Consider the following 69626-nt stretch of genomic DNA (forward strand, 5'->3'; position numbering starts at 1 on the left):
CGAGGGCAAAGGACTCTGCCTCTGAAAATGGGGTAACTGTGGCAGAGGGTAAAGCCTATGATGGGGGATGTCATTTCCAAGTTAAGGTTTCTGCTACCCAGGCTCCTTCTGATTCTCTACCTCCTGTGTGTCCTCCTGCACTCACATCGAACCATCCCATGGAAGCCCCCAGGTTGCTTGCCTGGCTCCACGCTCTGACAATCACATGCAGAATGGAGTTGTTCCCTCTAAGCCAGGCTATGCCTACACTGTCACACCTTGTACAAGAAGATTGTGTTGTGAAAATAAAGACACAGCCAGTTACTAGATGTGTAGATGCACTTTTACCACAGGCACACTTGTCTTTTGCTACGAGCTCCTCCACTTCCTATTAATCATACCCAAAATTTCTGTACCAATTATGTCCAATGCTTAGCTCCCATCAGCTTGAGTCCCACCATCTATGGAATCGTGGTCATCAGGGCACGTGGTTCCTTTGCAGAAGCTGGGAAAAAATTTTGTCTCAACAGTGCTGGGCATTACAGCCTGTGGGAACAATGCCACAAATCCATCTTATTCTCCAAAGCACAGGAGCCTGTCACAACAGCTGACTTGTCCTCAGAATGACTAGTCCAGAGAAAGTGTAGGGATACAGGCCAGAAATTAGGACAATAAAATTATTGCATTGTTTCCTAGGAGGCCTTGGGCAGTAAGGCAAACTGGACTAAAACCAGAATGAGAACTACTCTCTGTCGTTTTATTTTTCCTGCACAGGCCAACGACATTGGGGCCCCACAAAAGCTGTCCATTCCTTTATGTAAGAGCCCAAGTGTGTTTTCCAGCCACCTTACACAGTAAAGCAAACCCTAAGACTACACAGATTTAAAAATAAGGCCTTTATTACCACGCAAACCAGAGCAATGTGAGGCAGCCAGTTACGAGGTGGTGACTTGGAGGCTGGAAAAACTACCAAGTGTCGTGTGAGAACAAGAATTTCCATGAAGGGAAGCCTTCCACATCAGCTTCCAGCAGAACCCAGGCTGGGTCCTTCTGGCCAAAACTGGTCAGATGTATGCTGTAATCAGTCAGAAAAGGAAAGGAATTCCCCTTAAAGGCTCAGACTGCTCAAGGAATGTCCTCCAAGGAATGGGAGCACACAGGTGTATCTCCCTCGCCTTAGTACGCAAGGGTGACTAATGATTTAACTCCTGCAAAGGCCTCCAGCAGTTTCGAACGTGCAAAGGAGCTCCTGCAAGACACATGTGCCTGGAACTCATGAGTCTCACCCATCTGGAGGTCTACCAGTATGAGGTTTAACTTTAAGGAGCTCCTGCAAGACACATGTGCCTGGAACTCATGAGAGTCTCACCCATCTGGAGGTCTACCAGTATGAGGTTTAACTTTAGGCAGATGGCTCCTTCACAAAGACTCTCTATAGCCATAACACTGAAGAAAGAGATGGCACATTCCCTGCAGGTCTAAGCCTTTTCTCCAGTGTGGAGTTTCAGGAGTTAAACAATGTTAGCTCTTGGGCTGTAGGATTTTCCGCATTTGCTGCTGTCACGAGGCCTCTCCACAGTGTGAGATTTTCGGTGGAGAATGAGGCCAGAGTGTTGTGTAAAGGACTTCCCACATTTGCCACACTCGTATGGCCTTTCTCCCGTGTGAACCACCTGGTGCTGAATGAGGCTAGACTTTTGGATAAAGGATTTCCCGCACTGTCCACAGTCATAAGGCCTTAATCCAGTGTGAATTTTCTGGTGTTCAACAAGGGTATAGCTTTGTCTAAAAAATTTCCCACATTCACTGCACTCAAAAGGCCTTTCTCCAGTGTGAGTTCTCTGGTGCCGAACAAGTTTAGATTTGAACATAAAAGCTTTCCCACATTCCCCACATACATAAGGCCTTTCTGCAGTGTGAACTTTGTGGTGTTTATTGAGGGTGGTTCTTTGGCTAAAGGATTTTCCACACTCGTCACACTCAAAGGGCCTAGCTCCACTGTGAATTAACTGGTGCTGAATGAGGCCACACTTTAGGCTAAATGATTTCCCACACTGGCCACACTCATAAGGCCTTGCTGTAGTGTGAATTCTCTGGTGTACAACAAGGCTGAAGCTTTGTCTGAATAATTTCCCACATTCACCACACTCATATGGCTTTTCTCCTGTGTGAGTTCTCTGGTGCCGAACAAGAGTGGATTTCGATCCAAAGGCTTTTCCACATTCATCACACTCATAAGGCCTTTCTCCAGTGTGAATTCTGCAATGTTCAATAAGGTTGGAACTTTGGCTGAAAGATTTCCCACATTTCCCACACTCATAAGGCCTCTCTCCAGTGTGAACTCTGTGATGTTTAATGAGGGTGGCTCTTTGGCTAAATGATTTCCCACACTGATCACACACATAAGGCCTTTCTCCTGTGTGGATCCTCCGATGATCATTCAGATGAGAGGTTTGGCTAAAAGTCTTCCCACATTCACTGCACTCATAAGGCCTTTCTCCAGGGTGGACTCTTTGGAGCTGAACAAGGGAGTACTCACAGCGGCAGGCTTTCCCACATTTGCTAGATTCATAAAACCTTTTTCCAGTGCAGACTCTAGGGTGAAAAAAAGTTTGTTTGTGGCTGGACTCTTTCCTGCATTCACTCCACTTGTAATGACTTATTCCAACATGAAAGGCCTCCTCACATTTGCTGATTTTGTTGGGTTGTTCATAGACAGCAATAGCCTGAGGCTGAAGAACACCCAGTGGGGCTAGGAAGTCCTTCCCAACCTCAATGCTGGTGAAAGGCGTTCCTGACTCAGGGAATAGGCAGCACTGCACAAATGAGGCCTTGTCCATGTTACTTTCCAAGGGTTTCTCTGCACTATGATGCTTCTGTTCCTGGTGAAAGACTGCACATGCCCCAGTCAAGCATGGTTTCTGCCCAGGCAAATCAGTCAGGTGTAAAATGTCGGTCAGGAACGGGACACACATGTCACAGGATTGAGTCTTCTGGGTGGATGGACTGGCCTCTGGAGTCCTGACCTGAGGTACTCTTTCTACAGAAACACTTTGCTCAGGTGTCTCTTCATCCTCCATCCCATGGCAACAAACTGAAAGCAGAGAAACACTGATGAAATGCACGTTGACTATGATGGCAGTGTATTAACCATTTAAAAAAAAACTGTTTTCTGAATACTTAATGTTCTGATATCTTAAAAACTTTGCTGGCCTGAGCTCAGGAGTTTGAGACAAGCCTGGGCAATATGGCTAAACCCTGTCTCTACTAAAAATACAAAAAATTAGCCAGGTGTGGTGGCGGGTGCTACTCAAGAGGATGAGGCAGGAGAATTGCTTGAACCCGGGAGGCGGAGTGTGCAGTGAGCCCAGATCGCACCACTGCACTCCAGCCTGGGAGACAAGGTGAAACTGTCTCAAACGCAAAAGAAAACAAAATAAAACACTTTGCTGGCTGGGGAGAGAATGGTGCTTCCAGAGTGAGCCAACTCTTAAGAGATAGCAAAGGGCTCAGCAAGGAGCATAACAAATACAACATCAATTCAGAGCCCCATACTCCCAATCACATTTTCTATGTGACTTGGATGTTTCAGGAGCTAATATTCCTCTGCTCTAATCATCCCAAGGTCAGGCAGCAGACAACTAAGCCCAGTGAGCCCCTTTGCCCCAAAGCAAACCACTCAAATTACCCAATCCTAAACTGTTTATCATGTCTTGTGTTATCTGCAGAAACCCCAATAAAGGCTGTGGCTTAATATTTTCCCTTCTCTCTTGTGGCCCTGCATGGCACAGTGCTCACATGCTCTTGCTACTGCAGGTGATAAATTCCTATGTCATTGACATTAACCTCTCTGTATTGGCACTCTACCACCTCCATTAATTAAAACCCTGTGGGTACATAACAGGAAAGGGAAGCACCTTCACATAGACATCAAGGAATGAATTCACAGTATTGCTTTGAAGCAACATTGAGGAGCTGAAAGCAGGATAAGAAAGGGGCTGCCTAGCAGTAGGGGGCCTCTAAAGATCACAAAATGGGGAGGCCTCACCAAACACAGGATATCAAGGATGGGGTGCAGCACATAAGGACAGACAGGGTCTCCAATCTACTCCTTTGCCAAATCCTGTGGCAAGATCTTGTCAGCTGGTGGCATGTGTATGCTGTGCTGAAGGTTGGCATTATTCAGGCCCAAGATAATGCAATTGGAAGTGAGTGAGAGATTCCAACTGCGATCTTGTGTTCAAGAAATATTTAATGGCATATGCACAACTCACAACATATTGGGAGTGGGTCAGTGTTGGAAAACACGCTGGGAGGCAGTGCAGAGAAACTGGTGACACATGGAGGGCAGAAAGACGGGGCAGCGTGAGGCCAGATGTCCCAGATGAAGCAATAAGCCAGCAAAGTGTCAAAGAAGAGGAAGAAAAAACGTAGAAATGAGGTGTGTCCAGTAGCATTAGCACCAAACTCTGGATGACACAGGGCAAATTCCTGGTAAGATTAGAAAACAGGCTGGATGCCATGTCCTCACCCAGGTGCCACTGACTGAGGCCAGGCTTCCTCTGAAGCCATATTCCCATCTTCACCCTTTCCAACAACCAGGGTTTTCCCGGCACCTCTAGATGTGCCACTACTTGGGACTTGAATGAAGCAAGTCCTAAGGGACAGCTGGGACAGGTGAGTATCCTGCAGTGGCCCAGAGCAAGTCAGCTTCCTTGAGAACACAAGAAAGAAAATTAATATGACACAGATCCTGAAGGAGGTTCTGGCAACAACAGCTCATGGTCCATGTAAATACTGATGAGGAAAATTCTGCAAATTCCTAACACAGGTAGTCAAAGGAAATGTCCTCAAGGAGGCACAACCTGAGACACAAAGTACCATGAATATGAACACAGCCACCCAAAGAGGAAGTGAAGAAGTAAACTGAGATGCATTAGGCTGACTCAAGACACCTAACACCCAGACCCATCCCGGTGCGTTTTGGAACAGCAAATACCAGGGCTGATTAAGGAGTGCAATGATTTCATTCCTTACACCACAGCACATATGCCAAGACAGTGGGGAAGTCAGCAGAGCCCATGGTCCGACAGAGCTGCCTCTGGGGAGAAAAAGGATAGACAAAGACCAGGAGACAAGAGTGGTTGTGAGGGCCTTACCCAGCGCAGTTATAAGTGCAAAGTTCTCCAGCATCACATCACGGTACAGGAGCCTCTGAGCCTCATCAAGGAGCCCCCATTCTTCCTGGGAGAAGTAAATGGCCACGTCCTCAAAGGTCACAGAGCCCTGCCATGATGGGGACAGATCTTTCCATGATCAGATTCTCTCCTAGGATCCCAAGTTCATGCCCCCCATGCATCCTTCCCCTGCTTACCCCCAACCCTAAGCCCCACCTCAGAGGAGATACCAAGCCCTGGTGGCACTGATTCCTGCCCTCTCCTCATGGTCCTATCATCACTGTGTCTTCCCATAGCACCAACAGGCAGGTGGGCCAGGAAATGCCATTTAAACTCTGGGTCTAGCATATAGGGTTGGATTTTGTCTTGTCAGACAATTCTCCTGGAGTTTCCAAAAGTATGCCTCTCACATACAAGCAATGATGAGGTTAGCCATCATTCTTATATCCTCAATGCCATGGCCATGGGTTGTTCAGTTCACACTTCCTCTCCATATGCACATCACTCTTTGAAGCACACACCCTCAAACAATCTCACTTCCACGGCGATTTCCACCCTGTTGCTCCACACCGTAGGCAGTTCTCTGGCATCCCCACGATATTTGGAACGCAACATCCAGAAAGTGCTTGGCAAACTGAAATGAGGTCCGGTGCTACTCAGAGGCTGAATGTCCCCACTGCCAAAGGCAGCCCTTCAGAGCCCCATCCTGCTCTGAAGGCCTCCTTGCCTGACTCTGTCCCTTGCTACATCCTCAGTCACCCAGAAATACCTGGGGTTCTGACACCCATGGCCCTCTTCCACTAGTGCTGCACTTGATCTCCTCTGTTAAGTCACAGTCTTTCTCTCCTGTTAACCCTCATTCAAAGTCTGCCCCAGAGGACTCCCACACCTCAGGCCCAGTAACTCTCCCAGATGACCACCTGTGACTCTCAACTTATCCACCTCCCTGAAATTCCTGACACCTCAACGGTTACCACAAAACCCTGGTAGATAGATCCAGAGTGCTGAGAAAGCACTAGTTTTGGTCTCAGTGTCATCTTGTCTGGATTACTTCCAAGCATTGATCTCATGCCCACTCTTCTCCTAGATCCTTGGCCACTTGCCAGATCATCCTTGCTCTCACACCCCACCATGGCCACTTCTCTCTCATACCTGTCTTTGTGATTCCCACCATGATCAACCATGTCCCCCAGCAGAAGACCCAGTAGTGACCCCCAACCTCCCTTCCCTGGGCTGGTAACAGCGTTACTAGAGTGATCAGGATTCCACCTCCTAACTGTGTCCCAAGCTATACCCCTAGGCAAGTAGTGGCCACCTTTTAAATGTCTCCATCCTGAATCCCTCCCCACAGTTCTAGTCCTCTGGATAGACTATCCACTTGATGTCTAAACTAACTGTTCTTTGAACCATCTCAGACTCTAAAGATGTCCCACTGGGCCATGTTCAGATAATGATTTAAAAAAAAAAAAAATTTAAATAAAGATGTTCCAAATCAAAATTTCTGATTATCTCTAGAGACAACTGACTCTACTACCAATTTTACAATCCTCGCTAGTGGAGCTTCCATATTTCCAGCTGCTAAACCCAAACAACCTGCTTTTACCCCTGAATCCTACTTTTCTATCTCTTGCCTTCAATATCTCAAAATCCAGGCTTCCCTACTTAAAAAACGGTTCCAGAATCCAACTACCACCTCCACAGCCACCACACAAGTCCTGCCACCAGTAACACTCATCTGGACTACTACAGCAGCCTTCTTCACTCTCTTCCTATCTCATACCTCACATTCAGCCTGTTCTCTCAGCTTGGCCACACAGGGAACCTGATGAGACCTGGATCAGGTCACATACCTCCTCTGCTCCCAAACTATCATTGCTCGTCACACACTCCAGAAGAAACACCCAACAACTGAGAGCCATTTTTTGTCTGATTCCTGCATCCCAGCGTTCAGTTCCCATGAGAAAGAAAAAAGTTGTAGTTCCCTAAACCAGCTCAGCTTGACTCTCAAGCACTTGCTCATCTAGTATATAAGCCTGAGACAACGTCCCACACCTTACTTTGCTGGTTCCCAGCAACAGGAACCGTTCTATACCAGCTTCCAGCCTGGATGTATGACCCTGGGATTGATGTTTGTTCAGGGTTCCTAGAACCAAACACCGAAAGAGTGCCAAGAGAAGAGTCCCAGAACACAATCTCAGAGACAAACACTGGGGTCAGCACCAGTGAGGCCCCGAAACACTCTCCACTCACCTGTGTGAAGCCCATAACTTTAGCTTCTGCAGTCACGGGAACCTGCGGGAAGAGGAAGGCTGTGAGACGCAGGTAACTACGGTGGAAGGTCCATGGGCTCATGCCTCCTTGTTTCCCTGCGCAGCCCTGGAGACAGGTGACTTGGTGATGACTAAATTATCATTGCGCCTCAGTTCCGTGTGACTCTTACCTGCTCTGGGACCTTGCACAAGGACTCAACCTCCCTGTGCCTCGGTGTTATCCCCCTTCCAGGCTGTTCTAACTCTTAACTTCAGGAAAATTTTCAAAAGTCTAACTCAGACCATGTGCCTCATCTGTTCACAACCACCCATGGCTCTCAGCGTCTTGAAAAGAGCGAGCCTCACTTTGCCATTCCGGCGTGAACGCTCCTGGCTCAATCGCCCCAACAAGAGTCACAGAAACCGGCCCCTCCGCCTGCCACACCCTCCACAGCCCACGACACCAGGCTTGTAAACGGGAGCCCCACCCGCGAGGGCCTCACAGTCCCGGACTCAGGCTGGGCTGCAGGGACGAAAACAGGCGCCCCTCACGCAGGGTGTTGGATTTCCGGCGGGGAGAGCAGGTGAGGCCGGGGGGACGTAGCACTCACCGAAGTCGAATCTCTCAGCACGGCCGCCGCCATCGGATTGTGAGTGGAGCGGGGCCAGGGAACCCAGGCACAGCTGCCACCAGCGACAACGACCCACGGGCTGCAGCGTAGCGGGGCGACCCCCGCTCTGTGCCGGGGGCAGCGTTGCTAACTCAGGCTGCGTGGGCCGAGGTAGTAAACCCCCAAAAAGACCATCTCGGAGCGGTGCCGGAAGTTCCGCCTTACCGTTTGCAATAAACGGAGACAGGCCCGATCCTGAACGTTGATTGGCTCCGCGTCTTTGCAGCTTGGCGCTCAGCATTATGGGTAATGTAGTTCTCAGACGCCCAGGGTGCCAGTGCCGTCCCCGAGATTCACCCGGAACAAGGGCCAACCGGCCGCGCGGAAGGCGCTAGGAAAAGGCGCGACACCAAGAGCGAGACAGGGCCTTGCCGCTCCTTAAAGGGGCCGCTGGCCGATTTCCGCGGTCCCAAACCCAGCTAAGTGCCCACGTGGCTAGAGACGTTGATTCAGGTTCAGGAAGCAAAGGCTCCGGATCCACACGGACGCGTCACTCCACGGGGCCGCGTAGACACCGCGGCCGCAGCGCGGGAGGGTCCTTGCCTCATCCCCCTCACGTGCGGGGCCGAGGCGTTTGAGGCCGTTTCGGGGACCTCAGCGGTTACATAGGCGACAGAAGCGACCTACGGGGCAGGCTCAGGGTCGCCGGTCCGGGAGGCCACTTGGGGGCCACGCCCCCTGGCCGCTCCTACCCTGAGCCCCTTGATGGTCCCCAGGTGCAGGAGGCTGGGCCGAGAAGTTCCTGGGGCAGGGTTCCTGGGTGGCTTCACCCAGGGCACACCTCCTCCGGGGGGCCCTCCCTGGGCGAGCTGGGAAAAGGGCGTTTCCTTGACTAGCAGGCCACGTGAAACGCAGAGAATCGAGTGTCACCACGAATGAACACACAAAGGGACTGAACGCTGGGAAACATGAGGACAAAATCATAGAGGTGTCCACCAGCCACTGACCTGGAATAACAAATAGTCATCCAAACGTGCAAAAGAGAGGAGAGTGAGTAAAAGGAAAAAAAGGTGCTCACAACGATCAAAATGGTGCGTGTGGCTCTGGCCTCTTGAGAAGCTCTGAGGAGATTCTGTTGCTGTGAATGTGTTGGACTTGCTGCTTGTGTCTGTGCAGGAAAAGGACCATGGAGCCACTGACCCAGATCATGAGGCCCAAACTCATAAAGTCAGTTGCAGAGAATATGAATACGACTAGAAACTTTATACATCTAGCTGGTTTGAGCAAAGAACAGTATACACAATTTATTTTCACACTTACATTTTTGCTGTTTATTTGACTAGTCACATTCATAGAAACAAAGATACTTACCAACAGTTGCAGGATCTAGCAGAGAAAACAACAGAAGCCAGTGAACTTTGGGGATCCCATTCTGAGCTCCAACCACCTAGAGAAACGGACAACGTTTTGTGGACTGGAAGCCACTGAGGAGACAGGCGGTGCTGAGGGAAACCCCTCTGGCCACTCTGTGAAAATAGAAGAGAAGTTTGCATCCAGCCTTATCCAGGAAATAGTTCAATCCAAAAGCTGCTATTGTATGAGGGATCCCTCTAGAGAAAAGCACAAACAAATTGGCAAAGGCCAGCTGGTTGAGAATAAGATCCGTGGGTCTAATCTTGTGTCCAGTAAGCAATGTGAAGTTACAAAAACAAAGAAAGAAGGAGTTTCTAAGGATTCCCACTCCCATCTGAGTGAGAAAGGTAAGCCTCATTTGCAGATTGGCAGGAGCTATCACGTTAATATCTATAAGACTTGATTTTAATTGGTACCAGAACAATGAGGAGTTCAACAAGCAAAAAGAAATATGTTGGCCAGGCATGATGGCTCATGCCTGTAATCCTAGCACGTTGGAAGCCTGAGGCAGGAGGATTGCTTGACGCCAGGTATTCGAGACCAGCTTGGGCAATATAGCAAGACCTCATATCTAAAAAAACAAATAGCTGGGCATAGTGACATTGAGGCCAACGAGCTATGATCACATCACTGCACTCCAGCCTGGGTAACAAGGCAAGACCTTGTCTCTTTTTTTAAAAAAGAAAGAAAGAAAAAAGAAAGAAATTGTTATACCATGCCCAATAACCTCTAGTACTAAACCTAACATGTATTTTTCTAGTTTAAGTGGGCCTTAAATATGTGTGCTTATGGGTGCAGAAGTTGTCTCTCCTTTAGTTATAAAAATATCTCTATCAAGTGGTTGCTCCACAGCCTGCTTGATTTCCTTTCCCAAAAAAAAAGGCTTTTTCTTTCTGTGCCACATATCAAGGCTGCAGATTTTCTTTTTCTTTTCTTTTTTTTGAGATGGAGTCTTACTCTGTCGCCCAGGCTGGAGTGCAGTGGCCGGATCTCGGCTCACTGCAAGCTCCGCCTCCCAGGTTCACGCCATTCTCCTGCCTCAGCCTCCCGAGTAGCTGGGACTACAGGCGCCTGCCACCATGTCCAGCTAATTTTTTGTATTTTTAGTAGAGACAGTGTTTCACTGTGTTAGCCAGGATAGTCTCGATCACCTGACCTTGTGATCCGCCCGCCTCAGCCTTCCAAAGTGCTGGGATTACAGGCGTGAGCCACCGCGCCCGGCCATGGCTGCAAATTTTCTAATTTTTTTTCTCTGCTTCCCTGTTAAATATAAATTATATCTTTTGGTAATTTATTTGCTCTAGCATCTAGCACAGGCTTTTAGGAGTAGCCAGGCCACATCTTGAAAGCTTTGCTGCTGAGAAATTTCTTCCACCAGCTATCCTTGGTCATTACTCTAAAGTCCAAACTTCCATAGATCTTTAGGGCATAGGCACAATGCAGCCAAGTTCTTGGCTGAGCCATAACACATCTGACCTTTGCTCCAGTTCCCAATGCGTTTCTCATTTCCATCTGAGACATCATCGTTCTGAACTTCCCTGTCCACATCACTATCAGAATTTTGGTCACAACCATTTAACCAGTGTCTAAAAAGTTCCAAACTTTCCCTCAACTTCCTGTCTTCTTTTGAACCCTCCAAACTCATTCAACCTCTGCTCATTACCCAGTTCCAAAGTTGCTTCCACATTTTCAGGTATCTTTATAGCAATGCCCCACTCCTCTGTACCAATTTTCTATGTTAAGCCATTCTTGCATTGCTATGAAGAAGTACCTGAGACTGTACTTAGAAAAATTAGAAAATTTGCAGCCATGGAGGCTGGGAAGGGTAGCAGAAATGGAAGGGAAAGTGGGGATAGTTAATGGATGAAAAAATATAGTCAGATAGAAGGAATAAGATGTGGTATTTGATAGCACAACAGGGTGACTACAGTCAACAATAATCTATTGTAGAATTAAACATAATTAAGAGTATAACTAGAATGCTTATAACACAAAAAAATGATAAATGCTTGAGGTGATGGATACCATTTATCCCAATGTGATTATTACAGACTGTATGCCTGTATCAAACTATGCCATGTAACTCATAAATATATACACCTACTCTGTACCCCTAAGGACTAAAGATAAGAAATAAAAAAAAATAAAGACAGGATGGAGCTAAACCTGGGCCCTCTGGTATGTTCTACCTGCCGGTGGAGCTGGCCTCTGCTGTCTTCAGTCCCTTGCTAGATGTCATGGTCCTTGAGGTTAACACTCCCCCATACCATTTGGTACCTGTGGAGTCCCTTGGGATTAACTGGGTGAACAGCAATAGAAGTTAGTAGACTTTGTGAATGACACTGCCAAGCTGTACTTGAATAGCTGTGCCAAGGAGACACACACAGAAAGAAAACACAAAACAACCCATGCACATCCTAAGGGCTTCACACTTTCTTGCACTCTATCTTCAATGTTTTTTAGCTTTCTCTTTAGATACTTATTGACTGTTGGTCTCACCTAAGTTTAGCTATAGATGGAGTTTATTACTGCTTTGTGATCACTGGCAGCCTCCCTCATCTCTGGCTGGGCTTCTCCCTGAAGGACTGGGCCTCAGGAGCAGGTGGGTCATTTAGTCCCCTGGACATGCCACACAGAGTAGGATAACCTAGCTAGGCTATCCCTCCTCCCCAAGTTATCCAAGCAATCCCACTAGTTCTATGCCTAGATGGACACACATGCTTGAAGTTTGAGAAGCCATGTTTGATCTCATGTGGCAACTCTGAGAGGACAGTGAGGGTGAGGGCATGTGTTAGGTGGCCATTGTGGGGGCTGCTGGCCTCTGGGACCAGAGGGTAGTGAAGGGCAGAACGGTGGCACCGAGAGAGTGCCAGTGTTACTAAGGAGAAGGGTTGCTGTCTGATGCACACAGAAGCCAGTACCATGGCACCAGGTTTTTGAGAAAAGCAAACCTTTGGCTGGGTACGGTGGCTCACGCCTGTAATCCCAGCACTTTGGGAGGCCGAGGCGGGCGGATCACAAGGTCAGGAGATCGAGACCATCCTGGCTAACACAGTGAAACCCCGTCTCTACTAAAAATACAAAAAATTAGCCAGGCTCAGTGGCGGGCGCCTGTAGTCCCAGCTACTCAGGAGGCTGAGGCAGGAGAATGGCCCGTGAACCCGGGAGGCGGAGCTTGCAGTGAGCCGAGATCGCCCCACTGCACTCCAGCCAGGGGGACAGAGCGAGACTCTGTCTCAAAAAAAAAAAAAGAAAAGAAAAGAAAACCTTTATTGCAAATCCACAAACAAGAAGACAGGAGTCCAGGTCAAATGCGTCTCCCCAGTATGGGATTTGGGGCAACTTTTAAGGATTAGGAAGGACAGGTTGGTAAACACTGGAAGGGTGGATTTTGATTGGAAGGACTTCAAACAAATCTATTGATGGCAAGGCGGGGACAGGGGTGTTATCATCCAAGATTCAGAGACAACAGACCCCTTGCTTTCAGAAGTGTTTCAACACTTGGGTTCCGGCCATAGCCCGGGATTTTGGTTTCCTGGTGGTGGCAGGGTGGAGTCTGGTAGGTGAGACTTCAGTTCCAGGTGTTGGGTCAATGTTTTCTTTTTTATTTATTTATTTATTTATTTATTTATTTATTTATTTATTTATCGAGACAGGGTCTGGCTCCGTTGCCCAGGCTGGAGTGCAGTGGCATAATCATAACTCACTGTAACCACGATCTCCGGGGCTCAAGCGATCCCCCCACCTCAGCATTCTGAGTAGCTAGGATTACAGGTGCACCACCACACCCGGGTAATTTTTTATTTTTTGTAGAGACGGGGTCTGGCTATGTTGCCCAAGTGATCCTTCCACCTCAGCATCCCAGTGTGCTTGGATTACAGGCATGAGACAACCGCGCCGGGCCTGACATTTTTCTTTTCTGCACATTCTCTAGCTGTGTAACTTGCAACTCTTCAGCTCTGTGCCTGCAAAATAACTAGACATTCTGTTACCAACAGAAGATGGCCAGATGAGACTGGTCCAGCCGTTATACCTGCACCTTCGTGGAGGCCATTAAGAGTATCCCTATAGGCCGAGTCAGCTGCTGGAAGGCAGAGCATGGATTTCCCCCCCGGGGACTAAATCCCATTCTTGAGCTCCAGAGGCCTTGTTCCTACCACTGTACGCCACCGCGTGGGGTGCCCTGGGAACCCGCCTACCTCCCTACTGCCCTGAGGGCGGACAGAGATGGTCCTAGCAGGTGTGGGAGATGAGGTAGACGATGTCTTCAGTGGGGTCCAAGGCTCATCTGGACCCAGTTCTCAGCCAAGGGGCGGTGAAGGGGGCGTCAGAAAACGCAGGAGCGGCTCCCAGACCCTGGAGGGGACTCAGGGAAGCAGAGGCACTTTCCTCGGCCGCTCCGGGGCCTCCCCAGCTTGCCCTCCCCAAGAGAAGAAGTCCCCGGGGGAGAGCTGCCCAGGACCCCTTCCCATGGGACGTCTCGGCCCCGCCTCCCTCATCTAGGAACAGTCAAGGGGCTCAGAGCAGGAGTAGCGCGGGCGCGGCCCCCACGTGGCCTCCGGGAAGACCTGCCCACAGCGCCACACCTAGATCGCTCCTGTCTTTCACGGAACATCCTCGGCCCCGGCACAGCCTCGAACGCCTTGACCCCGCCAGGGAGGGGCACGAAGCTCCTTCGCTCCCGCAGGAGCGTCGAACACCTGTGGATCCGGCCTCAGCTTCCCGAGCCTGAATCAATGTCTCTAACCACGTGGGCGCTGAGCCGCGCCGGGACCACAGAAATGGACCAGCGGCCCGTTTAAGGAGCGACAAGGCCCAGCCCTCTCCTGGACTGTGGCGACGCCATCTCCCTGCGCCCCCAGCGCGGCCGCTTGGCTTTTGTTTGAGGTGACTCTGGGCCGCAGCATCCTTCCCTGCGCCCTGCGTACCGGCGGGACTACATTACCCAGAAGGTTTCGGCTCCAGCCGCAGAGACGCTGAGCCAATCCGCGCTGAGAAAAGGGTCGTTTCCGCTTTGGGACCAATAGGTCGGGGAGGTACTTCCTGTATCACTTCAGTGGCGGTCATTTTTGCAGCGCTTGGGTGAATCCAGACCGTCAAGAGCTTTGGGAGCGCTTTGTTTGGCGAGAGAGTCGGAAGGCGCGAGGGGAGGGGTCCTCCCGCTGAACAGTCGGGGGTCTAAGGGTCGGCGGCGGCGGGGTTGACGGCTTTGCCCAGGTCCCCGCGCCCGTCGCTGTCGGGTCCCGGCCCCGCTCTGCCCAGACTCCGATGGCTGCGGCTGCGCTGAGGGCCCCGACTCAGGTGAGCGCTGCGTCCACTGGACCTCACCCTCCTTCATCCTCACTCAAATTCTAAAGCCCAGTAAGGGGTGCCTTCTTGGGTCGCTAGGGTCGAGATCCTCATGTCCAGTACAGTGGGGGCTCGTGGGTGGAGTCCTTATTTCCAGAACTTGGGTGATGAGGCATGGAAGAAGGTGACAGGCAAAGGGACCGGCGTTTCTAAACTCTTGGAGATGGAGTGAAGAAGGTTCATACCTGGAGTGCCAAGGTGAGGAGTTTTCCCTCAATTCTTAGGATGCTAGGAGCTGTGGAGGGTCGTGTACAGACGCGGCGTATCGTCTGAGTTAGGTCTTTCTAAGTTTTCCAAAAACCTCATGGAGTTAGACTAGAACAGAATGGAATAACACAGAATCACAGGGAGATTGAGTTCTTGTGCAAGGTCCCACAGTTGCTAAGAGGTAGCACTGAGGACTGGAAAGCTGAGGCTCAGAAATAATGCAGACATCATCAGTCCATCTGGCTCTGTCCTGGTCAGGAATCCAGGGAAGCCTGAATCAGTAGAGCCCTGTATGGTCACCTGCCTTTCATGATCTTTGGCTTTCCACAGGTGACTGTGTCTCCAGAAACACATATGGACCTCACAAAGGTGAGTGGAGGGTGTCCCAGGCCCTCACTGGTCCTGGCCCCATCCTGGGGTTTCTTCATGTATCTTTTTTGCCACCGTCCAGTTCTTTGACCTAAGGACTCTTCACAAACCCCAAGCTTGACATCCTGATTCTAGACTGGTGGTTATTTGTAGAAGTTCTTATTGCTGGCAGACAATGGAATGAGGTGTGAAAGGTTGTCCCGCCTAGGTACAATAATATGTAAAGTTGGCAGTGAAGCTGAGCTGGTTCAGGGGAACCCAACTCTCCTTTCTTTCTCATGGGAACTCAGAGCAGCAGGGCAGGACTCAGGTCTGGAATGGCTCTGAGAAATTGGGTGTTTTTTTCTGGAGGTGATGGGAACAATGGGAGGTTTAGAGAAGAGGAGGGAGGTTATCTGACCCTGGTCTCATCAGGTTCACTGTTAATGCAGCATAGAGAATACTCTGTGGGTGTGATGGAGGCAACCAGGGAGGAGGCTACTGCAGTGGCCAAGGTGAGTTTTGATAGTGGCTTCACCAATGTGGTGGCTGTGAAGGTAGAAGTGGTGGCTGGATTCTGGGTCAGATTTTTAATTAGGCCTGCTTGCATTTTCAGATTTTGAGGGTAAGAGATAGTAGTCAAGCATTACTCCAGGCGTTTTGAGTTTAGCATCTGGGAGGATGGAAGCTCCATCAAATAGCATGTAATAGGATTGATTTTATTTTTATTTTATTTTATTTTATTTTATTTTTTTGTTTGTTTGTTTGTTTGTTTTTTGAGGCGGAGTCTTGCTCTGTCGCCCAGGCTGGGGTGCGGTGGCCGGATCTCAGCTCACTGCAAGCTCCGCCTCCCGGGTTTACGCCATTCTCCTGCTTCAGCCTCCCGAGTAGCTGGGACTACAGGCGCCCGCCACCTCGCCCGGCTAGTTTTTTGTATTTTTTTTAGTAGAGACGGGGTTTCACAGTGTTAGCCAGGATGGTCTCGATCTCCTGACCTCGTGATCCGCCCGTCTCGGCCTCCCAAAGTGCTGGGATTACAGGCTTGAGCCACCGCGCCCGGCCTATTTTTTTTTTAGACAGAGTCTCACTTTGTCACTCAGATCGAGCAGTGGCTCGATCTCAGCTCATTGCAACCTCCACCTCCCAGGTTCAAGCGATCCTCCTGCCTCAGCCTCCTGAGTGGTTGGGACTACAGACACATAGTACCATGACCTTTTTTTTCTTTTTTTTTTCAGTAGAGACAGGGTTTCACCATGTTGACCAGGCTGGTCTCGAACTCCTGACCTCAGGTGATCCACTCGTCTTGGCCTCCCAAAGTGCTGGGATTACAGGCGTGAGCCACCATGCCCAGCCAATTAATTTTCATTAAGGATAACAGGAGTTCTGTCGTTAGCTATTATCATAGTCTGAGATGTTCCAAAGAATGATATATGGAGACATCAAGTGAGTAGCTGTCCATGTACATCTGGAATTCTAGAAGCGGTTTAAGACAGAGAAATCCAAAAGGTGGTGGCCAGTGTTTGGCCCAGAGTAGCTGTGGGTCACAATTAGGAGTGGGTAATCCTGGTCATGAAGGTAATGCTATTAATAACCCAGGAAAGGGCTGGGCGTGGTGGCTCACACCTGTAATTTCAGCACTTTGGGAGGCCAAGGCAGGCAAATCACTTGAGGTCAGGAGTTCTAGACCAGCTTGGCCAACATGGTGAAACTCTGTCTCCACTAAAAATAAAAAAATTTGCCAGGCATGGTGGCGGGCACCTGTAATCCCAGCTACTACGGAGGCTGAGGCAGAATTGCTTGAGCCTGGGAGGTGGAGGTTGCAGTGAGCCAAGATCACACCACTGCACTCCAGCCTGGGTGACAGAGTGAGACTCCATCTCAAAAAAAAAAACCAAAAAACAAACAAACAAACAAAAACAGAAAAGGAAAGGTCAGGGCTATGACTGTGTCTCGTGCTTGGACACGTGGTAGAGGTGGTGAACATCACAAACAGTTGTGGAAGAAAAGTGGTCATGGGAAGATTGTAGGAAAGTGGATGATCTGGTATATTAGTCTGTTTTCACGCTGCTGATAAAGACAAGTCTCTAGGAAGTTCCAGACTTTCCCACATTTTCCTGTCTTCTTCTCAGCCCTCCAAACTGTTCCAACCTCTGCCTGTTACCCAGTTCCAAAATTGCTTCCACATTTTCAGTTATCTTTACAGCAGAGCCCCACTTTACTCATACTGATTTACTATATTAGTCCATTTTCATGCTGCTGATAAAGATGTGCTCGAGACTAGGTAATTTGTAAGGAAAAAGGTTTAATGGACTCATGATTCCACGTGGCTGGGAAGGCCTCGCAATCATGGTGGAGGGCGAAAGGCTCGTCTTGCATGGCAGCAGACGAGAGAATTTGTTCAGGGGAACTCCCCCCTTATAAAACCATCAAATCTTGTGATACTTATTTACTATCATGAGAGCAGTATGGGAAAGACCTGCCCCCATGATTTGATTACCTCCCACCAGGTCCCTCCCATGATGTGGGAATTGTGGGAGCTACAATTCAAGATGAGATTTGGGTGGGGACACAGCCAAATCATATCATCTGGTAAGTGGTCAAGGCTTCCAAGGCATTGAGAACATAAGACAGACATGGAGACAAAGAAATAATTGGTAGAAGATGACACTGAGGCCAGGTACAGTGGACTGTATCCCTGCAAAATTCATATGCTTAAACGCTATTTCCAGTGTGATGGTATTTGGAGGTTGGGCCTTTGGGAGATAATTAGGTCATGAGGGTGAAGCCCTAATGAATGGGATTAGTGAGTGCTCTTAAACAAAGAGGCCAGAGAGCTATTACCTAGTGCTCTTTCCACCAAGTGAGGATATACGAAGTCAGCAGTCTACAACCTGGAAAGAGCCCACACCAGAACCTGACCATGCTGGCACTCTGATCTCAGGCTTCCCGCCTGCAGATCTCTGAGAAATAAATTTCTGTTGTTGATAAGCCACCCAGTTTGTGGTATTATGCTAGCAGCCCAAACTGATGAAAACACTAGGACTAGTTCTTATTCACCATGGTAAAACCTCACCAGGAATTTGTTGTGACCCTTGATGTGTCTGGGGAGGGTGTCAGTCAAGCAGTTGAATAAGTTTAGTAGTACAAGTGTTCATCTGTATGAGTCATTAGGTTGGAGGTAGAGAGCCACTGAGAGTCTGTGCCACCGAGGGCACTGATTTTGAAAGAAGGTTAAGAGGCGAGAGGAAGGTTGTTGACTGAAGAGGGGACATCAAGTGCAGCACAAGTGGAGGACGGTCATCAGTGTCTGACATCAGTGATTCTTGGTGGCTGAGGTTGAAGCAAGGAACAGAGTCAGGAAGATAGCGCTTCAGAGCAGGATGGGGGCTGTCTATGACAGTAGGAACCATCAGAGGTCTGTGTAGCACTGAATGCTGTCTCAATTTGGTGGGCAGAAGGGTTGAGGTGGCTATGGGAGTGAGACTGAGCGAGAATGGTTCAAAGAATGATGTGCACATGGAGAGGGAGTGTGAACTGAAGGACCCAGGCTCCTGGCATTGAGGACTTAAGGGTGAAAGGTGAACCCACATTTGATTGTGTCTAGGAGGCACTATCTGAAAGATTCTTGGGGAACTGCCTGACAAGAAGGGATACACCCCTACATACTGGGCCCAAAGTTTCGATGTGGTGCATCCTGCCCACCTCCTGGTTGGTACTGTAGAAGGATACAGTGATCACTGGACCGTGAAGAGAGAGTGGGCATCTGTGTCACCAGGGTGTGTATTTTCTTAAGGTGGGGATGAATGAGTGGGTGGATGAACTTGATGTGGAGGCGTTGATTGTGGAGTGACCTGTCCCCATCATGACAGGGCTGTGTGACCTTTGAGGACATCGCCATTTACTTCTCACAGGAAGAGTGGGGACTTCTTGATGAGGCTCAGAGACGCCTGTACCTTGAAGTGATGCTGGAGAACTTTGCCCTTGTAGCCTCACTGGGTAAGGCCCTAACACCAACTCCAGTGTCTTGGTCTGTCTGTGCTCTTTTGCTGACTTCCCCACTCTCTTGGGATATGTGCTATGGGAGCCAGCACTGTGCACTGCCTGAGCAGCCCTAACACCTGCTGCCCAGTGGTCTGGGAAGTGGGTGTTCTTCAGTCAGCCAAATGGATCTCTCTTGCTTGCTTTCTTCTTGGCTGGGTGTCTGTGTTCAGATCCATGACACCTTGTGTCCCAAGTTCCCTGCACCCCCATCTGCTAGCTGACATTTTCTTGTGGCTGCCTGTGTCATGATTGTAGTCATTGTCATGGTCTATACTTATGGGGACAGTGGGCTCTTCTTACTCACTCCTTCTAGTTTGTTTGTTTAATCATAATAACTTTCTTTCCCATGGGCTGTTTTGTGCTGAGTCGTTCTGCATCAGTGCTGATGACTCACATGTTCTGTCTTTCTGATAGGACTTGGCTTCATGAAGGTCCCACACAGCTAGACAACTGAGGGTGTGCGGAGAAACCTGGTTGCTTTATAGGGTGAACATGGTCTCAGAGAAGGCCTGGGCTTGTTGACTGGCAGCTGGTTGGGGGCATGATATCCAGGCTGTTTTCAGGTCACATAAGGAGCCTGTCCTGTCTTCACCACTGTTTGGGTGCACATGCCACTGGCCAAACCTTATTTCTATATTTTCTTCCCTGTACTTGACACTTTTCTGTCTTATTATTTTTATCTATGACTTCTAGCACCTGGCTACCTCCACCTTTCTGATCTTCATGCATCATCTGCTCCTCTGCACTGCTCCCTCTGCAATGTTTTCCAACATTGACACAAACATAATGTCTCGTGAAGTATGTATATATGATTACATGAAAATATGTGATCATATGACTTGCTACTCAGTTTCAATTGTATTTTCCTGGGCTTGAGCACAGTCAACCTTCTGCACAGCATGCAGGTGTCACCAGCAGACAAAGTCCTCCTGAACACTATGTGGTGAGTTTTAGGAATTGGAAGGCTACTCAAGGATAACTTTTGAGGCTGTTGGTAGAGGAATGGTTTGAAGACAATGCCATTCCCTGTCCTCCATCCCATCCTTGTGTCCTTTATTTGGTGAGGCCTCCCTCATTCTGTGATCTTCAGAGATCCAGTATTGCAAAGCAACCCCTTCTTCAACCTGCCCTCAGCTCCATTATCCTCAAAACAAACCTGGTGAATCATTCCTTTGGTATGTGTATAATGGGGCTTCCTGCTCTCAGCATAGTCAATGTATATTTCATCAGCAGTTCTCTGCTTTCAGGTTGTGGCCATGGAACAGAGGATGAAGAGACACTTTCTGAGCAGAATGTTTCTGTAAGAGTATCACAGTCAAAGGCAGGTTCATCCACACAGAAGACTCAATCCTGTGAGATGTGTGTCCCAGTCCTGAAAGATATTTTGCGTTTGGCTGATCTCCCTGGGCAGAAACCATACTTGGTTGGAGAATGTACAAACCATCACCAGCACCAGGAGCATCACAGTGCAAAGAAATCCTTGAAGAGGGACATGGACAGAGCTTCATATGTGAAGCGCTGCCTATTCCATATGTCATTGAAGCCCTTTCGCAAATGGGAGGTTGGAAAGGACCTCCCAGCCATGTTGGGGCTTCTGAGGTCCCTGGTCTTTCCTGGAGGCAAGAAACCCAACACAATTACTGAATGTGGGGAGGACGTTTGCAGTCAAAAAAGTCATTACAAGTCAGGTGAATGTGGGAAGGCTTCCAGGCACAAACACACTCCTGTTCATCATCCAAGAGTCTACACTGGAAAAAAGCTTTATGAGTGTAGCAAATGTGGGAAAGCCTTCCGGGGCAAGTACTCACTTGTTCAGCACCAGAGAGTCCATACTGGAGAAAGGCCTTGGGAGTGCAGTGAATGTGGAAAATTCTTTAGCCAAACCTCCCACCTGAATGACCATCGGAGAATCCACACCGGAGAAAGGCCTTATGAGTGCAGCGAATGTGGAAAATTATTTAGACAAAACTCCAGCCTTGTTGACCACCAGAAAATACACACTGGAGCAAGGCCTTATGAGTGCAGCCAGTGTGGGAAATCCTTTAGCCAAAAAGCCACCCTTGTTAAACACCAAAGAGTTCACACTGGAGAAAGGCCTTATAAGTGTGGTGAATGTGGGAATTCCTTTAGTCAAAGTGCCATTCTTAATCAACACCGAAGAATTCACACTGGAGCAAAGCCTTATGAGTGTGGCCAGTGTGGGAAATCCTTTAGTCAAAAAGCTACCCTCATTAAACACCAGAGAGTTCACACTGGAGAAAGGCCTTATAAGTGTAGTGAATGTGGGAAATCCTTTAGTCAAAGCTCCATCCTTATTCAACACCGGAGAATTCATACTGGAGCAAGGCCTTATGAGTGTGGCCAGTGTGGAAAGTCCTTTAGCCAAAAGTCAGGCCTCATTCAACACCAAGTGGTTCACACTGGAGAAAGGCCTTATGAGTGTGACAAATGCGGGAATTCCTTTAGCCAATGCTCCAGCCTCATACATCACCAAAAATGCCATAACACATAGAGGCCTCATGAATGCAGCAAATGTGGAAGCGCCTTCAACTCAAGATCTATCACCATTTAGCTCCTGAAAGTCCACACTTAAGTAGAGCCTTAGACCTACAGGGAATGTGCTGTCTCTGTAGTACTGTAGCAGTAGAGGGCCTTTGTGAGGGAGCCATCTGCCTAAAGTTGAACCTCATTCTTCCTTGTTTCTCTGGTAGAAACCGTCTACCCTCTGCCACCTTGCACAGTGGGCATTGGTCACGCTGATGTGCTAGGGCAAGGCAGACATTTGTGTGTTCTCTTAGTCTTTGGAGGAAATCTTGAGCAATCTAAGCCTTTAGAGAAAATTCATTCTTTTTTCTGACTGATCACAGCATACATGGGACCCAGTTTTGGTCAGGAGGGCCCAGCCTTGGTTCTGCTGGACGCTTATGTGCAAGGATTCCCTTTATGTAAATTCTTCGTCTCACATGACACCTGGTCATTCTTCTAGCCTCCAAGTCACCACCTGGTGAATGGCTGCCTCACATTGCTGCAGTTTGTGCACTAATAAAAGCCTTATATTTGAATCTACTTGTAGTCTTGGGGTTTTGTTTACTGTGTGGGGTGGCTGGGAAACAGACTTCAACTCTATATGAAGGAATGGACAGCTTTTGTGGGCCTCTGCAGGAGAAGTAAGATGACGGAGTAATTCTCATTCTGGTTTTGGTCCTACTTGTTTTGCTACCTAAAATCTCCTAGGAAACAATGCAAGGTTTTGGTTATTCTTTGTGGCCTGGATCCCTATTCTTTCTGTGAGACTAGAGGTCATCCTGAGGAGAGGCCAGCTGTTATAACAAGCACCTGTGCTTCAGGGAATAGGACAATTTTATTCCATTGTTTCCAGAGGATGTCATATGATGCCCAGTGCTGTTGAGATTTTCATGGGGTTCTATAAGGAGACATGCCCTGATATCAAACATTCCATAGGCTGATGTCGCTCAGAAGACAGTCACGTGTGAACTGTAATAGTCTGTGTACTGTAGCAAACTAGTTGGAATGTGCCTCTTGTAAAAGTACATTTACAAATCTTTCCGTGACTGTGGCTTTGAGCAGTCATAGGACCTAGAAATCTCTGTATGTCCAATAACTTACGTTATTGTCAGCAAAAATAAAGGTTTTTTTTGTTTGTTTGTTTTGTTTTTAATTGTTGGCTTTCTAGGTTGTTCACCTCAAGTTCATTGCTGTAGAGGCAGAAAAAGGAGGATAAAGATAATAGAAGTCCTATTGGCCAGGGATAATATATCCTGGTCTTGTGATTTCCACCAGTGTTGCTGTTCTCTCAAATTGCCACAGCCTTCATTGCTTGCCAATATTTCCTGCACGGAGGGACGCATGGTTGCCCTTCCCCAGGCCTGAAGAGAGAGTGCAGTCAACATGAGATTGCAAGGCATTCTGGTTTTTGAAAGGTGGAAGATCAGATACTTTACTTTGAAACATGTTTTACAAACTTTCTTGATGTATAAGTGATGTGCCATAGTTTACATCCATTTATGGTGTATAATTTGAAGAGTTTGTCATATAAGCCTGTGAAACCATCATAATCATGATCATGAACATATTCATGATTCACCTTTTGTTGTTTTACAATCTCTGCGTGCACTTTCCAGGCCTTCAGGAGTCCCGTCATTTACTTTCCCTACAGGAGAATAGTTTGTGTTTTCTAGGATTTTATGTGAATTGAAATCATAAAATACTACATTTTTCCTGATGATGCACAATTTTTTTTTTTTTTTGAGATGGAGTCTCACTCCGTCACCAGGCTGGAATGCAGTGGCGCGATCTTGGCTCACTCCAACCTCTGCCTCCTGGGTTCCAGCGATTCTCCTGCCTCAGCCTCCTGAGAAGCTGGGACTACAGGCATGTGCCACCATGCCCAACTAATTTTTGTATTTTTAGTAGAAATGTGGTTTCACCATGTTGGCCAGGATGGTCTCGATCTTTTGACCTTGTGATCCGCCAACCTTGGCCTCCCAAAGTGCTGGGATTACAGGCATGAGCCACTGTGCTAGCCGATGCACAATTATTTTTAAGATTTACCAGTATTGCTTATGTGAATAGTTCATTTGTATTGCTGAGAAATATTCTGTGGCTATGTCACAATTTGGATAAACAGTTGGATGCTTTCCAGTTTTGGGCGGTTGCAAATAATGCTACTATGAACATAGGCATATAATTCTTAATATGCAGAAGTGCTTTATTTCTCCTGTGTCAGCAGTACAGTGTTTGTGAATGCTTCACTTTTAAAGACACGACCAGACTATAACCTGACTCTACCATCTGCATTCCCATCAATAGTATGTGAAGCTTCCCATTTCTCTACATTCTTGCCATACTTGGTATGGTTAGTCTTTTTAATTTTAGTTGTTTTAATAGCTGTATAATAGCATCTCTCTGTGATTTTATTGCATTTTTCTGGTATTTTATGGTATTGAACATTTGAACATCTTGTGTCAAGTTGCCACCTGTATATCCTCTTTGGAAGAATGTTTATTAATGTCTTTTGCTTATTTTTAAATGGATGTTGGTGATATTGTCTTTTTCATTAATAAATAGACATGTATAACAAAGACATGTTGGAACTTTACTCACTCTTCAGTAATGTGATGCACTTCTTTGCTAAATGATAAAATTGTTTTCAAATACTGGGAAAATACTTTCTCAATTTTTTGGTCTATTCTATTCACAGTGTAACAACCTCAGCCGGGCGCAGTGGCTCACACCTGTAATCCCAGCACTTTGGGAGGCTGAGGCAGGTGGGTCACCTGAGGTTGGGAGTTCGAGACCAGCCTGACCAACATGGATAAACCCCGTCTCTACTAAAATTACAAAATTAGCCGGGTGTGGTGGTGCATGCCTGTAATCCCAGCTACTAGGGAGCTGAGGCAGGAGAATCACTGGAACCTGCGAGGTAGAGGTTGCAGTGAGCTGAGATTGTGCCATTGCACTCCAGTCTGGGTGACAGAGCGAGACTCCATCTCAAAAAACAAAAACAAAAACAAAAAAACCTCAGACACTATATACCTGACACACTACCTTCATTTACAAATTCTCCTTCACTTTCTTAGGTCTAACCATACAATGAAACAAATAAGCCCTGGCTTTTAATATTTGCCAATTTCCCTGGTAAAATTCTCCCACCATGGCCAATTACAAGTTGTCAAAATAATGTCATTGAATATGAATTGAGAAGAAGTGGGTAGTGTCACATCATTGTATTCTATTTTCACCATGCTGATACAGTAGCTGCAGATAACCTCAAGAACATGTATGTAGGAACATACAGCCTGTGGTGTGGCAAGACTGATGCCATCTTGAAGTGAAGACGTCATGGTCACCTATGTTCTGAAGCAGTAGCATAGGTATCATCAAAATGCTTCTCTCCCCCAGTGGTCATGAGTCTTGGCAAGAAAGTCTGAAGATGTCAGCAGCTTCACGTTTTGCCCTAAAAACTCCAGGCCGGGCGTGTTGGCTCATGCCTGTAATCCCAACACTTTGGGAGGCCAAAGTGGGTGGATCACAAGATCAGGAGATGGAGACCATCCTGGCCTCCATCTCTACTAAATGGTGAAACCCCATCTCTACTAAAAGTACAAAAATTAGCCAGTTGTGGTGGCCCACGGGTGCCTGTGATCCCAGCCACTCGGGAGGCTGAGTCAGGAGAATCACTTGAACCCAGGAGGTGGAGGTTGCCGTGAGCCAAGATCGTGCTATTGCACTCCAGCCTGGCAACAGACAACAGAGGTGAGACTCCGTCCCAAAAACAAAACAAAACAAAAAACCTCCAGCCTTGTTGACCACTATAAAAAGAGTCCTAAAAAGGATATAAAGGATACTGCTTTCTGGAGGGCGGATACAGGGATCCATTGTCTCACAGCTGCACAAGACATCACTTCTGTTCATGATTCCCTATGAAATATTTCTGAAAACAATTTCTTAGCCTCTTTCTCCTTCTTTGGCCTTTCACCTTCGTTGGCCTTTGGGATAGGCCTGCTCACTATAGAACAATGTATATATAAGAGTAAAACAGTAAAATGATTAGCAAGTGACAATTTTTGAATATTTATTACTTGTGTTTTTAAAAGTGGCTTAAGTGAAATCTAGTTGTCTTAAATTCTGCATACTTAAAGTACACAATTCCTATGTTAATACATACTTAAACCCCTGAAACTATAAGTTTCCACCTGCCCTTTTTAGTCCATCCCTCTTAACAAGTAATGGGTACAAAAACATATTTTTCCTCTTCTAATGGATATTTTCAAGTATATACACAAATGGAAAAGACTATGTTCAGAAGCACTATGAAACCTTCCTAAATCGTCCATATTACTTATCATTTAGTAGCTGTTCTTGTTTCAACTCTTTTCACACATAATTATTTTACTTACAATTCCCACATCTTGTCATTCAATGCTGCATCTCTTCAGAATGCATTTCCAAGCATAAGAGCTCTTTCATAATTCCTATAACTTTATCAATCATTATTTAAGGCATCATAAAATATATCATCAGTGCTCAGTTGCCTCGAATTGTCTCCAAAATTGATTTTTAAGACAAATTCATTGCAATCAGATCCAAAACGAATCTATATGGCTATTAATAGTTTCATCTGGTGAGTCTATAATAATATATAGCTACCACTTTTTATTGTTATTCTTGAAGTTGATGAGACATTTGTCCAGAATTTTCCACATTCTGGAATGGTGTGTGTTTTTGTTTTGTTTTGTGTCTCTCTGATGTCATTTAATATGCTGACCCTTTCTCCATATTCCTGTGCACTAGATATTAAGGAAATGGGTAATTGAACTCTGGTCCTGCAGATAGGTGTGCAATAGTAACACACTTACGCAGTGTGTGACTGTGTTGTGTGTATATGTGTGTCTATTCACCGGGTGACATTCACAGACATCTGGAGGCTTAGAGATTATTGAAAAAGGAAAAAAGGAAGAAGCACTTTGTTTTTGCTTCCTCTAAGACATCTGAGAAAGTTTCTCAACTGATTTGAAATGTGAAACAATGCCAAAACAATTACCATAGATCCAGTAATAGTGCTTCTTGGTTTTACTCAAATGAGTTAAACACTTATGTCCACACAAAATCTTGTACATGAATATTTATAGCACCTTTGTTCATAATTGGCAAAACTTGGTAGCAACCAAAATGTCTTCAGTAAGTGAATAGATAAGTGTGGTACATCTAGAAAATGGTATATTTATCCACATTAAAATAAATAATAAAAGATGTGGAAGAACCTTAAATACATATTTCTAAGTGAAGTGATCTGATATGGTTTGGCTGTGTCCCCACTGAAATCTCATCTTGAATTGTAACTCCCACATGTCATGGGAGGAACCCAGTGGGAGGTGATTGAATTATAGGGGTGGGTTTTTCCCCCGCTGTTCTCATGACAGTAAATTAGTCTCACGAGATCTGATGGCTTTAAAAACAGGAGTTTACCTGCACAAGCTTATTCTCTTTGCCTGCTGCCATCCACCTAGGATATGACTTGCTCCTCTTTGCCTTCTTCATTAATTGTGAGGCTTCCCCAGCCATGTGGAACTGTGAGTTCTCCATTAAACCTCTTTCCTTTGTGAATTGCCCAGTCTTGGGTATGTCTTTTTCAGCAGCACAAAAATGGACTATTAAAGGATCCAAACTAAAAGGACTACATACTGTGATTTGAACTATATGACATTCCAGAAAAAGCAAAACTATGGAGACAGTAAAAAGTGAGTGGTTGCCAGGGGCTTGGGCTAAGGGAGGAAGGGATGAACAGGTGGAGCATGGAAGACTTTTAGGGCAGTGAAACTACTCTGTGATACTACCATGCTGTGTATAAGTCACTATACACTTGTTAAAACCCATATAACGTCCAGCTAGAGTAAATCCTAATGTAAACTATAGATTTGGGATGATAACTATATGCCAATGTACCATAAATTGTAACAAATATACTATTCTAGTGGGGAATGTTTATAGTGGAGAGGCTGTACATGCATGGGGCAAGGGATATGTGGAAGCTCTGTAATTTTTTGCTCAATTTTCCTATGAACCAAAACTGCTCTAAAAAATAATCTATTAAAACTTTACCAGCCTGAGCAACATGGTGAGACCCCGTCCCTACAAAAAATCAAAAAATTATCGGGGCATAGTGGTACAGGTGCACACCTGTGTTTCCAGCTACTCTGGAGGCTGACGTGGGAGAATTGCTTGAACCCAGGAATTCAAAGCTACAGTGAGCTCAGATTGTGCCACTGCACTCCAGCCTGGATGACAGAGTGAGACTCTGTCTCAAAAAAAATTAAAATTAACTAATTTGTAAATCAGTTTAAAATATTTATTTAGCAATGTTTGTGCTGTGTATGTATTTGTATAACCCAAGGGAGATTCATTTTAACAAATTGAATTTGGTAAGCCAGTTATTTCCATGAGCAGCCTAGTTAATTTATCTACTTAAACAACAAAAACAAGTAGATATACAGATTTTTCTGGCACTTTTCAAGCTTACTATTTCCCTATTTTGACTATTAGCCTAAGAAATTGCCATAAGAGCTGTGTGTACCTGTAGCCCCAGCTACTTGGGAGGCTGAGGCGGGAGGATCACTTGAGACCAGGAGTTTTAAACCAGCCTGGGCAACATATCAAGAACCCTATCTGTAAAAAAATATATATTATATTTTTAATTAGCTGGGCACAGTAGTGAGTGCCTGCAATCCCATACACTCAGGAAGCTGATACAGAAATGTCGCTGGAGCCCCAGAGTTTGAGGCTGCAGTAATATATGATCCTCCCACTGCACTCCAGCCTGGGCAACAGAGCAAGACTCTTCCTCATAAAAAAAAAAAAAAATTACCATTAGACACTCAAATATGCAGACAAAATGAGTCCTTTGTGGCGTCACTCAGAAGAGCTCCCCACCTACCTTTCTATATGAAATCACGCTGGAGCCAGACCTTCTCCCTTTCTTTTCAGACAGGACTTCAATTCAGCAACTGAAAAGCTATCTGCTCTACATGTCTTCAGGGTAAACTTTTCCAGAGTCAAGCCAAATGTACTCATAGACTTATATATGAGTGCACTAAAAAAAGCAAAGTAAGCCTATGTTCAGTTCAATTAATTATGTTCAATATTCTTTTTTTTTTTTTCCTGAGACAGAGACTCGCTCTGTCACCAGGCTGGAGTGCAGTGGCGTGATCTCGGCTCACTGCAATCTCCACCTCCTGGGTTCAAGCGATTCTCCTGCCTCAGTCTCCCAAGTAGCTGGGACTACAGGTGTGTGCCACCACACCCAGCTAATTTTTGTATTTTTAGTGGAGATGGGGCTTCACCATGTTGGCCAGGCTGGTCTTGATCTCTTGCCCTCATGATCAGCCTGCCTCGGCCTCCTAAAGTGATGGGATTACAGGCATGAGCCACCACACCCGGCCTAGCCACAAGATTATTAATAGTTGTGATGTTTAATGTTTTGTGCCAACTTGCCTGCATTAAGGGCTACCGAAATAGTTGGGAAAACCTTAATATAGGATGTGTCTGTGAGAATGTTTATGGAAGATACTAGCATTTGAGTCTGTAGACAACGTAAAGGAGATCTGGCCTCATCAGTGTTAGAGGGCAACATCCAATGCTTTGAGAACCAAAATAGAACAAAAAGGCAGAGAAAGAGCAAGTTACTCTCTGCTTGTCCTGGGTCATCCATCTTCTTCTGCTTTCCAACATTAAAGTTCTTGGATTTTGGGCCTTTGGACTCTGGAACATACAAGAATGACCCTCACCCAGTTCTCAGGCCTTCAGCCTCCAACTGGGAATTTCACCATAGACTCCCTTGGTTTTCAGGCCTTCAGATGCAGACTGAATACCACCCAACTTCGTTATTTACCAGGTTGCAAAAGGCATATCCTGGGACTTCTTAGTCTCCATAACTGGATGAGCCAATTCCCATAATAAATCCCCTCTTGTACATCTATGTACCCTATTGGGTCTGTGTTTCTCTGGAGAATCCTAACACAATGGCTTTCAGCAATTTTCATTTCACAACTGTTTTTCTGAGATAATCTCAACTCCCCTTGCAGGCACTGTCCCTGCAGTAACAGTATCAATGATCACAATTTCCCATCAAAGAGATGAAAGCTAGGTGTCCCTAACCTTTATTCTGGCATTCTGGTGTCCCCTTTGCGCAAGTGCTCGGACTGTGAACACTACAGACACTGTTCTACTTTAAAATGACATATGCTAAGTGGCTCTTCTGTTTAGAAAGTTGCTACAATCCTAAAAGAAGCATATCTAAGAATATGCAGGAAGAAATAGTATATGAATAAAACACTGTTCCTTACAGGGTTAGACACACTTACTGATTACACAGGCAGGAGAGGCATTTTCTGTGAGAACCAGAGACAGAATTCCACTTTCGTCCTCCTGCTTCGGTGCGAGCTAACAGATGTTTTATCATTCCTGTCGTGGCTCTATGTAAACTCTATTTCCCTCATTTCTTACTGAGCATAATGAAATTCACAAAGCTGACTCTAACGTTCTACTCTACATAAATGTGTGGAGAAAGAAGGTAATGTTTACTAGGTTCTCACCATGGATACAGGCATTTTGTATCTGAATGACTCTCACTACCTAGGTGACTAGTTGTACACAATACTCTCCAAAAATCTCTGTATGGTACCTTACAGCAGCGAAGCTCGTCCCTGGTCCAAGGAGGCTGGAGACGCCACCTCTCAGGCTTCCCCTCCATAGCACGGGGCCATTCCTCCCTGAGGTCCAGGAGAAGAGCAACCTCTGCCAGCCGAGGAAGCGGTGAGAACTACATTACCCAGAGGCCCGTGCGCCAGGCACTTGGCGTGGAGCCAATGCGTCCCGGGGGAGGGACTTTTCCGCTCTGCCCAACTTGTCTGGGCGGGACTTCCGGCGTCCTCCCAGTGGCGGGCACTTTGGCTTGTGTCAGTTCCATCCGCGGGTGCCGGATCTGGACCCAGGTGCTGACAGCGAGAAGGCGCGAGGAGAGTGGTTTTCCCAGCTGCACAGCCGGGGCCTGACGGTCGCCGGCGGTGGTGATTGCTTTGCTCGTGTCCCCGCCCGGATCGTCCACGGCTCCCGGCCCGCTGCGCCCAGAGTCCGATGGCGGCGGCAATGCGGGCCCCGACCCTGGTGAGCGCTGCGTCCTCCCGGCCTCCTCCGCCCTCCCCACCCGAAACTGAGGGGCGCGTGAAGGGTTTTCTGCAGCCGGACCGCGTTGTCCAGCACAGTGAGGCTCTGATGCTGGGTCTCGTTTCTGGTAGCGTAGCAGGGAGCGGGAGAGCGACGGCTTGGAGCTGCGCCTGAGCCAGGAGGCTGGGGAGACCCAGGCCGGCCTCACGCGTGCAGGGAGCAGAGGGTGGGGCAGCGCCACGCTGCATTCGCCCCGCTGAGTTTCACAAGCACACTGAGGGCCACAGCGCGTAGGACAGAAAAGGGGCACGGCCCCAGTCACGCTTCTAAAAGTGTCACAAAAGCTGTTCAGAGGAACTCACTGGAAGGGCAGTGATGATAGCAGGCGTGGAGGGACCTGGTCTTTTTACGAGGTCACAAAGCTGATAAAAGTCAGCACCAAGGACTGACGCCCAGATATAAAGCGGTCATCCCAGGACACCTGGCTCTGGTGTTACACATTGGAACCAGAAGCCCATGGAGCCGCAATGTGGTCACCTGCCTCTCAGAACATGTCTCGTCCCACAGATTGCCACTAATACTTATAGGTCTGTAAGAAGAACTTACAGACACTACAAGGGTAAGTGGAGGAAATCCAGAACCTCACTGATTCCAGCAACGGGATCTGTGGGACTGGGACTGTGGTGACCTGGGATTCTTTACTTACCGCTTTTCCAGGCTTTGAGCCTAGGGACTCTGAACAAAATATGCCCAGGGTGGGTATTCTATGAGGTGGTACCTGTTGCTGGCAAATAATAGAATGAATGTGGAAGTTCGTCCCAGAGATAAGTACAGGTGTTTGGAGCTGCTTGGAGTGAGGCTGAGCTGGTTAAGAGAACCTCAAGTCTCATTTCCTTCTCATGGGAACAGAGAGCAGAGGTACAGAAGCTAGAAATTAAATGACTGTATCGGATGTCTTTGTTCTGGAGATGATGGCAGCAGCGAAGATTTGGAGCAGAAGAGGGAAGTGATCTTCCCCAGGCCTCATGAGGCTCCTGTGGCTGAGCACAGACAACAGACTGTGGGTTTAAGCGAGTTGGTAGCAATACCAAAGAGGAAAGAGGAGACTAATGCAATAGTCCAGGCGAGTGTAGATGATGTGGGCCAGAGTAGTGGCCACAGTGTGGTAGAAATGGTTGAATTTTGGATTGTAAGTTGGCTCTGATTTTCTGGTATTGGGACTGAGAGAGAAGAAGGGATGATTCAAGGCTTTTTGGGTTTAGCAGCTGGAAGCATAGAAGCTCCATCTACTGGGAGAATCAAGTAGATAGTAGGATTACTTTTCACTCAGGATATCAGGATTGTGTTTTGTCCATGTTAAAAATATGAAATGTTTTAGAGAATAAGTAAGTAGCTGTATCAAGTGGCTAAGTGGACACACAGGTCTTGGACTCTGAGGAGGGGTGCAGGATAGAAACTTCTACAAAGAGTGGAGGATAGTATTGAACTAGGATGGAGCCCTATGTCTGTTAGGCCATTTGCATTACTATAAAAAAAATACCTAAGGCTGGGTAGTTTATAAAGAAACAAGGTTTATTATAGCTTATAGTTCTGCAGGCTGTACAGGAAGCTTAGTGCTAGTGTCCACTTCTGGTGAGAGCCTCAGGAAGCTTCCATTCATTGCAGAAGGCAAAAAGGGAGCCAGCAAGACAGAAGGGAGGCACCAGTCTCTTTTTAGTGACCAGGTCTCATGTGAACTTATTACTGTGGGGAAGATACTATGCCATTCATGAGGGATCCACCTCCATGACCCAGATAACCTCCCACTAGGCCCCACTTCCAACACTGGGGATCACATTTCCAGGTGAGATTTGAAGGGGATAAATATCCAGGCTATATCAGTGTCTTACCTTGGGTTGATAATGAAATAGCCTATATTGGTGGCTTAAACAGCAAAAATGTGTTTCTCACAGTTCTTCAGGCTAGGAAATTCTACATCAGGGTGCCTATAGATTCACTTATTTGTGATGGGCTGCTTCTTGGCTTGCAGTGGCTGCCTTCTTGCTTTGTCCTCACATGGCCTTTCCTGGGAGGGAGTATGTGAAGAAAGCAAGGAATCTCTTTCTATTCTTTTTTTTTTTTTTTTTTTTTTTACGGAGTCTCGCTCTGTCGCCCAGGCTGGAGTGCAGTGGCCGGATCTCAGCTCACTGCAAGCTCCGCCTCCCGGGTTCACGCCATTCTCCTGCCTCAGCCTCCCGAGTAGCTGGGACTACAGGCGCCCGCCACCTCGCCCGGCTAGTTTTTTGTATTTTAGTAGAGACGGGGTTTCACCGTGTTAGCCAGGATGGTCTCGATCTCCTGACCTCATGATCCGCCCACCTCGGCCTCCCAAAGTGCTGGGATTACAGGCTTGAGCCACCACGCCCGGCCTCTATTCTTACAAAAGCATTAATTCCATCATGAGGGCTCTTTTGACCTGATGTAAATCTAATTACCACCCAAAGATTCCATCTCCAAATACTATCACACTATATTACGCTTCATTGTGTTAGTGCTTCAACATAAGCATTTTGTGGGTGGGCATGGGACAGAAACTTGAGCCCGTAACATCATAGATCCCATTTAGTAGTGGGATTCCGGGTCATGATGATAATATTAATAGCAGGCCCAGGAAAGGGAGGCGTGGGAGGCACAAGAGGGTACCATACTTGGGTATCTGGATGGATGTTGTGGAAATCACAAACACAGGTTATAGAGGGAAGTGGGCCTAGGAATAATATAGAGAGAGGATACCAGGCAGGTGGCCAGGTTTATGAAGGATGAGTGAACCTAAGATGGATGTGGAGGCTGCAGTAGTCCGTTTTCATGCTACTGATAAAGACATACCTGATACTGGGAAGAAAAAGAGGTTTAATGGACTTACAGTTCCACATGGCTGGGGAGGCCTCACAATCAGTGGAAAGCAAGGAGGAGCAAGTCACATCTTACATGGATGGCAGCAGGCAAAAAGAGAGTTTGTGCAGGGGAACTCCTCTTTTTAAAACCATCAGTTCTTTTTTTTTTTGAGATGAAGTCTTGCTCTGTTCCCAGGCTGGAGGGCAGTGGTGAGATCTCAGTTCCCTACAGCCTCCACCTCCTAGACTCAAGGGATTCTCCTGTCTCAGCCTCCCAAGTAGCTGGGATTACAGGTGTGCGCCACCGCACCTAGCTAATTTTCATATTTTTAGTAGAGACGGGGTTTCGCCACATTGGCCAGGCTGGTCTCAAACTCCTGACCTCAAGTGATCCGCCTGCCTTGGCCTCCCAAAGTTCTGGGATTAGAGGCGTGAGCCACTGCGACCGGCCTTCAAACCATCAGTTCTCGTGAGACTTATTCACTATTGCGAGGACAGCACAAGAAAGACCCACCCCCATGATTCAGTTACCTCCTACTGGATCCCTCCCATGACACATAGGAATTGTGGGAGTTACAATTCAAGATGAGATTTGGGTGGAGACACAGCCAAACCATATTAGAGACCTAGTGGGATTTCAGACAAGATGAGGCTGAAGCCAGACCTCATGCTTTACTGCTCTATGGCCTCACCAGGATCTTATGACTGCTCCTATGCCTACGGAGTTTCATGCAGGCTGGTGGATAAGTTTAGGGGCAGAAGTAGTCATCTGGGAGCATCACTTAACCTTGGGTGGAGGGCCACTGGAATGAAGGGTAGCAAGAGAGGAAGGCAGTTACTGTTTAGTGCAATACAAGTTGGAAAAGGCCATGTGTATCTGACATATGTATGTGGTGCTGGGTAGCTGAGGTTGATGAAAGGAATAGACTCAGGTAGGGAGGGCTTCAGAGCAGGATATGGGGCTACCTGTGGCAGTAGGGACCATCAGAGGTCTGGGTAGTCCTGGAACTCGTTTGAATTTGCTAGCACTTTCTAGATGTCTTGTGCTGAGTAACACATAGGAAGTCAGGAGAGATGCCTGTGTTGTGGGATCGGGGTGGAAGTGGCTGAGGGAGTGAGTTGGGTGAGAGAGGTGTGGTGGAAAGAGTGATGCACATATGAAGAGGGAGTGTGAGCTTTTGTTTCATGAGTCTGGACATTGAGGACATGAGAGCGAAATGTGAACCCAGACCTTCAGTTGTGTTTGGGAGCCATGGTCTGAGGGATTCCAGGAGAATTTATAGACATGAGAATGTGGTTTCTATCTGTCCACCTGCCTGTTGTTGCTATGGGACAGTACAGTGACCAATGGGACCATGAGGAGACAGTGGGCATCAGTGGCATCAGGGCCTGTTGTATTTCCTGAGATGGGGAGGAGGATGAGCCAGGGATGGACGTGGGGGGAATCAACGTGTGGGGGATGGACATATTCTCTGAGGTGGGGAGATGGGGAGGAGGGTGAGCCAGGGATGGACGTGTGGGGGAATCAACTTGGGGTCCTAGGAAAGATGCTGATCATGGAATGAACTGTCCCCATCATAGCAGGGTTTTGTAGCCTTTGAGGATGTGGCCATTCACTTCTCCCAGGAGGAGTGGGAGCTCCTTGATGAGACGCAGAGGCTCCTGTACCATGATGTGATGCTGGAGAACTTTGCAGTTATGGCATCCCTAGGTAAGGCCCTCCTATTCCTCCCAGTGTCTTTTGTGGGTCTCTCCTTTTCCCCTGTCCCTGAGGCAGCTCTGTTCTTTCTTCAGTTAGACCCTGAGCTCTACAGACCTTCCCACTTTCTTGGCGTATGTATTCTGGGGGACATCACCAAGCAAGGCACTCTCCAGACTATCCTAACACCTATTGCCTCTAGGCATGCTGTGAAGGGTCTGGGAGACAGGATCTTTCTCTCAACCTAAAGGATTTGTCCTTGCCTTCTCCATGACAGGATGGCTTTGTCCACTTCTAGGATGCTGTTTGCTCCGTGTTCTGCCTTTTGCTTCTAACTAAAATCTCAAGCTGCCTGTTTCAATAATTGCAGGCATCATGATGGTAACTACTAATTGGTCCATAGGCTTTTCATAAAGATCCACCTAAAAGATTTTCTTGTAACATTATTTTTCACTGCTGTAGTTTGTCATGTGCTGAGTTGCTCTGTGCCAGTGCTGGCTGTGCACCTCTCTGGTCTACCCTTTAGGGCTTGCATCTTACAGGCCCGGTATAGTTGCACAACTGGGATTGGGGGATGGCTCTGGTTGCTTTATGGGGTGCAAATGGCAAGATACTCTCAGAGGAGTCCTGGCCCTGATGAGTGACAACTAAGGGAGGGCAAGATGCTAGGGCTGTTTCTAATCACACCATAAACCTGTCCTGAGTTCTCAGTGATTGGGTGCCAATTCCATAGGACATACATCATTTCTATCTTTTTTTCCTTTTCTTTTTTTTTTTTTTTTTTGAGACAGAGTCTCACTCTGTTGCCCAGGGTGGAGTGCAGTGGCGTGATCTCTGCTCACTGCAAGCTCCGCCTCCTGAGTTCACGCCATTCTCCTGCCTCAGCCCCCCGAGTAACTGGGACTACAGGCACCCGCCACCACGCCTGGCTATTTTTTTGTATTTTCAGTAAAGACAGGGTTTCACCATGTTAGCTGGGGTTTCACCATGTTAGCCAGGATGATCTAGATCTCCTGACCTCGTGATCCGCCCACCTCAGCCTCCCAAAGTGCTGGGATTACAGGCATAAGCCACAGCGCCTGGCCTTTTTTTTTCATTTCTACACATGTTCTGATTTTTATTTCATCCATGACTTCCAGCCCTTAGCTGCTCCCAATTTCTGGCCTCCATGTGTTACCTGTTCCTTCCCAGTGCAACTTCTGAGTGTTCTCTAACACTGACTCACATGTAATATGTTGTCAGATGTGCACATGTTTTTAAATAGTCCTTCCACACCTAGTATTCAGTTCCCGTGGGTTTCTCCTGGGCCTGGACACCAATAATCTGTGCAGGATACCGAAGTCCTCTCTTCTCATCAGGGGAGGAGGTCCTGATAAAAGCTTCTGGAAGAATAGTGAGTCAGAGACCCTACCTTTTCTCTCTGAGTTGTGCCCCAACTTTGTGTCTTTCATCTCATAAGGCCTCCCTTGTTTTCTGTGACTTGTAGAGCCCTTTTTCCCCAAATTGCCACCAGCTCTCGTATCCTAAGAACATTTTCTTAGACTCATTCTTTGTCTGACACACATTTTTGATGTAACTTCTCACACCGTACTGAACCTGCATTTTCTCAGCATTTCTCTTCTTTCAGGTTGTTGGTGTGGAGCAGAAGATGAGGGGGCACCTTCTGCAGAGAGCATTTCTGTGGCAGAACTGTCACAGGGCAGGACTCCCAAGGCAGATACATCCACTGATAAGAGTCACCCCTGTGAGATTTGTACCCCAGTCCTGAGAGACACTTTACAAATGATTGAGCTCAAAGCCTCACCCTGTGGACAGAAATTGTACTTGGGTGGGGCATCAGATTTCTGGATGAATTCAAACCTTCACCAGCTCCAGAAGCTTGATAATGGAGAGAAGCTCTTTGAAATGGATGGGGACCAGGCCTCATTTATGATGAACTACAGGTTCCATGTGTCAGGAAAACCCTTCATGTTTGGGGACGTTGGGAGGGACTTTTCAGCCACCTCAGGACTTCTCCAGCTTCAGGTGACTCCCAGCAGTGAGAGACCACACAGCAGGATTCGACACTTCAGAGTTCCCACTGGACAAAAGCCTCTCAAATACACTGAATCCAGGAAATCTTTTAGAGAAAACTCTGTATTCATTCAGCACCAAAGAGCTGACTCTGGAGAAAGGCCTTACGAGTGCAGTGAATGTGGGAAATCCTTCAGTCAAAGTTCTGGCTTTCTTCGACACAGGAAAGCACACAATAGAACAAGCACTCATGAATGTAGTGAATGTGGGAAGTCATTTAGTCGCAAAAGTCACCTAACTCAACACCAAAGAGTTCACACTGGAGAAAGGCCTTATGACTGCAGTGAATGTGGCAAATCCTTTCGCCAGATATCTGTCCTCATTCAACATCAACGAGTTCACACTGGAGAAAGGCCTTATGAGTGCAGTGAGTGTGGGAAATCTTTTAGCCACAGCACTAACCTCTATCGTCACAGGAGTGCCCACACTAGCACAAGGCCTTATGAGTGCAGTGAATGTGGAAAATCCTTTAGCCATAGCACTAACCTCTTTCGACACCGGAGAGTTCACACTGGAGCAAGGCCTTATGAGTGTAGTGAATGTGGGAAATCATTTAGTTGCAATATGTACCTCATTCACCACCAAAGATTTCACACTGGAGAAAGGCCTTATGTGTGCAGTGAATGTGGGAAATCATTTGGCCAGAAATCTGTCCTCATTCAACACCAAAGAGTTCACACTGGAGAAAGGCCTTATGAGTGCAGTGAATGTGGGAAAGATTTTAGCCAAAGCTCTGGCCTCTTTCGACACAGAAGAGCTCACACTAAAACAAAGCCTTATGAGTGCAGTGAATGTGAAAAATCATTTAGTTGCAAAACTGACCTCATTCGGCACCAGACAGTTCACACTGGAGAAAGGCCTTATGAGTGCAGTGTATGTGGGAAATCTTTTATCCGAAAAACCCACCTCATTCGACACCAGACCGTTCACACTAATGAAAGGCCTTATGAGTGCAATGAATGTGGGAAATCCTATAGCCAAAGCTCTGCCCTCCTTCAGCATAGGAGAGTTCACACTGGAGAAAGGCCTTATGAGTGCAGCGAATGTGGGAAATCTTTTACCCGCAAAAATCACCTCATTCAACACAAGAGAGTTCACACTGGAGAAAGGCCTTATGAATGCAGTGAATGTGGGAAATCCTTTAGCCAAAGCTCTGGCCTCTTAAGACACAGAAGAGTTCACGTGCAGTGAATGTGGGAAATTATTTTGTCACTTTTTTTTTTTGAGATGGAATTTCGCTCTTGTCACCCTGGCTGGAGTACAATGGTGCAATCTGGGCTCACTGCAACCCCCGCCTCCTGGAATCAGGTGATTCTCCTGCCACAGCCTCCTGAGTACCTGAGATTACAGGCACCTGCCGCCATGCCCAGCTAATTTTTGTATTTTTAGTAGAAACAAGGTTTCACCATGTTGGTCGGGCTGGTCTTGAACTCCTGACCTCAGGTGATCCACATGCTTCGGCCTCCCAAAGTGCTGGGATTACAGGCGTAAGCCACCATGCCCAGCTTGTGTTGTCACATTTAACACAAGATTTCCCAAAGAAGAAAGGCCTTATATATGCTGTGAATTTGTGTGTTTTTGTTTGTTTGTTTGTTTTAATTTGGTATGATGGCGCTGGAGGCTAGCCTTTGAGAAGAGCCTTCTTCTGATGTGACTCATGTATCCAAACATCTATGGATTTCCCATAAATTTGAGGTATGTGGGAAGCATGTGTAGCTATGTTGTACTCTCTAAACCTGCCCAGGGACCTTACCAGATTCATATCACTGCCAGTTTCTGTGGCTGAAGCCTTTTCATCTCTACCCCCTGGGAGACCCACAGAGTGTGCATCAGTCACCACCCTAGCATGCTCAGGGAGGCAGCCTTCTTCCATTAGTTGGAGGAAAGTATGAGTAGTCTAAGCTCTTAGGGGGATTTCTCATTTCCTCCTCTGGCTACATAGTGCATGTAACTACCCCATTGTTGGCCCCAGGACCTGACCTGAATTCTGCTGGCAGCTTCCAGAGGACTGCCTTTTTTGAGGACATTGTTGATCTCAGGCAATGCTTGTGATGAAGCATTTTTTAGCTTCCATCATGTACCAGGAACTGCCTGTTAACTGGCTTGTGCAATGATAAAGGCCTTTTGTTTAAGAACCTTTAATCTTGTAAGTTGTATTAACTGTGGAGTAGTTTGGAGACATAATAGGACTCTGTCAGCTTAAAAGGGTATATAACATTTGTGGGGATTCAAATTTTGTTTGCCTCAGACGGGACAGTATGCTGACAGAATATAGCTTTTGCTCCATTTTTGGCCTATTTTGCATTGCTACCAAGGCTTTCTAGGAGACACTGCAGGGCTTTCTGGTTCTGATTTTTGCCTGCATGTGGGCTCAGAGGTCATTCTGCAGAGGGGGCAGTTGTGACAACTTCCATTGTTTCTGGAGACAACACAAAGTTTTTCTTGTTGATTGAGGATATCACATAATGCCCTGCAATGTTTAGAATCCCTTAATGAGGTCCTGTGAAGGCGCTGTGTCCCTTGAAACACAAAATTCAGTGAGCTAGTGTCCCTAGGTATAAAACTATGGGGCTGGAGGGAAACATAATTGGTAAAGAAATGCTGTGTTGAATACTAGGGAATGGAGGAGACTGCAGCAAATTACATGGACTGTTCCTCATATAAAGCTTCATCCGGCCGGGTGCAGTGGTTCACACCTTTAATCCTAGCACTTTGGGAGGCCGAGGTGGGTGGATCACGAGGTCAGGAGTTCAAGACCAGCCTGGCCAAGATGGTGAAACCCCATCTCTGCTAAAAATACAAAAATTAGCTGGGCATGATGGTGGGCGCCTGTAACCCCAGCTACTCGGGAGGCTGAGGCAGAGAATTGCTTGAACTTGGGAGGCAGAGGTTGCAGTAAGCCGAGATTGCACCACTGCACTCCAGCCTAGGCAGCAGAGTGAGACTCTGTCTCAAAAAAAAAAAAAAAAGATCCATTCAGGCCAGTCACAGTGGCTCACGCCTGTAATCCCCACACTTTGGGAAGCCATAGTGTGCAGATCACTTGAGGTCAGGAGTCAGAGACCAGACTGGCCAACATGGTGAAACCCCATCTCTACTAAAAATACAAAAATTAGCCAGGTACAGTTGTGCATGTCTATAATCCCAGCTGCTCAGAAAGCTGACGCACCGAGAATAACTTGAACCCAGAGGTGGAGGTTGCAGTGAGCTGAGACCACACCACTGCACTCCAGCCTGGGTGATGGAGAGAGACTGTTTAAAAAAAAAAAAAAAAAGACCGGGCGCGATGGCTCACACCTGTAATCCCAGCACTTTAGGAGACCGAGGCGGGTGGATCACCTGAGGTCAGGAGTTTGAGACCAGCCTAGTCAACATGGCGAAACCCTGTCTCTACTAAAAGTAAAAAATTAGCTGGGTGTGGTGGTGGGCACCAGTAATCCCAGCTACTCAGGAGACTGAGGCAGGAGAATCTCTTGAACCTGGGAGGTGGAGGTTGCAGTGAGCCAAGATCACGCCATTGCACTTCAGCCTGGGCAACAATAGCGAAACTCCGTCTCAAAAAAAAAAAAAAAAAAAAATTATCCACAGATGTTCCAGTGACTATGACTGCAGGATCACTGTGTGCCTAAATCTCTAGAAATGTGTGTCTTGTAGCTCAAGTCATTACTAGAGACAACACGGGTTTTATGGATTCCTGTAGCCTCTCTGGCCTGTTTACTTCAAGGCCATTGCTACATAGACAATAAAAAAAAGATGAAGTCAAGAGAGATTCAGTTGTCCTTGGTCCGACTTTTGTCATCCAGTAGCAATCCTCTTAATGCTGGTGGAAATGGCCTTCATTGCTCACCTGTATTTCCTGCCACTGAAGCAGGGCTGCCTCTACGTGGCCTGGGAGCTAGACGGTAGAGTCAATAGAGACTTAGTAAACCAGACTTTTTGAAGTGTCAATGACTGAGATTGTTAATTGCATCCATTAAAAAAAATTATCAAGTTATAACTGATGTGGAATAAATTGTACATATTTAAAGTGTACAACTTAAGTTCTGACATAAGTGTAAACTCATGGAAGCATTGTTGTCATCATAAGAATGAGCATATCTCATCTGCATATTTTACTTTTGCTCTTTTATAATACATTCCAGAATATGCAGGCAACTTTTGACATTCCTTTACAACTGATTGACTTGAATTTTCTGGAACTTTATTTTAGACATCATAAAGCGTGTATTTTTTTGTGTGGTTTTATTTATAAAACTTCTCCTTAGGTAAGGGCCTGAGGTTAACTTTGGGGGTGACAGATATGTCCAACACCATTGATAGGGTGATGATTTCAAAAGGGTATATACGTGTATGTGTGTGTGTATGTGTGTATATATATATCTCAAGACTTACTGTTACACTTTAAATATGTGCAGTATATTGCATGTTGATTACACCTCAATGAACCTATAAGAAGTTATTCCATTTAAAAATCTGGGCCTCCCACTTCTGTTGGAAACTGGACAACTTGACAGCTTGCAGTGTTTTGAAACAGCGTGGATTGGGTGTCTTGTTTCCAGCATATGTCCCATGTTCCCCAACACTGTTCCTCAGGAAACAGGGAGGAACAGCTGTTCCTCAGGGAAAAGGTGTTCCTCAGCACCTGCTGAGTGGCCATATTCCCTGAATGTCAGAAAAATAACAAAGTGACTGTTTTGGACAAAATTCTGAGCTTAAAACCTTGCCTGAATCAGTAGCCACCAAATTCATTGTGCACATCTTATAATTTCCAAGAACATACATATTAAGTGAATATTTTTATAATTGTGAAATGGTCTGTTCAGGGCCCTCATTCCTCAACCTTCTTTTTCAACCACCCTCTCATTAAGGAAGCATATGTATTAATCATGGTTTTTGTTTTTTGTATTATATGTCTTGACATCTTAAAATTCTTGCTGGTTACAGAGAGACTTAGCTCACTGCAAGCTCCGCCTCCCGGGTTCACGCCATTCTCCTGCCTCAGCCTCCCGAGTAGCTGGGACTACAGGCGCACACCACCTCGCCCGGCTAGTTTTTTTTTTTTGTATTTTTTAGTAGAGACGGGGTTTCACCGTGTTAGCCAGGATGGTCTCGATCTCCTGACCTCGTGATCCGCCCGTCTCGGCCTCCCAAAGTGCTGGGATTACAGGCTTGAGCCACCGTGCCCGGCCACTAATTTCTAAAAATAGTAAACAACTATCTTGGGAGCAAGTCAAGCCAACCACCCTCTTTATCTAACGCTTACTCACCAAACCAATACTTTCCCTGCACTAAATCGTCCCAGCGTTACTGCCAGTGAGTTTGCAGCAGTCCGCAGCAATATTGGTCCTTGCCTCCTCAGAAGAAAATTCAACCGAGAGGGCAGAGGTTGGTTTAAGGCAGAGGAAGAGACCAAGGCAAGTTTTTTTTAGCAGGAGTGAGAATTTATTAAAATGTTTTAGAGTAGGAGTGAAAGGAATCAAAGTACACTTGAAAGAGGGCCAAGTGGATTACTTGAGAGGTCAAGGGCCCCACTTGATCCTTGGCTTGGAACTTTATACATTTGCTCATTTCCCAGGCTCCCTGTTCTCCTCCCTTGGGTAGGCTGTTGCTTGACTACTGCATGCACAGTGGTCTGCCAGCACTTGGGAGGGGCCGCATGCAGTAAATATGACTGTTTACTGAAGTCATACATATACTCGTTTGGGGTGATTTTCCCTTACGAGTCAAGCACCCCCAGAGGAAGGTCAAATACCAGTCAAATTTTGCCATCTTGCCCCATTTTGTGCATGCTTGAAACCTTATCAGAGATTGCGGTTCACTGGCTCTGGGTGTCTTCTATCTGTTGGAAAACTCTTTTCCTTCCTGGTACCAATCATGGCCGCTTACATCTCAGAGGGATAGTTTTATGCTCTCCTGTCCTTCACCCAATGAGAGCTGGACATCTCAGGGGTCCCTCTCTTGTTCTGTTTATTATCTCAGAGGAAAAGATTTATGGATTGCCCATCCTTAATGCCAAAATTGCCTGAAATTCCTGGGGTCCCTCTCTCCTGCCCTACTCATATCTACCTACTCTAACACCAGGGTCAGGGTATGAGGCCACTAGAGACCACCCCTGTAAATCAAAGCCAACCAGCATTATTCAGACTAGCCTGTACTCAGCTGTTTGCTCTGATCTGCCTTGCCTTTCCCATGGAAAACACAATAAAGGATCTGGCCTAGGTGCTCCCCTAGCTCTTGCTTCTTCCTTTAGGCTAAAACCTGTTCCTCCTGTGGCCCTGCATGGCGTACTGTACTTCTCATTTCTAGGGGAATTCTGAGTAACATTAAACTTTTATTTCAGTGGCATTGAGCTCTCCATGTCCTTTTCCAATAAAGACCCATCCACAAATTGGCCTCTCTTGGCTATGTAATATTACATATCATTCCAGCACTTCTCAGTGCTTTCACCTCTTTTCTCCATTATGCCTGCCACATTATAACACTCCATATAATTTAGCATTTTTTTCATATTTCCTCCTCTTTCTTTTTTTTTTTTTTTTTTTTTTTTTTTTGAGACGGAGTCTTGCTCTGTCACCCAGGCTGGAGTGCAGTGGCCGGATCTCAGCTCACTGCAAGCTCCGCCTCCCGGGTTTACGCCATTCTCCTGCCTCAGCCTCCCGAGTAGCTGGGACTACAGGCGCCCGCCACCTCGCCCGGCTAGTTTTTTTGTATTTTTTAGTAGAGAGGGGGTTTCACCGTGTTAGCCAGGATGGTCTCTCGATCTCCTGACCTCGTGATCTGCCCGTCTCGGCCTCCCAAAGTGCTGGGATTACAGGCTTGAGCCACCGCGCCCGGCCTCCTCTGTCTTTCTTGAGTATAGCGTAAGCTACTGCGGTCTGTCTCTTGTTTTGTAAATGTCCCATGCAGTTAAGATAGTGTCTGAAATACAGTAAGTGTTCCTTGAACATTTGTTAGAACTATGAATAAGCATAATACTACAGCATCCCTGTTCACATTAACATTCTGATAGCACTTTCTAAATGTTTTCTTTACTTCTCCCTCCAGGTATTACTGAGTGTTTTCAAGAATGAAAAGAGGCCTGGCATGGTGGCTCACATCTGTAATCCCAACTTTTTGGGAGGTTGAGGTGGGAGGATCCCTTGAGCCTAAGAGTTTGAGGCTGCAGCAAGCCATGATCATGCCACTACACTCCAGCCTGTGCAACACAGCGAGATCCTGTCTCCAAAATTAAATAAAAAATATTACATTTTGGAGACTAAACCCTGCTTGTGGTCATAGTTCTAGCACAGCTGTGTGCTCAGCTTCATTTGCTCACTTCTCGGAATTCAATGTCTCCTGCTCAAATTTTGCTGTCATCTTAACCGTTTTCACCTATGACAGATATGTGTCTCCAGGTCCATTTCTTCATGTATCTGTGAATAACTACAGAATTATTAACTTTGAGTAATTTGGCCAGGCGCGGTGGCTAACGCCTGTAATCCCAACACTTTGGGAGGCCGAGGTGGGTGGATCATGAGGTCAGGAGATCGAGACCATCCTGGCTAACATGGTGAAACCCCCGTCTTTACTAAAAATACAAAAAAGCCAGGCGTGGTGGCGGGCGCCTGTAGTCCCAGCTACTCGGGAAGCTGAGGCAGGAGAATGGCGTGAACCCGGGAGGCGAAGGTTGCAGTGAGCCGAGATCGTGCCCTGCACTCCATCCTGGGCGACACAGCGAGACTCTGTCTCAAAGAAAAAACAAAAAAACTTAGAGTAATTTAAACAATTCACAAATGTTTTTGTCTTTCTTTCCCCATACATTCCCCCTTCTTTCATTTTTTTAAACCATAAGTAAATCTCAATTCTCAATTCAGACACTGTCCGCGTAATTGCAGGTGAAATGAGAATCACCTCCCAGCCAAGAAATGTGATCCCAATTTTCCAAATCTTTGTTTCTGGTTTCAGACAACACCTTTGCAGCCCCTGTCTTGGCACATGAAAACATTTATAATGCTTCTTCTTTTCAGATAAGAAACATTCCCAAAAGGAAATAGATATATCTCAATTTTTGGGCTAGGAACTCTCATTTGGATAAAAGAGTATTGCTCCTTTGGTTGGACATTAGTGACCATACAGGCAGGAAAGGTGTCTTCCTTGACCACCTTCTTTTGCCTGTCTTCCTCCTCATGGTTCTCTCAGGTATTTCTTTTCTGAGGAAACCACAGGAAGAGCTCTATATTAGTCCACTTGCCTCAGGGAGCTCCAGCATCCCTCCACAGCCACTGTCTGGAGACCATTCTTCCACTCCATGGCCCTGCCTGGGGACAATTCTCTGTTAACCCTGACCCAACCGAGGCTCACAAAACTGACTCAAAGCTTCCCTCTACAGTACACATATTTTTTTAAATGAAGGAAATTTGAGTGGACTCAGAGGGACATTGGATGTCGTGTGTCCATTTGGTGGTGTGACTTTGGGGAACATATGTAAGACTATATCCCAATATTTCGGGGATCCCTGCAGACTTCACTACACAAGACCTGGTTGAGGGTCCTTTAAGAGGAGCGAAGCCACGCTCTGCCCTCCGAGTCTCAAGGCATAATTTCTCAGCGCCCCTCGCAGTACCATTTGGTCTCTGCCCAGCGTGCAGGGGAGTCGCCACGGCCACGTGCCCATGAGAACTACATTGCCCAGAAACCTCTGCGCCGCGCGTCAGCGGCACTCAGGGGCGTTTCCCTGCGGACGGAAGCTCTCTGGGCGTGACTTCCGGCATCTTCCTCGCGGCGGACATCTTTTCGGCGCTTAGGTGGAACCATCGGAGCAAAAGCTCGGGGTTGCTGGGCCGTTCCGCGGTGACGGAAGCGGGAGGGTGCGGGAGGAGTCGTTGTTCGCCCTGCAGAGTGGCTCGCCAGCGAAGACCCCGCCTTCACCCCCCGGGGACGAACGACCGCGGTGCCAGGGTCCCGCGACCTGGGACACCCCTCGCGGCTCTGTGAGGTCTATGAACTATGATGGCGGCGGCCGCGGTGCTGAGCCCGGCGCAGGTGGGTGCTGCGTTCCCCAGACTTTCGCCCGCCCAGAAGCCTGAAGTTCCGAATGAGGAGCGCCTGTCTGAGTCCTTGCTGCGCAGGCCCCAGTGTCCAGGGCAGCGGGGCGCTGGTGGGTGGGACCTCGTTCCTAAATCTGGCATGTAAGGTGGGGGCGAGTGTGACGGGCAGAGGGGCAGCCTGCGCACAGGCTTGGAGCTGGACTGAGCCCGTAGCAGTCGGGAGCGTGTGTGAGCGGTAGTCACGCCTGCAGTGTCGCGGGGAGAAGTTGCATCTTCATTGCGAGGACGATAGGAGCCATGGCAGGTTTTGAAGGGTGGAGGGAAGGGATTTGATAAAGGATTTTTAAAGTATTCCAATGTTTGCTGAGGAGGAAACAGACTAAAGTGAGGTAGAAACGATGAAGATGGAGGCAGAGCAGGGAGACCTTTGAGGAGGCCCCTGCAGCAATCTCCAGAAGTGTTGACGTGGTGGCTGGGCCACAGCAGTGGCAGGAGGGATTTGGGTGAGGAAGTCGTGAGATTCTGGATAGATTTTTAAAGATGGAACCAACGGGGTTTCCTGCTGCATCAGATGTGGTCGTGAGTGAATGTAGGGAGGGGAGGGCTCTCCAGGGTTTTTTTGGTCTGTTTTCCTTCGTGAACATGTGAAAGAATGGAAATTGGTAAGTCACAGCAGGGAGCACCTTTCAGGGGGATCAGAAATTGGGTTTTGGACTTGGTGAATCTAAGGTGTTCTGCGTTGGAGGTTCACATGGGTAGCTGAACATGCAGATCTGGAGTTCTGGAGAGGGAGTTGTGCTAGAGACCTTCAAGGCGTGAGGCATAAGGGTAAAGCCTGTAGTGGATCAGGTTTAGAGGGTGGAATATTAAAGATATTATCTTATGTGGTCTCTGAAGTGAGAGGTAGGGTTAGGGTGGAAGGCCAGGGATGAAGGAGTGGATACTGAAGATTCCTTCCAGAAAGGAGGGGTCCTGGCATGTGAAAAGATTCTAGATGGTGGTGTTGGAAGTAAATGCTCGGTGCTGCAAAGTGAAACCAGCACTCAGGCAAAAGTTTTCTCAGCAAGGCATTTTACTTCTGCGTAAGTGTGCTGCCTGCGTTAATCACGATCACAAGAGCACACTGAACAAAGGAGGGAAGGGGGTTTTATCTCTAACCCGTAGTCCCTACCTTCCTCTGTGTCACTCTCCCATGGGCTGGGGTCGAACCGCACAATCTAAGCTGACCCAATTCGGTATATTTTCCCAAATAAGGAAGAGGGAAGGGGAAGGTGAGTTACAGTGGTGGGACATGTGGGTTGTGTGGGACGTGTGGTTTTGGCGGGGGGAATGGATGCAAAGTGAATAAAGGAACAGATGTGAATTAATGATTAGTGTTGACGGGAAGGTTGTTTACAGTAACTAGGGGCAAGGAGGCATGGAGAACAAGAAAATTAGGTTTGAGAACAAAGAACAAGAAAGTTAACGGTAAACCTTTGAAGAGAATTTTATTATATCTTATAGTGTCAGCAAGAGGAGAGGGCTGTAGAGCATATGTAGCCTGGCCTGCACTGGAGACCAAGGTGAGGGATGCAGTAGATTTGACACCCTACAGGCTCAGCGTGCCTTCATGGGCGCTGCCTGTGGAGCAGTTCCATCCCCAACCAGTGCACTGGTGCCTCAGTTACCCAAACCCTCGGGTAAGCAGAATTAATGAACATCTCTAATGAAGGATCACTGCAGCTCCCCTTCAGAGGAATATGTGTCAGGTAGGCTGGTTTAGTGCAAGGACTAGTGTACACTTTGCAAGTACACAGAAGTAGGGAACTAAAAAATGCATATACAAAGGAAGATAAGTTTATACTAGCACTTAATGATTGGTCAAAATATTAATTTGCCTTGAAGTATGTTATTACAATGGAAAATCTTACCAAATTTTCTTAAAAACTTTTAAAGCAGGCAAAACAGACCTAATTTTTTAAAAACTCATCAGTTCATTTGCATGGATAGTAGTAGCTGTTTTAAAGGCACTTGAGATATACAGACAATCCTGATACAAACAATAGCCCTATGAGGTAGGTGCCATTTTTATCCCCACTTTTAAGGTGAGGACACTCAGACACTGGTCTTTGTTTATATTCACACAGCTGGTAGGAGCCAGCACTGAGATCTGAGTATCTGAAGTTAGAGAGGTAACCCAAAATCATTCCTGCCAAAGGGCAGGGTAGACAGAGCTTAGGGAAACAGTTCAGTCCATGAGATCCCACTGTGGGAACCTGCCACTTCCAGCTTCCCTCTTGTGAGGTTGCCATGGTGGCAGAAACTTGTGATTCCTACCTAGATGAGTGCAGATTGTCTCACGCCCTCACTTAGCCTGACACACCCCGATTATCTCAGCAACTCAGTATGAAAAATGATAGTGTTCTGGGACTCTTCAGTGTCCCTTCTGCCTACTGTTTGAGGAGGTCCTGCAGTCACCCAAAGCTCTGTGTTGTAAATTCTGTTTTGGAGTTATGTGGAGTTCCCATTTCTGGCAAGCAGTGGGATGAAGTGTGGAACATGATCTCAGGCACAGGAACCAGCATGTGCATATACTTCACTTGAGGCTAAACTAGGAGTGTTTGGGGAACCTCAGGTCTCCATTATGTCTAGTGGGATCAGACAGCAGGGACAGGGTTCGGCCCAGAAATGGCAGCCTGAGGATCTGGGTTTCTTTGCTGAGAGAATTGGGAGCCACTGCAGGTTGGGAGCTAGGAGGGAGTGATCTGACTTTGGTCTTAACTAACTTTCTCTGACTGTACAGTGAAGAAAAGACTGTGGGAGTGAGGATGAAGGAAGGAATACCACTGAGGAGCTTAATGCAACAGTTCAGATTGGACCACAGTGGTGGCTGTAGAGGTTGGAGATGTGGATGGATTCGGAATCATTTTTCTTAAAGTGGGACCAACCAGATTTTCTGATGTGGAGGATGAGAAAGAAAAGGGGAGGGGTGAAGGATGACCCTGGATGTTTTCGTCTGAGAAGATATAAATATGCCATCAACTGAGGTAGCAAAGTTGGTGGTAGGAGTACCTTTCAGAGGTAATATCAGTAGTGCAGTTTGGCTATGTGGAATCTACCGTGTCCCAAAGACACTTGCGTGGAGGTGTCAAGTAGACAGCTGGACACAGAGATCTGAAGTTCAGAGAAGGGATTCAGGTTGGAGCTATCCACAGGGTGGCTGCCCAGCACGTGGATCAGGATTGAGGCTTGCTACCAATTTAGAGAGAGAATCTTTAGGTCATGGTGACAGTGCCATCAGCACACTGTAAGGACAGGCACAGCAGGGTGGAGGTAGGGGCCATCTTAGAGGATAGAAGAGGGAAGGAAGTGTCCTTGGGAGGAAGGAGAATAATAGGGTCCCAGGCCAGGTGGCAAAGTGTTCCAGAGAGAGAGTGGGTGTGAGGTGAACTACTGTAGTAACAGAAGGGAGGTGACAGTGAGGCCAAAGCCGTGCTTATTCAGCTCTTTATGTGCTCCTCAGGCTTCCATGGTGACCTTTGGTGGGACCTGTGGAGTTTCAGTCAAGCTAGTGAATTAGCCCAGAGACAGATTGGGACAGTAGGCAGAATCAGTGTGCTTGGGGTAGGTGCCCAGTGAGTGTGGGTTTTGAATGAGTTAAGTGTTGAGAAGAAGTCTGTGACTGACCTCAGTAGTACAACAGCAAAGCAGAAAAGGGCTGAGTTTATCTGAGATCTGCACATGGTTCTGGATTGCTAATTGACCCGTGAAATAGAGCCAGGAGGGGGGGAATTTAATAACTGGATTCAGGGCAACCCATGGCAGTGTGTCCATTGATCAGGACCAGATGTTATCCTGGATGCTTTATCCAAGCATTCTCTGGATGCTGTGTGCAGATTTGCATGCGGGGAAGCCGTGGAGGTACCTGTGTTGTGGGTGTCATAGATGTAAAGGAGGTATGGCCAAAAGGGTGATGTGCACATGGAGATGGAGTGTAAATTATTGAGCCCAGAGCTTTGGTACTGAGGGTTTCTGAGACAGTGCTGAGCTCAGTCACACCAAGGCCTGTTATCTCATTTGAGTTAGATGTGACAAGGAGTCCCAGAGAGAGAGGCTGCTCTTAAGCTCAGTTGTCCATCTCACACAGGGCTGTGTGACCTTCAAAGATTTATTTGTGTGCTTAGGAGGAATGGGAGCTGGTGGATGAGGCTCAGAGACTCTTCTATTATGAAATAATGGCTTCTGTGCTTTGCATTTATAGTCTCCCTGGGTGAGGCCCCAGTATCCCATTTTTCTGGACTGGGCCCTACTCTTCCTTTTTGCCCTAGGGATTACTCTTTCCTTTCCATAGCTAGAGCATGGGCACTGCTGTCTTCTGATTCCCTCACCTAGGTCCCCTGGGTGCCAAGGCTCAGCTAGATGCATTGCCTCCTCTCTTCCCTGTGTTCCTTAACTCCTGCTGCCCTGAAGCCTTGCCAGGAAGGGTTTGGGGGTCAGGAGTCTTAAGGTGACCCAGTGAATCCTGCTTGGCCTCTCCCTGGCCAGGTGACTGTCCACAGTCATGACACCTCTGGACTCCAGGCTCTACCTGCTTCCTCTAATTGTAATTTCCTTGAGTCTGCCTGTGTCAAATCATGGTCACCACTTGTGGAGCCCTTGCACTGTTCCTGCAGGACAATTTTCTGAGGTTCATTTTGTAGTATTTGTTTTCTTGCAGTTTTGCATGGGTGGGCTACTGTGGGCTAGTGCTTTCACACTCAGTCTGTTTCATCTTTCCCCTATGCTTTGTATCTTCCAGATCCTTTGTGGTTGCTGAATTGTAACGAGAGAGAACCCTGGGTGCCTGAGAGGGCATGACTCTAGTCACAGCAGGAGGGGCTTGGACAGGCCCTGGTGAGTGGGAGCTGAGGGATGCCATAACCTCAGGGCTGGGTTCCTGTAGTTCCAGACACCTATGTTGTGCCCATCACAAGTGCCAAGGCTAGAGGCCCTAACTTAGTTCTACCTTTTTATCCCCATTCTGTACACTCTTGTCATTTCTAATCTTCTGACCCAGGGCTGTCTTTTCCCATTCTCTACCAGAGGGGCTCTTAGTAGAGCAATAGCTCTCTCTCTGCAGTGCTTTCCAATATTGGACTACACTTACACTGATGTGTCATAAGATGTGTGCATATCCTTAAATAGTCCCTGAACACGTTACTTGTTTTTAATCACATTTTCCTGGGCCTGGACACACATTTCGGCATAGCACTCACCTGTCACCCACAGTCAGCCAGGGTCCTGCTAAAAGTCATTGCAGAGGATGAAGTTGGAGACCTTGTACTACACCCCATCCTCGTGTCTTTGTTTCTTGTGAGGTCATCTCCATTTTGTGACTTTTAGATTCCAGTACTGTACAGCAGCCTTTTCTTCAACCTGATCCTAGCTCTGTTCCACCAGGAAACTTAGGTACTCAGTCCTGGGTACAACAGACACACATTTGTGATGGAGTTGCCCCACCCACCAAAGTCAGCATGTACATCAATAGTATTTTTCTGCCTTCAGGTTGTTGGCATGGAGTGAAGGATGAAGAGTCATCTTCTGAACAGAGCATTTCTATAGCAGTGTCACATGTTAATACTTCCAAGGCAGGTTTGCCCACACAGACAGCTTACCCTTGTGACATATGTGGCCCCATCTTGAAAGATATTTTGCACCTGGATGAACACCAGGGTACACACCATGGACTGAAACTTCACACATGTGGGGCATGTGGGAGACAATTCTGGTTCAGGGCAAACCTTCATCAACACCAGAAGTGTTACAGTATAGAGAAACCCTTAAGAAGGGATGAAGGTGAGGCCTCAATTGTGAAGAACTGCACAGTTAGCAAAGAACCTCACCCATCAGAGAAACCCTTTACGTGTAAGGAGGAGCAGAAAAACTTCCAGGCTACTTTGGGTGGCTGCCAACAAAAGGCCATCCGCAGTAAGAGGAAGACACACAGGAGCACTGAGAGTGGGGATGCATTTCACGGAGAACAAATGCATTACAAGTGCAGTGAATGTGGGAAAGCTTTCAGCCGCAAAGACACACTTGTCCAGCACCAGAGAATTCATAGTGGAGAGAAACCTTACGAGTGCAGTGAATGTGGGAAAGCCTTCAGCCGCAAAGCTACACTTGTCCAGCATCAGAGAATTCATACTGGAGAAAGGCCTTATGAATGCAGCGAATGTGGAAAAACCTTCAGTCGAAAAGACAACCTTACTCAGCACAAGAGAATCCACACTGGAGAAATGCCGTATAAGTGCAATGAATGTGGGAAATATTTTAGCCATCACTCCAATCTAATTGTACACCAGAGAGTTCACAATGGAGCAAGGCCTTATAAGTGCAGTGATTGTGGGAAAGTATTCAGACACAAATCTACACTTGTTCAGCATGAGAGTATTCACACTGGAGAAAATCCTTACGATTGCAGTGATTGTGGGAAATCCTTTGGCCACAAATACACCCTCATTAAACATCAGAGAATTCACACTGAGTCAAAGCCTTTTGAGTGCATTGAATGCGGGAAATTCTTTAGTCGAAGTTCTGATTTTATTGCACACCAGAGGGTTCACACTGGTGAAAGGCCTTTTGTGTGCAGTAAATGTGGGAAAGACTTTATCAGAACCTCCCACCTTGTTCGACACCAAAGAGTTCACACTGGAGAAAGGCCATATGAGTGCAGTGAATGTGGGAAGGCCTACAGCTTAAGCTCCCACCTCAATCGGCACCAGAAAGTTCACACTGCAGGCAGGCTTTAGGAGTGCTTTGAATACAACAGGACTCATGAGTCAGATGTTGAATTTCATATATCTGAACATTGACACAAAGGAGATTCCTTATGGTGCCAGGTATGTAGGAAGCTTCGAGGGATATGTTGCACTTTCTGACCTGCTCAGGTTTTTTGCCAGAGTTTTGTCACTGTCAATGCCTGTGGCCGAAACCATCTTAACTCTACCAGCTTAGATACCCCAGCATTGGGGAACGCAGGGTTTTGTATTCTCCAGTCCCTGGAGAAAATCATGAGATGCCTGAGTTCATTGGGGGTCCTCATTCCGTTCTGTATGACAGGTATAGGTATGGACATGATCCATCTTTAGCCACGAGGGTCTGAGCTGTATCTGCTGGTGGCTTATACAGAAGGTTTACTTTCTTCATGGATATTCTTGGTCTCACATACTTGTATTGAGTTTTTCCAGCCTCCAAGTCACCTGGCCTGGGAAAGTACTTGCCTCATGTTGCTCTGGTTTGTGATAATAAAGGCTTTACAGTTTAAGCCACTTTTAATCTTGGGGGTTCTTACTGTCTGGAGTGGATTGAAAACAGACTCTGCCAAACTGAAGACAGCCTTTGTGGGGCACCTCCAACTTTGCCTCAAATGGGACAGTGGGTTGAGGGAGAACAGTTCTTAGTTCAGTTTTGATGTTAACTTCCATAGCTGACAAAGCTTGTTAAGTAAGAATTCAGATCTTGTGTAGACCTGATTTGTCTGGATTATTTGAGAGCCCATATTTCACCTTGAGGAGGGTGCCGCTGCTGTGACAGCCTGCAGTGTTCTGAAACAGCATGGATTGAGTGTCTTGTTTCCAGCATATGTCCCTTGTTCCCCAACACTGTTGAGGGAAAGCTGTTCCTCAGGACCTGCCGGGTGGCCATATTCCCTGAAGGCCTGAATCTGGTACACAGGCCACTGTTGGTAAGATCTAAAACATCCAGTAGGGAAACAAAATTGATAAATATTGGGTGTGGATAATTGGGATTGGGGAGATTGTGGCGAACTAGAGGGGAAGTACACATTGTAAAAACACATCCACAGAAAGTCCAGGCACTGAGGCTGGATGGGATCAGGTATCCAGAAATCTCAGGATCTCCAGGGCCGTGTTACTGTTAGGTCAAGATCACTGGTGCAGCAACGAATGTAGTTTTCCTAGATTCCTCTGCCTCCCTGGGCTCTTTACCTAATGTCTTTGCTGCACAGGCAGTAACCCTGGGAGTAAAGAGGTGTGGTGGTCCAAAGAAGTAGCTTTTGTGACCAGCTGGGGTTTCTGGTGACTCTGTTGGCAATGGTCCTCATTGTTTGCCAGTTTTTCTTACTACTGAGGAAGAGATTGTCTTCCCAAGGTATTTGGAGTGATAAGAGTCACCGTAGTGATGTAGAGTCACTCTTGATGTCCAGTTGTCCAATTTCCAATAGAAGTGGAACACCCAGATTTTTTAAAGGGATAACTTTTTATAGGTTCACTGAGGTGTAATCAACATGCAATATATTGCACATATTTAAAGTGTACCAGTAAGTCTTGATACACACACACACACTTGAAACTATCACCCTATCAGTGGTGTCAGACAGATCTGTCACCCCAAAGTTAACCTCAGGCCCTTCCCCCAAAGTGTGGGGGAGTGCTCTCCTTCCCCCAAAATCCCTAGGCAACCATTGAGTAGTTTTCACTATAGGTAAATTTGTCTTTTCTAGAATTTTATGTAAGTCTGTCTATAAAGTGTTAATTTTGTTTGTTGTCTTCATGCAACAGAATTTGAAATTTGTCCATGGTATGTATGAATAGCCCATTTTAAAATTACTGAGTCATATTCTGTATGGATATACCACAGTTTATCCATTTATCTTGATTGGTGTCTGCACTCCACACCCCATTTTTAAATACTAAAAAGCTGCTGCAAATATTGATGCATGAGTCTTTATATGGACGCTTAGCTGAGAACTTTTTTTTTTTTTTTTTTTTTTGAGACGGAGTCTCGCTCTGTCGCCCAGGCTGGAGTGCAGTGGCCGAATCTCAGCTCACTGCAAGCTCCACCTCCCGGGTTTATGCCATTCTCCTGCCTCAGCCTCCTGAGTAGCTGGGACTATAGGTGCCTGCCACCTCGCCCGGCTATTTTTTTGTATTTTTTAGTAGAGACGGGGTTTCATCGTGTTAGCCAGGATGGTCTCGATCTCCTGACCTCGTGATCCGCCCGTCTCGGCCTCCCAAAGTGCTGGGATTACAGGCTTGAGCCACCGCGCCCGGCCAGCTGAGAACATTTTTAAGCAGAGGTTTTGAAGGTGTGGCCATGTTTCTTATTATAGTAAAATATATTGGAAAAGAGATACATACAGGGAAGAATTGCGAAACAGAAAAGACCCAAGATTTGATGATTTGGGAAATTCCTAGCTCATCTGAATTGGAAAAAAAAAAAAAATTGAAATTAAGAGATTCATTGTCAGGAAAGCATGTTTTAGAGAGATAGACAAGGATGTTTGCTATTACTGAGATCAAAACATACATTAGAACACTCATTTCTTTGAAGAGATTAAACATGACTTGTAGATCCCCTCAATACAAACAATTTGTAAGAAGTTTAAACTATTTATCAGTCATCTCAGCAAAAGCCAAAAATATAGATAGGGGATTCCCTAGGGGGAATAATCTGCATAAACCTCTTTTCTAATGGTGTGAATTTCAGTGACATACAGGAGACTCACAAAATTCTTGAAAATTTTATATAAGTGAAAATGCTCACCTTGGGTCTAAAGGAACCTTGAAAGTATGAAGTTAAAGGGTGTAGACATGTAAAGTGTGAAGTTAAAGGGTGTAATATTCTATACATGGGACTGGCTGCAGAAACAGGGGCAAGCCCTTGCTACCTTTCATGAGAAAGGAAGGATGACTCAGAGCAGAGGAGAGTCCAGTGGGCAGAGTCCTGAACCACGTGATATTCCCATGTCTTGACTCCCAGTGGGATTTGCCAAACTAGATTTCAAATTTTCTTGGGATTGATGGTTCCATTTGTTTGTTTTCCCCCTTCCATTTCCTCCCTTTTTGAAACAATGCATATACATACAACTATTACCCTAGGTCTTTCCCACCCTTTTGTTTGGGAGCAGATAACTAGTTTTCTAGTTTTATGGATCCAGACGAGACAGGAATAGCACTGGGTGGTCACAGGAGGATGGAAAATCTCAACACCCTGGTTTTGGTGCGGCTGAAAAAAAAGAAAAAACCAAAACAACAGCTAAAACAGGAACTAGGCAAAGAAAGCATGGGATAGTAGAAAACCCAAAACGAAAGAGAAAACTGCCAGAACCCCAGTCAGGGTGACATGTCCATGACTCTTCCAGTCAAATGCAAATAAGGGAGGAGGGGTGGTAATCGGGGGTCCCTGAAATTCCCTCCTTTCCCAGAATACCTAATGATTACCCCGATTAGAGGAACACTCATACAATTAGAAACCCAAACTTCATTTTGCATGACTTGCTCTTAGGAGCACTCCCACACTTCTCTCTTGTGTATACTTTTGCTTCACAATAAAAGCTCCTTGCCTTTGCTGCATTGTGACTCGTCACTGAATTCTTCGATGGTGTTAAGAACCTGGATGCTGGCGGGGTCTGGGGTCTCACCAACAATGTCCAGTGAGCCCCCCCAACAACACAGGAATTGTGCCCCAAGATGAGATTATACCTAGAGCCCCATCCGTACCGGACTTAGATAATTTAGATGAGATTGGAGACTTTAGCTCAGTGTGGAGGTGCACACCTGTAATCCCAGTTACTCAGGAAGCTAAGGCAGGAGAATCACTTGAACCCAGGAGGCAGAGGTGGCAGTGAGCCAAGATTGCACTACTGCACTCTAGCCTGGGCTATAGAGGGAGACTGTCTCAAAAAATAAAAGACATCAAATTTTGGAGGGGAAATACTTATTGGTGAACTGAAAACAACAGTTCTGGTATGTGGGATAACATAATAGCCTTGATCATTTTGAATTTCATAATCATAAATGGGATTTTGTTTTTGTTTTTTTTTGTTGTTTTTTTTTTTGGTTTTCGAGACAGAGTTTCACTCTTGTTGCCCAGGCTGGAGTGCCATGGCATGATCTGAGCTCACTGCAACCTCCGCCTCCCGGGTTCAAGCAATTCTTCTGTCTCAGCCTTCCGAGTCGCTGGGATTCCACAGGCATGCGCCACCACGCCCAGCTAATTTTGTATTTTTAGTAGAGACAGGGTTTCTCCATGTTGGTCAGGCTGGTCTTGAACTTCTGACCTCAGGTGATCTGACTGCCTCGACCTCCCCAAGTGCTGGAATTACAGGCGTGAACCACCATGCCCGGCCTTTTGGGATTGGTTTAAAGAGCTGTGGAAGACAATTGAGCAATTACCACAAACAGATTAGCGACGGAGTTCCTAGTATATTTGAAAATGAATAAAATTGTTCCTGAGAAAATTAACAATAGTGATCTCAGTCTAAATTATAGAGTAAGTGATTCAGAGAGGATAATATGCCACATATGCATAGATTTGTTTAAAACAGTAGTAAATTAGCACTTAAAAATTGAAAAAAAAAATAGTATTAGAACAACAACAATTAGGTTGATGAAGCACAATAAGAGACTAATGAAAAGGAAAGAAATGAAGTTAATATCAAAATGTATAAAATAAATTTAAGCCATATACAAGCATGCCAAATTAACTTGTGAGATTAACAAAGATTGTATTAATTGGAGAAAAAGACTAGGAGTCTGCAGATCCTAAAATTACGCTTAACACTAAGCCTCTTACAAACTTCAAGTTTTCAAAAAGGCTCAAGGTTTTCTGGTACAGAGGTACTGTGGGAGCACAGTTCAAATTTAACTTAAGAACATTACATTATTTAGGCCAGGCGTGGTGGCTTACACCTGTAATCTCAGCACTTTGGGAGTCTGAGGCGGGTGGATCATGAGGTCAGGAGATCGAGACCACCCTGGTTAACACAGTGAAACCCCGTCTCTACTAAAAACACAAAAAATTAGCCGGGCATGGTGGCGGGCGCCTGTAGTCCCAGCTACTTGGAGGCTGAGGCAGGACAATGGCTTGAACCCGGAAGGCGGAGCTTGTAGTGAGCCAAGATCCTGCCACTGCACTCCAGCCTGGGCGACAGAGCAAGACTCCGTCTCAAAAAAAAAAAAAAAAGAAAAAGAAAATTACAGTCTTTAGGAAACTAGCTATTTATCAGAGAGTGTATGTGACCAGAGTAAATTTTGCCAGAATAAGCTATCTTACGATGTCTAATGACACACTAAATACTTAAACTGGTTCAGAATTACCTGAGCTACTTCAACATAGGACATAGCAAAATACTGATAATTACGTTGCTATTTACTTATAAAAGATACTGTCAGCCAGCAGCAGTGGCTCACACGTATAATCCCAGCCCTTCGGAAGGCGGAGGCAGGCGGATCATCTGAGGACAGGAGTTCCAGACTAGCCTGGCTAACATGGCGAAACCCTGTGTCTACTAAAAATACATTAGGCAGGCGAATCCCTTGAATCTGGGAGGCAGAGGTTGCAGTGAGCAGAGATTGTGCCATTACACTCCAGCCTGGGCGACAAGCAAAACTGCATCAGAAACAAAACAGAAAAAACATGCTTTCAAATCTGCCTAACAATTATAGCCTCAGAGTCCTTATATTCAGGATTATCTATTTGTAACTTACAACTTTTTACAAATATTTTTCTTAAACTAAACTAGAAAGAATGTTTGGTTTTGCAGGTGTCTGAGAATCTTTAGTAAAATACCCCTACAGATTCTATTTTGAAATCATGATTTTTTAAGAAGCAAAAATGTTTATTTCCAATTAATTGCTACAGAGATGCCAAATGTCCACTCAGTAGTTGTGAGTAAAACAATTTGTCTTATTGCTCTTCACTTCACAGGCAAATAAACTCTTTGAGTGATTGTGTGAAGTTCAGAGTATTTGGTCAGGGATGAAATGGAGGCTAATAAGAGAAAACATAGGTTATAAGAGAAAACATGGAATAGAGATTCTAGGGGCACTAAAGCAAATGCATGAGGTAGTCTATGCTGCTGGGTACCTCATAGTATGTTCCTTCTGAGTATTTGTATTCCAAACCTCTAAATTACAATTTTTTATATAACATTTCTTACTGGATTCTCCAAGATATAGTCTGCTTTTTGAAGAATATGACTTATGTAGAGATAGTGGTTACTTACCAAATGGTATTTGCTACTAGGAGAGTAGCATCAGTTTTTGGCATGGGCATCTGAACTCTGAGAATAAGGTTTGGGATTCCATGACCTCATCTCCTTGCTGGGAAATGATGGTAATTTTATTCTTCCGCCTGTAATTGCAGTGACAGTGTCTCCAAGAGGATTGGAGACAATCTCTAAAAAATATTTTTTTGAAGTTAGAAAATTATAGAAAATTATTAACATTGATTACTGGAGTTATCCATTTAGAATGATATCATACCTAAAAGAGAAAATTATCTGTGAAATGAGAAAAAATAAAGGTCGATAGAGGAAACAGTTCTAAGACATGAAACATGTAAGTTGAACCCTTGGCTATGCTAGAATCTTGGCTCCATGAAATTCTTTTTTTTTTTTTTTTTTGAGATGGAGTCTCACTCTGTTGCCCAGGCTGGAGTGCAATGGCGCGATCTCGGCTCACTGCAACCTCCACCTCCCAGGTTCAAACAATTCTCCTGCCTCAGCCCCCCGAGTAGCTGGTATTACAGGCGCCCGCCACCATGCCTGGCTAATTTTTGTATTTTTAGTGGAGACAAGAGTTTCGCCATGTTGGCCAGGCTGGTTTTGAACTCCTGACCTCAGGTGATCCACCCGCCTCGGCCTCCCAAAGTGCTGGGATTACAGGTGTGAACCACCACACCCAGCCTAAATTCTTATTTCTACAAAGTGTGACATTTTTTCATTCATATGAATGGTGACAAATAACAAACTTGTAAGGAAAGAGTAAAAAGAGAGTACAAAGGTGGAAGAGTTGAGGGAAAGCATTACTCAACATCTTATCTGGTTCACAGGCTCTTCTAGATTTGTATTTACAGCAGTGAACAACCTACAAAGAAATGTATTCTCAAGTAGTCTATTCACATTGAGAGATGTGGTCTGGAAATAAAGAAAATATTGGAAAACATACACTAAGTTATTAAGAGACAGATTCTATGGAAAATATCAGAATATCAGCACCAAGTAATAACAAACATGTGAAGTAGGTAGAATTTCTATAGGAAATAGGTCAGGGTTGTCCTTGTAGTGGAGATAATATTTGAGCATGTATTTAAGCAGAGCAGAGAGAGAGAGTGATTTGTAAACACAGGGAAAATGTGCTATGGAAAAGAAATAGCCAGTACAATGTCCAAAAAGCAGGAGCTTGCCTGGAAGTGAAACAAATCATGTGGTCAAAGCACAATTCAAGAGTGGCTGGGGATGGTTTTTATACCATAACAAATCTCCCCAGTGTGCACAATTACCCGTATATCCATTCACATGTCATTATCTCAGACCTCCTTGTCAGCTGTCTTCTCAAACATATTCTTCCTTGCCGTTGATTACACTGCCGGGTCATTGACTGCTATCCTGTGAAATGCTTGTTATTTAGACACTTATTCCTCCGCATAAAAGGGTTTACAAGGTATGCCACTTGTGGCTTCACCTGCAGGGAAAATTTTGATCCCCAACTATCTTTCAAGAGGACGCAGAATATGACTCTGAGGCAGCCACAATTTTTTTTTTTTTTGTGAAATTTATCTTTTTTCCCACCCTGCCTTATGGTGCTGACACAATCTTTTTTTATTACTAAGTTTTTGTTTGTTTTTTGTTTTTTGTTTTTTTTTTTTTTTTGAGACGGAGTCTCGCTCTGTCGCCCGGGCTGGAGTGCAGTGGCGGGATCTCACTGCAAGCTCCGCCTCCCGGGTTCTCCTGCCTCAGCCTCCCTAGTAGCTGGGACTACAGGCGCCCGCCACCCCGCCCGGCTAAGTTTTTGTATTTTTTGGTAGAGATGGGATTTCACCGTGTTAGCCAGGATGGTCTCGATCTCCTGACCTCGTGATCCGCCCGTCTCGGCCTCACAAAGTGCTGGGATTACAGGCTTGAGCCACCACGCCCGGCCTATTACTAAGTTTTTAAGAGCACTTTTAGGTTTGCAGTAAAATTAAGGGAAAGGTAAAGAGATATCCATATACTCCCTGCACACCTACATATGCATAGCCGTCCCCTCCTCCTCCCGCCAACCCCAACCGGAGTGGCACATTTGTAACAATTGTAAACCTACACTGACACATCATTATCACCCAAAGTCCCTACTTTACATTAGGGTTCACTCTTAGTGTTGTACATTCTGTGTTTGGACAAAGGTACAATGACACGTGTCCACTATTAGAGTGTCATATAAAATAGTTTCATCGCCCTGCTAATCCTCTGTGCTCCACAAATTCATCCCTCCTACCCTTCTAAACCCCCAGCAACCACTAATCTTTTTGCTCTTTCATACTTTTACCTTTTCTCAAGTGTCATTAATTGGAATCATACAGCATATTGCCTTTTCAGATTGGCTTCTTTCATTTAGTGGTATGCATACAAGGTACCTCCATGTTTTTTCATGTCTCGATGATTCATTTACCTTCAGCATTGAGTAATGTTCCATTGTCTAGATATACTACAGTTTCTAATCCATTCACTTAAGGACATTTTTGTTGCTTCCAGGTATGCCAATTTTGGATAAAACTGCTATAAACATACATGTACAGGTTTTTGTGTGGACATAAATTTTCCATTCATACGGATAAATTCTGAAAAATATGGTTACCACATTGTATGGTAAAAGTGTGTTTAGTTTTATAAGAAACCACCAAACTCCATTTCAAAGTGGCTGTACAACTTTGCATTCCATCAGCAATGAGAGCTCCTGTTGCTGTACATTTTCTCAACCATTTGCAATTGTCAGAGGTTGTTGATTCTAATGGATGTGTAGTGGTATCTCACTGCTGTTTTAATTTTCACTTCCCTGATGACATATGACAGGGATTATCTTTTCATACACTTATTTGTCATCTGCGTATCTTCTCTGGTGAGGTATCTAAACCTAAAGTCTTTGCCCATTTCGGTTTTTAATCAAGATGTTTCTTTTTTTTTTTTCTTTTGAGACGGAGTCTTGCACTGTCACTAGGCTGGAGTGCTGTGGCATGATCTCGGCTCACTGCAACCTCCACCTCCTGGGTTCAAGCGATTCTTCTGCCTCAGCCTCCCGAGTAGCTGGGACTACAGGCATGCGCCACCATGCCCAGGTAATTTTTGTATTTTTTAGTAGAGACAGGGTTTCACCATGTTGGCCAGGATAGTCTTGATCTCTTGACCTTGTGATCCACCCGCCTCAGCCTCCCAAAGTGTTGGGATTACAGGCATGAGCCACCAAGTCCAGCCCTGAAAATTTTATATGATTATACAAAACTTACTTCAGCTAATTGTGCTTCATTACCTCATGAGGAGTACTGGGAAGTTTTGAGTACGTGCAATGGATGGAAACATTGAATTTGGACATAAAGAGTTCTGTCCTTTTTTGTTGTTGTTGGAGACAGAGTCTCGCTCTGTCACCTAGGCTGGAATGCAGTGGCGCGATCTCAACTCACTGCAACCTTCACTTCCCAAGTTCAAGTGATTCTGATTCTCCTGCCTCAGCTTCCCGAGTAACTGGGATTACAGGTGCCCGCCACCACCCCTGGCTAATTTTGTAATTTTTAGTAGAGACGGGGTTTCACCACGTTGGCCAGGCTGTTCTTGAACTCCTCACCTCAGGTGATTCGCCCACCTTGGCCTCCCAAAGTGCTGGGATTACAAGTGTGAGCCACCGTGGCTGACGAGTTGTGTCATTTTTCACTAGTTTTTCAGTTGGTTACCTGAAAGTATGAATTTTTAGAGCATAATAGGATTCAGCAGTCTCAGGTAGGAAAAAAGTAACCTGGAAAGATCCCTGCATGTGAATGCACACACAGCTTTCAGGGTTCTGAAGAAATCCAGCATGTGTGGAATGTAGAGGAGATACATGGTAGGAGGTGAAGCAATATGTAATGGTTGGTTGTGTAATATAGGCCCAGCCGAGAACTCTAACCTTTTTCCTAAAAACAATGACAAGCCCATTGTGAGATCTAACCAGATGTACAATAGTAGTCATTCCACTTATAAATTTTTGTAGTAAATGTGTAAAGAAATACATTATATATTTGATAAAATCATTTTACAATTTTTAATTTAATTTTATTTTATTGGTATTAATTTGTCCTAAAGGATCATTTTTATTGTGAAATGTGAAATTTGATCTAGTATATATAAATGTATATGTGTACATTTAACAATGTGCATATATGTACCTTAAAATAATATAAACTTTCTGGGCGACAGAGTGAGGCCCTGTTTAAAATAATGATCATAATTTGATATTTTATGCATTAAAAACTTTTGGCTGGGCATGGTGACTCACGCTTGTAATCTCAGCAGTTTGGGAGGCTGAGGCAAGAAGATTGCATGGCCCTAGGAGTTTGAGACTAGCCTGGGCCCTATAGGGAGACCCCATTCCTACAATAATTTTTTTAAATTAGCCGGGTGTGGTGGTGTGCTTGTAAGTCCCAGCTACTCAAGAGGCTGAGGCCAGAGGATCACTTGAGCCCAGGAGGTCGAGGCTGCAATGAGCTATGATTGTTCCGCTGTACACCAGCCTGGACAACAATGAGACCCTGTCTCAAAAAAAAAAATTAAATATTTTGATTATACAAGGAAAATGAACATTCATGTATTAAAGCTTCATGTTTTATGAACAAAACTGACTTTGCAGGCAGGAGAGCGTTTTCTGGGGGCACCAGAAGCAGGGAACTTTCCTTGTCCATTTGGATTCAGGGCTGCCCACTATCCCTCCACTATCTTCCCGTCATAGCCCTGTCTGGCGTCTTTTGTCCCTGACAAAACCTACAAAAAGTGACTTTAACACTTCAGGCTGCATGCATTTGAAGAGCAATAAGATAACATTTTTTCACTTCCAGCTACCAGTGGACATCTGCTGGGGTGGGCTGCATGGAATCTGAAATGATGTCTAAATACTGAAGTGATCCTCTACACTAGAGACTGATATACAGCTGACACCGACCCCCGCGGAACTGAAAATCCTCGTATTACTGTTGACTCCCCTAGACTTTAACTACTAATAGCCGACTGTTGCCCGGAAGCCTTATGAAGTTGCCCAGAAGCCTTATGAATTACATAAACTCCCAATCGATTAACATTTTGTATGATATATGCATGATATACGCATAACACATATATATATGATTACACATTTTGTATGATATATGCATTATATATATTTTAGTGTAAGAACTATACTTATACTAAAACAGACTAGAGAAAGGGTATCAGGAAAATTATAAGAGGCTCATTGACATTTCACCCAATAAAAAAAGGAAAATAAAAGAATATGGAACGGAAAATACATTTACTAATCATTAAGTGGAAGTGTATCATCATAAAGGTCTTCATCCTTGTGTTCTTCACGCTAGGCAAGAGAATGAGGAGGGGCTGATCTTGTCTCTGGGGCAAGAGGTGGGGGAGCTAAAGGAGCACACTCGAAGTAACGTTTATTGGGAGAAAAAAAAAAAAAGCCTACGTGTAAATGGACCCGCACAGCTGAAACCTGTGTTGTTCAAGTGTCAGCCTACTTAAGACCTCAAACACCGAAGCCCCTCAGTCGCCCTGGAGGGCTGCAGACTCAGTTTCCTAGCGCTCCCAGCAGTCTGCACACATGGCGCCGTCTGCCGCAGCCTTGGGGAGACTACATTTCCCAGAAAGCTTTGCGTCGAGCGGCAGTACTTTGATCCAATGAAAATCCAAGACAGGGGCATTTCCGTGTGGGCGTGCCCCTCGGGGCGGGACTTCTGGCGTGTTCGCAGCGGTCATTTTGGCTGCCCTCCGGTCCGTTCTATCCGTCAGCCTCCTTGGTGTGCCTCTTCGGCATCGAAGTGACGGACCGTGAAGACGCGAGAGTCAGGTCTGAGGGTCGGGGGCAGAGCCGCCCGCGAGGCCTGCCTGGGGATAGCGGTGCTCGTGTTCCCCCCCCGGTCGCCCGCAGCTCCCGGTCCAGCTCCGCCCACAGACTCGGATGGCGACCGCACTGAGGGACCCGGCTCCGGTGAGCACTGCGATCTCCGGACCTCCCCCGGCCGCGATTCTTAAGTCCCAAGTGAGGGGCACCAGCTCACGTTTCTGTAGCACAGGGTCGGGGACACTGAGGCTCGTGGGTGGGGCCCCTGTTTCTGACATCCGATGTGGTGGGCAGGGGGACAAGGGACAGGACCGGCGCTTGCAGAGCTTGGATGGGCGACCGAGAAGGGGGCATTCAGGAACCTGGGCTCCACATTGTTACTGCAGGGAACAAAGTTTGAGAGAGATCTACCTTTATTCTTAGGGCCGTGGGAGCCATAGAGAGCTTAAACGAGAGACACCATCTGAGTTAGGATTTGAAAAATCCTCTGCAGGCTGTTCAGTGGAAGAAAAGACTTTAGAGATGGATGAGGACGTTGAGGCAGAGGGAGGTTGAATATTTTTCCAAGGCCACACAACTGGTGAGAGGCAGCACTAAGGACTGAGGCGCACAGGTTAGACGGTCGACCCAAAGTTACGTGGCTCTCGGCCGAGGCAAGGGTACAGGGAAGGTCTGTGCCCATGGAGCACTCCCATGATCACATTCCTCTGAGGCCTGCGTCTTTCCACAGGTTCCCATAGCTACAGAAGTACTTTTCCAGCTTACACAGGTAAGTGGAGGTATCTCAGCCCCTCACTGGTCTGGAATGTCCCTCCTCCCTCCCCACGCAGATATTTTCTTTAGATTTGTGGTGTAATGGGACTCACCTACCGTTCTCTCAGCTGTTGGTTTGGGAACCCTAGAGAATCCCTGAGCTCAGGGTGCTGAGTCCGGGCCAGTGTTTCCATTTGGAGCAGCCAATGTAAAGGGGTGAAAGTTTATGATAGTACCAGCTTTTGGAACTCCTTGGAGGTGAGACTGAACTGGTTCAGGGAACTGCAGGTTTCCTTCATTTCTGTGAAGTTTGGCATCTATTGTGAGGAAGTTGGAGTTTGGGATAAGAGGAGGGAGATTTCTCTAACCCAAGTGTTGACAGGATACAGAGTAGAAAACAGAATGAAAACAGTGACTAATGGGAATGTGAAGAGACAGCAGGGATCAATGACACCAAGGTCTGGTGTCTCTTCTGACTTAGGGAGCTTGGGAGGAGAATGTATGAGGACATGGATTTTGAGTCTTCCAAAGTGAGACTGTTCATGGTTTCATCAATCCCTATTATGCTAGGGAAGTGTGACCTTTGAAGATGTGGCCGTGTACTTCTCCTGGGAGGAATGGGATCTCCTTGATGAGGCTCAGAAACACCTGTACTTCGATGTGATGCTGGAGAACTTTGCACTTACATCCTCCCTGGGTAAGGCCCTCATACTCACCCTTGTGCCCTGTACCAGGCTCTGTGTTTCTCCTTTTCCTCAGGAGCAGCTCTGTCCTCATATCTGGACCATAGGCACTGCCTCCTTCCCCAGTTCCCTGGGTAGATGTTGTGGACTGAGGGCAAGCCTACTTCCCTTATCATCCCAGCCTAAAAGCACCTTGGGTAAGGATTTGGGATCAATCCTTACCCAAATCTTACAGTAAGCCTAATAGATCCCACCTGACTTGCCTTCTCCCTGTCTGGTAACTTTCTAGATCTATGGCATCCGGTTTTCCCTCCCTTCATGTACCCGACCTTTATTTGTGCTTGACTGTGACATGAAATGCAGTCACTGACATTGTCACTATTTACACAAACTGTTCTTGAACCACCAACCTTTCCATTAACAGCAGAACACTCTAACGAATTGCACCACAGAGACACTACACAGACTGTTCTTATAAAAACCTCCTCCAAGGTGTTCTTCTTTGTTTGTTTTTAATTGTAAAATATATATAACAAACTTTACTATTTTAATCATTTTCTTTTTTCTTTTTTTCTTTTTTTTTATGAGGCGGAGTTTCGCTCTTGTTGCCCAGGCTGGAGTGCAATGGCACGATCTCGGCTCACCGCAACCTCCGCCTCCCAGGTTCAAGCAATTCTCCTGCCTCAGCCTCCTTAGTAGCTGGGATTATAGGCATGTGCCACCAGGCCCAGCTAATTTTGTATTTTTAGTAGAGACGGGGTTTCTCCATGTTGGTCAGGCTGGTCTCGAACTCCCGACCTCAGGCGATCCACCCGCCTCAGCCTCCCAAAGTGCTGGGATTACAGGCGTGAGCCACTGCGCCCGGCTTATTTTAATCATTTTCAAGTATATAGTTCAGCAGCATTTAGTACATTCACATTGTTGTACAACTATCACCACCATCCTTCTGTACTACTTTTTCATCTTATAAAACTGAAACTTTGTACTCATTAAGCAATAACTCTTCCCATCCCCTGGCAACCACCATTTTGCTTTTGGTCTGTATGAACTTGTCTACCGTAAGTACCTCATATGAGTGGGATCACACAATATTTGTTCTTTTCTGTCTGGCTTACTTCACTTAGCATAATATCTTCAAGGTTCATCCATGTTGTAATGTGTATCAGAATTGCTTCTTTTTAAGGCTGAATAATATTCTTTTGTATGTATTAGTTTATCCATTCCTTCATCAGTGGACACAGGTTGTTGTCACCTTCTGGCTGTTGTGAATAATATTACTGTGAACATGGGTGTTCAGATACATATTTGTGTTCTTGCTTTCAATTCTTTTGGGTATTGGCCCAAAAGCAGAATTTCTGGATCATAAGGTAGTTATTTTTAATTTTTAAGGAACCACCAGAATTGTTTTTCATGGTAGCTGCACCGTTTTACATTCCCACAAGCAGCAAAGGTTCTAGTTTCTTCACACCCTCACCATCACTTGTTATTTTCTGATTTTTTTTGATAAGTCATCCAAATTGGTGTGAGGTGATATCTCATTGTGGTTGTGATTTGCAGATTACTGATATGGAGCATCTGTTCATGTGCTGATTGGCTATTTGTATATCTTCAAATGATGTTTTTATTCAAGTCCTTTGCCTATTTTTAAATTGGGTTTTATTAATTGTAATTAGAAGTGTTAAATATAATTTTTTACTGAGCTTTAAGAGTTATCTGTGTTCTAGATATTCCCTTATCAGATACGTGATTTGCAAATGTTTTCTCTTATTTTGTGGGTTACATTTTTAGTGTGTTGATAGGATCCTTTGATGTACAAGTTTCTCATTTTGATGAATTCCGTTTTACTGTTTTACTTTTATTGTCTATGCTTTTTATATCATATCCAAGGAATCATTAACAAGTCCAGTGTCATGAAGCTTTTTCCTTGTTTTAAGAGTTTTACAGTTTTAGTGCTTACATTCAGCTCTTTGATCTGTTTTGAATTAATTTTTGTATGTGGTGTCAGGTAAGGGACCAACTTCATTCTTTCACATGTAGATACCCAGTTTTCCTAGCATCATGTGTTGAAAATTTGTCTTCTTTCTCCTGGTCAAAAATCATTTGGCCAGATATTTGAGGGTTTATTTCTGGGGTCTCTTCTAGTCCATTGATCTATATGTCTTTCTTTATGGGAGTACCACAGTTTTAATTTCTCTAGCCTTGCAGTAAGTTTTGAAATTACAAACTGTGAGTCTTCCAACTTTCATCCTTTTCAAAATTGTTTTAGCTATTCTGTGTCTCTTAATATTTCAAATGAATTTTAGGATGGATTTTTTTATTTCTGCAAAATAACGTCATTTGGATTTTGATAGGTATCGCACTTTTTTTTTTTTTTTTTTGAGATGGAGTCTTGCTCTGTCGCCCAGGCTGGAGTGCAGTGGCCGGATCTCAGCTCACTGCAAGCTCCGCCTCCCGCCTCCCAAGTAGCTGGGACTAAGGCGCCTGCCACCTCGCCCGGCTAGTTTTTTTTTGTATTTTTAGTAGAGACGGGGTTTCACTGTGTTAGCCAGGATGGTCTCGATCTCCTGACCTCGTGATCCGCCCGTCTCGGCCTCCCAAAGTGCTGGGATTACAGGCTTGAACCACCGCGCCCGGCCGATAGGTATCGC

At 46.0% G+C, this 69626-nt stretch overlaps 5 protein-coding genes across 16 annotated transcripts in view; 4 read left to right on the plus strand and 1 right to left on the minus strand.

The window, feature by feature from the left end:
- Positions 1-857: 857 nt before the first annotated feature.
- On the minus strand, positions 858-8250 carry ZNF416 (zinc finger protein 416). The gene is made up of 5 exons (XM_011979682.1): positions 8017-8250; positions 7407-7448; positions 5139-5265; positions 1327-3073; positions 858-1245 (listed from the first exon to the last, which is right to left on the minus strand). Exons 1-4 carry the CDS (start codon positions 8047-8049, stop codon positions 1491-1493), a joined length of 1785 nt encoding a protein of 594 aa, XP_011835072.1. The 5' UTR covers positions 8050-8250; the 3' UTR covers positions 858-1245; positions 1327-1490.
- A 6229-nt stretch (positions 8251-14479) lies between these two features.
- Positions 14480-22440, plus strand: ZIK1 (zinc finger protein interacting with K protein 1). The gene is given in 3 exon segments (XM_011979683.1): positions 14480-14730; positions 19203-19329; positions 20622-22440. Coding segments are annotated over 3 exon segments (1485 nt in total). The 5' UTR covers positions 14480-14697; the 3' UTR covers positions 21947-22440.
- Positions 22441-30806: 8366 nt separating this feature from the next.
- ZNF530 (zinc finger protein 530) lies at positions 30807-44961 on the plus strand. Of its 2 annotated transcripts, XR_001006043.1 has the most exons (4): positions 30807-31056; positions 35511-35640; positions 37256-39396; positions 44746-44961. XR_001006043.1 is itself a non-coding variant. In XM_011979684.1 (3 exons), the coding sequence occupies exons 1-3, from the start codon at positions 31027-31029 to the stop codon at positions 38890-38892; spliced, it is 1797 nt and encodes a 598-aa protein (XP_011835074.1). In that variant the 5' UTR covers positions 30807-31026; the 3' UTR covers positions 38893-39837. The 2 variants fall into 2 exon arrangements, 1 of the variants encoding a protein (XP_011835074.1); XM_011979684.1 differs by lacking the exon at positions 44746-44961 and having other exon boundaries at positions 37256-39837.
- A 1172-nt stretch (positions 44962-46133) lies between these two features.
- On the plus strand, positions 46134-55413 carry ZNF134 (zinc finger protein 134). 3 transcript variants are annotated; one of them, XM_011979687.1, is made up of 4 exons: positions 46134-46722; positions 50891-50976; positions 51505-51599; positions 52251-54013. In XM_011979687.1, exons 3-4 carry the CDS (start codon positions 51560-51562, stop codon positions 53492-53494), a joined length of 1284 nt encoding a protein of 427 aa, XP_011835077.1. In that variant the 5' UTR covers positions 46134-46722; positions 50891-50976; positions 51505-51559; the 3' UTR covers positions 53495-54013. The 3 variants fall into 3 exon arrangements, with proteins under 3 accessions (XP_011835077.1, XP_011835076.1, XP_011835075.1); XM_011979686.1 differs by lacking the exon at positions 50891-50976 and having other exon boundaries at positions 52251-55413; XM_011979685.1 differs by lacking the exons at positions 50891-50976; positions 51505-51599 and having other exon boundaries at positions 52251-54020.
- A 10011-nt stretch (positions 55414-65424) lies between these two features.
- Positions 65425-69626, plus strand: part of ZNF211 (zinc finger protein 211) — a 10386-nt gene continuing 6184 nt past the window's right edge. For 2 of the 9 annotated variants that reach the window (XM_011979691.1, XM_011979695.1), the window contains exons 1-4: positions 65425-65689; positions 66036-66155; positions 66273-66311; positions 66866-66992. In XM_011979691.1, the coding sequence (XP_011835081.1) occupies positions 66959-66992 (34 nt within the window). In that variant the 5' untranslated portion in view covers positions 65425-65689; positions 66036-66155; positions 66273-66311; positions 66866-66958. Of the gene's footprint in view, positions 65690-65965; positions 66156-66272; positions 66312-66865; positions 66993-69626 lie in introns of all 9 variants that reach the window. The other 7 variants (XM_011979688.1, XM_011979690.1, XM_011979689.1 and 4 more) reach the window with 5 other exon arrangements.

This window comes from Mandrillus leucophaeus, unplaced genomic scaffold (genome assembly GCF_000951045.1).
Source record: "Mandrillus leucophaeus isolate KB7577 unplaced genomic scaffold, Mleu.le_1.0 Scaffold205, whole genome shotgun sequence".
Lineage (NCBI taxonomy): Eukaryota > Metazoa > Chordata > Mammalia > Primates > Cercopithecidae > Mandrillus > Mandrillus leucophaeus.

What these genes read in the sequence shown, in the direction of transcription:
- ZNF416 (XM_011979682.1), bottom strand. Translation starts at nt 8,049, where the DNA reads ATGGCGGCGGCCGTGCTGAGAGATTCGACTTCG. An exon ending in TGCTGAGAGATTCGACTTCG is followed by an intron (nt 7,449 to 8,016) that starts GTGAGTGCTACG and finishes CTCTTCCCGCAG; the next exon opens with GTTCCCGTGACTGCAGAAGC. An exon ending in AAGTTATGGGCTTCACACAG is followed by an intron (nt 5,266 to 7,406) that starts GTGAGTGGAGAG and finishes CCATCATGGCAG; the next exon opens with GGCTCTGTGACCTTTGAGGA.
- ZNF134 (XM_011979685.1), top strand. Translation starts at nt 46,680, where the DNA reads ATGAACTATGATGGCGGCGGCCGCGGTGCTGAGCCCGGCGCAG. An exon ending in CGGTGCTGAGCCCGGCGCAG is followed by an intron (nt 46,723 to 52,250) that starts GTGGGTGCTGCG and finishes TTCTGCCTTCAG; the next exon opens with GTTGTTGGCATGGAGTGAAG.
- ZNF530 (XM_011979684.1), top strand. Translation starts at nt 31,027, where the DNA reads ATGGCGGCGGCAATGCGGGCCCCGACCCTG. An exon ending in CAATGCGGGCCCCGACCCTG is followed by an intron (nt 31,057 to 35,510) that starts GTGAGCGCTGCG and finishes TCCCCATCATAG; the next exon opens with CAGGGTTTTGTAGCCTTTGA. An exon ending in TGCAGTTATGGCATCCCTAG is followed by an intron (nt 35,641 to 37,255) that starts GTAAGGCCCTCC and finishes CTCTTCTTTCAG; the next exon opens with GTTGTTGGTGTGGAGCAGAA.